Source organism: Myotis davidii, unplaced genomic scaffold, assembly GCF_000327345.1.
Source record: "Myotis davidii unplaced genomic scaffold, ASM32734v1 scaffold139, whole genome shotgun sequence".
Lineage (NCBI taxonomy): Eukaryota > Metazoa > Chordata > Mammalia > Chiroptera > Vespertilionidae > Myotis > Myotis davidii.
In genome coordinates, this window is record NW_006290686.1 from 579,520 (window position 1) to 645,717 (window position 66,198).

The 66,198-nt window shown below is 54.5% G+C and overlaps 1 protein-coding gene across 1 annotated transcript; it reads right to left on the reverse strand.

Moving 5' to 3' along the window:
* Nucleotides 1-14,124: 14,124 nt before the first annotated feature.
* LOC102760543 (olfactory guanylyl cyclase GC-D) lies at nucleotides 14,125-47,832 on the reverse strand. Its single transcript, XM_006763842.2, has 19 exons — nucleotides 47,826-47,832; nucleotides 43,897-44,646; nucleotides 40,897-41,192; nucleotides 38,817-39,141; nucleotides 37,765-37,849; nucleotides 37,012-37,108; nucleotides 36,803-36,928; nucleotides 35,530-35,610; nucleotides 33,380-33,556; nucleotides 33,035-33,191; nucleotides 32,577-32,726; nucleotides 28,875-29,023; nucleotides 27,161-27,324; nucleotides 26,529-26,721; nucleotides 21,764-21,938; nucleotides 20,852-20,950; nucleotides 19,932-20,026; nucleotides 18,128-18,213; nucleotides 14,125-14,270 (listed from the first exon to the last, which is right to left on the reverse strand). Exons 1-19 carry the CDS (start codon nucleotides 47,830-47,832, stop codon nucleotides 14,174-14,176), a joined length of 3,309 nt encoding a protein of 1,102 aa, XP_006763905.1. The 3' UTR covers nucleotides 14,125-14,173.
* Nucleotides 47,833-66,198: the final 18,366 nt, after the last annotated feature.

The window sequence follows — 66,198 nt, forward strand, 5'->3', positions numbered from 1 at the left end:
GAGGGGGAAGGGGGGGGGAGGCAAACAGGAGAAGTGACCGCGGGTTCGAACGCGGAAGGAAATGACCCTTCACTGCCCCTGGGGCGGCCGCGAAGGGGATTCCCCACCCCGCGCTGCCTCCTCTGGACAGTCCAGGCAAGTCACCCCCCCTGGATGTAGCGAGTATCCAGACCTGTCACCGACCCTGAAGCAGCCCTGTGACCGGTCCCATCAAAGCTCCCAGCTTTCAGCTTGTGAAACTGAGGCTAGGGACGGGGACAACGAATATAAACAAAAACCGGTCTGCGTTTGCTAAGAGCCCATTTATATTTGGGAAACCGAGTCTCGGGAAGGTTCGATGGCATATCCAAAGTCTCTAGGAGACAGGGATGCGAGCCCCCTGCAGCCACAAAGCTAAATCCGGGCCCAGCGGAGTGCCCCTCTGCAGGCTCCATTGTGCTCAGGTTCAAGTGCTGTGTTCAGGTGCTGTGCAGAGTAGCATGGTGGCACTACGACCTTTACATCAGAGACTGTGGCAAGTCCTCCCCGAGCCACCCCTCTTCTAGATGCCTGACCCTAAATCTCGGGGATGGTGGAACCCTGCTGGGGGTGGACTCCGGGGTGGGGGTGTTGCGGGAGGAAGGTCTTTCCTTAGGTTTCCAGGGTAGAAGGGAATTCCTCTTCCCGCTGTTTCTCTTTCCTGATAGAGTGGCACGAGTGCCCCATTTTACAGATGGGAAAGTGGCCCCCAAAGTTTGTGGTAAATTGGGGTAGCACTGGGCTTAGAGCTGGGTCCCCTGCTTGCTTGGTGGCTGCTGCCTTCCCTTTCTCCCATCTGGCTCACTGTGGGGGTGGGCCTGGGCAGAAGGGGGCAGCCCAGAGGAGACAAGCTATGACAGCTGGTGGCCCAGGGCCTACCCTAGCCTAAGAGGAGGAGATGGGGAGAGCTGTCCTACGGCGGGAACTGAGCTGCAATGAAGACATGGGCAGGGAAGTTGCAGGCGGTGGGTGGGCAGGGTGTCCAGACCCCCACCCTGCCTCCCAGCCACCTGAGGCCTCAGATTTTTGCTCATGGAGGTCCCAGCTGGTGATCCCAACCCTTTCCCTGGGCTCTAGTGCTCACCTGGTCAAGTGGAAGCTCAGTTTCCCTGTCTGTAAAGTGGGGGAGATAGTAGCTACTTCTCTGGGTTGGGGCCAGAACTAAGTGTCCTGGAGCCAGCCTGGGGCCTGCACCCAGTGGGTGTTAGGTGACTCCTCACTGTCTTGGTGGTGATTGGTGATATCTCTGCTGTACCCTGCAGGCTTCCTTTTCCGGATCCTTATCCAAGAGGCCAGCCAGTGCCCAGGAAGTGAGTGCTAGCAGTTCTCTGATACGGGCAGAACATGGCTGAGTGGGATTCAGGCAGTTCCTGGGTCTTCCACCTGACCCGAACCCCACCCCGCACCCCAGGTCAGCTGAGCACTGCCTCGCCCTCTCCTGAGCTGCTGCCAAGCAGCAGATGCTGGGCTGGCAGGAACTCTGATGGGGCTGGAGTAGGGCAGGGCTAGAGCCATGGCCGGCTGGGGAGAGCAGCCTGCCTCCCCACACAACCCCAAAGGCTGTGGTTGTGGTTAATTCACTGGGTTCTACCTCACTCAGCGTCCAGATGGGGCTCCCCAAGAGTTAGACACAGATGGGCAACCAAGGGTGCCCACCTGCTGCAGCTGCCTCTTGGGACCAAGGGGAACTAAACGCTGGGAACCCCACGTGCTCTGCACCCCTTCCTTCACCTCTCCACTTTTTCAGCAGTCGTGTTGCTGTGTGATTTTTGGCAGGTTGCCTGATCTTTCTGACCTCTGTTTGCTGCTCTACAAAGTGACACTAATATTAGCACCCGACGTCCTGGCTTGCCGTGACGATCAAATGCAACAATGTGTGTAGAGCAGTTCACTGAGGGCCTGGCCCATGGTCCCTCCTCGGGCTTGTCCCAGGGCACTGGTGGACTTACCCCGTGGAGCTCCCCGTCCAGATGGGAGGCAGAGGAGGACAAAGGATGACTGAGGCCTCGAAGGCCAAGTGTGGGAGTCGGAGCTTGATCTGAAGGAAGAGAAGTTGGGACTGAGCAGGTGGGATCTGCCTGGCAGCTGGTTGCTTTCTTTAAATGCCACCAAGGCCAGCCTTCCATCCAGTGTCGCCTACTTAGCTCCTGCTCACACACCTCCAGGACAGGGAGTCCTGCTGGACAGCCCATCAATGGGCCGCTCAGTCATCACCGTGTTGGTATTTTTGTAGATACGCTACCAGTCCCGTACGCATCTATCAGTGCAAACAGGAGACACATCTTTTCCTGTGTCCTCAGGGGTACCATCCCGAGGTGAGAAAACCCTTTCAGGCACCAAGTCAGGCTCAAGGCCTCCCAGGAGGGTTTCACCTCAGGTCAGAATGAAACAGAAGGATCCCAGGGAGGAGCGGGTGGCCCAGGCAGGCAATGATGCCCATGTCCTGTGTGACCTCGGACAGGTTGCTAACTGTGGGACTGGAGTGAGAAGGATGGTGGCACCCCAGACCCCAAGTTAGTTTCCACTGCTCGTTGCTGAATACCCATCGTGGGCCAGTGCTTCACCTCATGTGGGAAATCAGGGTAAAGGCAGCCATGGACAGCATTCCAGTTGGGTGTCTTTATTCTCAGAGAAGTTCGGTAACTGGTCCAAGACACCCAGCTTTGGAACCAGGAATTGAACCCCGGTCTCCCGACTCCCAGTCCAGATCTCAGTGCAAGGATGTGGCTGTCCTCACTCCGTGCCCCTGCCAGCACCCCTGTGGGCACCCAGGAGTCAGGAAGTTCCCTCATCAGCCCCTATTGCGGCCCTGCCTTTTGGGGCAGAACCCTGGGTTCCCCAGTTCTTCTGCCCAACCGCCCGTGCTCCCTAGGGAAACTGTGCTCAGATCATGCCAACAGTGGGCCACTTCCTGGAGGAACCATAGGAGAGGAGAGCAAATGCTGCTGGGCGTCAGCTGTAGGACGTTTGTGGGCCAAAAGCCAATATTGGGTGCTTGGGAAACACTTATAAGGGGGCAGGTGGCGCGTCCCTTGCTCTGAAGAATAGCTGAAGTGTTAAATGGGATTAATGAGGGCTTTCCAGGACTGGGCCTGGTGCCAGGGACTTTACTTGAATTCTCTCCTTCTTGCGGCCATCCACGAAGAGGGGACGCTCATGGCCTGTCTTTGATGGAAGAGGGCCTGAGGCTTGGAGGGACTGTGACTTCTGCAGAGTCACACGGCTAACAGATGGGGAAGGACAGGACACAGCAGCCATGTCCACCCAAGTCCTCAGGCACCAAGGCCCTCATGCATGGCCAGCAACTGGCTTGGCTGGTGTTCTGTTCTCACTGTGGCACTCAGAGTGACCAGTGCAAGGGAAGCAGGTGTTGGTGAGGCCCCATGTGCCCCAGCTGCCACATGAGAGGCTTTCGGCTCTGAGTCTGGTCAGTGAGAACTGAGGCAGAGGGCCTGGAGGCTCCCAGCAGCCCCAAGGGAGAGAGGGGATATTAGGTGAGAAAACTCGAGACTGGGTGAAGCAGGCAGGGCAGGATCAGAAGCGTCTCCTCACTTGAAGTATGCCGTGTCATGCACCGTGAAACCACAGCTCTCTGAAGCGCCCAGGCTGCTGGGAACCCGAGGGCTTGTCCCTGTGAGTCCCCCGTTTTAACCATGTGAAGGTTAAACCCGACGTCCCCTTTTCTTGATGATTCAGAGTTAGTGGTATGGGCTTTGGTTAGGCCCATGATGTCATAACGTGTCATCTTCACGTTCACAACGGCTACAGAGACAAGCCCAGGGCGAGAGAGCAGCAGACTAATTAGAGGAAGGCCTGCCACAGGGAGCTGGGTGGCCTTGGGCAAGTCATTTTCCTCAGGCCGGCAGGCTCAGCTTCTCATCTGTAAAACTGGGCAGTCATTTTGCCACTTCAGGGGAGTTTTGAGATGATGACACTGGGAACCTGAATGGATAGGTGTTGGGGTCGGTATGATTACTGATATTGTCGTCCTCATGTGGAAGTTGGTTTGACTAAAGGGACAGATGGAGCACCCAGTGATGGGAGCAATCACTGAGAGGGGGCTGAGTTGGAGGGACTCTGTCACTGCAGGTTCAGTGGTCCCAGAGCAGAGGTGGGTCCCGGGCTCCCTGGGGAAAACGGTTATGGCCCAGAGAGGCCACCCCATGGTGGGGGTACCGTGCCTCCAGAGGTTCCCTGGAGGTCCATTCCCAACTCCCTAACCTTTCCAAACTTCGGGTTCTTTGCTACGCGGAGCTCCCAGCCAGCCATGGGCTCCTGTCTTCATCTGGGTGGTCAAAGCCCTGAGGGCTGGTAGAGCTTCCAGAAACAGCCGCATGTGCACCCAGGTGATCCCCGCAGATAATGGTCACCCCTTAAAGTGTCAGAGAATCCCCTCCCCCTACCTTCTCTCACTTGCCTCACCCAGCAAGCTTCTCTGGGTTCCAGCTCAGGTCTTCTCAAACTTTGGAACCCCCAAGGGTGTTGAAACAGACTGCCTGCTGGGAGTTGTCTTTTCGTCCTTTTTGAGTGGCTGAGGAGGGGCATGAGGAGGGCAGAGCTAATGGAGACAAGCAGCCCAGGTTTCAGAGAGGGACCTACCTGGGTTCCCATCCTCTCTGTACTGCCCACTGCTGTGTGGCTTTGAGTTGGTGGCCTGGCCTCTCTGAACCCATTCTGCCTCTGTCGAGTGGAGCAATGAGGGACGATTAGGGCTGCTTGAAGAGTGAGCTTCTTGTGTCAAGTGCCCACCCGCCCGCCCATGGCACTCGCCCTGTCGCCCAGTCGGGTGGCAGGGCTTGTGATTCCTGGTGGGGTTATTGTTTGCATTTTTGGCAGCAGCTCTATCTTCTTCACGCTGATTTAGTTCAGGGAGGGAAGGAGAGTGGTTTGTGAAGCTCCCCCTGGCTGTGCTCAGGGGATGTGGGGAGGGGACCTGCTGTGACTGCCTTTCAAGGGCAGTGAGAGGGGCAGCATTCCCATTTTGCAGGGGGACAGGTGGGGCCCCCAGAGGGTAGATGAGGGGGCAGAGGCCCGGACACACCCAGCTTAACCGGAACCACCCACTTTAACACTGGCCACTGTGACCCAATGTCCCACTCATGTTGCCTTCCTCCTCCTGGCCTGGGGCTTTCCTAGAAAATGTCAAATACTGGCCTTTGGGGGAATTAAGTGGGACAGGAGCTAGCTCAGGTCACACAGACAGGAGATGTCAAAGTGGGAGCTGCAACTCTGCCCCTCTCTGCTGTGTTAGGCTGTCATGCCTCCCCCATCATGTCCCTACACACAGGCGCTTCCCCCAAGGACACAGTACACCTGCAACAGTGTACTCCCCCGAACACACACACACATGCACATACCCTTCATATATATTCTCAGACAGCACAAGCCACACAGGGGCACAGTTCATGAAAACAAGCATGCATCAACCTCACACAAAAATTTCACACAGACATACTTGCTATCCACAAACATTTCAAAACTCTCACAGAGACACCCTCAAAGTGGCCACACGCAGATGCATATGCCCTCACAAATTCAACTGTCACATATGCAGCACAGAACACAGCATGCACATTGAACATACATGTGCACACAATATATGTATGTGGTGTCCCAAAAAATGTATACACACTTTGAATAATTATTAATTCCAATTCCAATTGAGCTATCAGCTGTTAAAGTGTGTATACATTTTTTGGGACACCATAATGTGTGTGTGTGTGTGTGTGTGTGTGTGTGTATTAGAGGCACAGTGCACGAAATTCATGTACTTGTGGGGGGGAGGTAGTCCCTTAACCCCGGCCTGCACTCTCTCACAGTCCGGGAGCCCTCGGGGGATATCTGACTGCTGTGGAGGCAGGAGAGGCTCCTGCCACTGCAGCTGCACTCACCAACCATGAGCCCAACTTCGGCTTCTAGCTGAGTGGTGCTCCCCCTATGGGAGTGCACTGACCACCAGGGAGCAGCTCCTGTGTTGAGTGTCTTCCCCCTGGTGGTCAGTGTGTGTCATAGTGACCAGTCATTCCGCCGTTTGGTTGATTTGCATATTAGCCTTTTATTATATAAGATATATATCCCACTAAATGCCACAGTCACAAACACTCCACACACATGACAAACACATCCTATCCCATATATACAGCAAAGACTTAAAAGTCTCAGGCTCCCAAACCCAGCACACACACACACCAGACATAGCACACAGAGAGGCTGTGTGTGTGGATGTGTACATGTACAGACACACATGCACATGTGTGCTTGCCCATGGGAGCTAGGCTGTGATCTTGCATTGCTCGTGACTCTGACTTTCTCAGACGCAGACCACACACATGAGTTGGGAGACTTTCACTAGGGCTGATTTCCTGGGGTGTGAAAGGGGAGAAGGGGAAAGGGTTGGACAGACCACTGTGCCTCCCAGGGATGCCATGATTAATCCTGAAGGGATGCTGTGAGCTCAGAACCCAGGAGTCTGGAGGCTGGGCAGGAGCCCCAGGGTGCAGAGGGCTAGATCGTGTCTTCTGAGGATTGGGTGCCCAGCTGTGTCCCCATAGCCAGCCCCTGTCTCTACATCTGGAAGCTCGGGAATGGGCCTTCAGCCTTCCAGACTGCTGCTCTCTGGCCTCTTCCGGGCTGTGTGGCTTCTGCCTGCTTGCCTTCCCTCCCCTCCGTGTGTTGGGGCAGGAGACCTGGGTTTGAGGCCTGAACCAGACCCCTAACCCCAACTTCACCTCTGCCTGCATTAGAGCCACCAGGCCTGGCAGTGGGCTTGCTTCCTGCTGGAGAGGCTGCCTCTTGGGAAAGCTTCTGAGCAGCCCCTCCCCCCACAGGCTCTCCCATCAGCATGGACACTCCCATTTTACACGCTCGTTCCAGGCCCCCCAAGTCCCCAGCCAGCTACTGCCCTGCCCTCTTGTCTTCTCCTAGCAGACCCGTCAACGTTGTCACCTACTCTTCTGTCTCTATTCCCCTCCACTCTCCTCACTTCTTCCACTTGTCTCCAGCCCCACCATTCAACCAGCTCATCCCTGGACTGCACATCTGGAACGGAACGACAATGGATAGACACTCTCCCGACCCCAGCTGCCTTGGTCACTTGGCTGCAGTCTTCACAGCTGCTCACTCCCTCCCTCCTGAATTGTCTTCTTCTCTTGGTACCTGTAATACCCTCTCCAGGTTCACTTCTCATCTCTCCAGCATTTCCTCCTGGATCCCATCCATCCAGTCATTCATCCTCCACATGGCAGCCAGATGGACTCTCTCCAAACAGATTCGACTAGGTCACTCCCCTGCTTAGAACGCTTTGATGGCCCTGGGGGTCCAAGCATATGTCACATTTCCCATTTTCCTGTCTATTTCACTACTCGGGGGAGGCCAGAAGCCATATCATGCACCCACATACATCCTCCGTCATCCCTCTCTCCTTCCTGCTCTTTCCCAACTGTCCTCAGTTATCTCTGTCAAACTCCCTCTCCTCTCTCATCTCTTTGCCTCTGTCTCTCTCTTATTTTAGAGTCGCTAGAGGTGAGGGCTGTAGGAAATAATTGGTGAGATGCCCAGAGGAGCAAACCACCCTCCCCGGGCTCCCTGCAGCGGTACCCTGAAAGGCATCCTGTCCAGTGCCTGAAAGACCTGCATCGAGCTCTTCGAAAGGCCCTGGATGGCCAGAGGTAATTGGCTCCCCTGCTCTTCCACTCTCCCACTGCCCTACTTTCACTGCGAGTTATGACCTTGACCTCTGTTCACAACACACTCTGAGGTCTGCTCCATTCAGCTCCTCCATCCGCCAGCTGGACACCTGGCTGCTGGCCTTGGCTTTCCCCCGGCGCCGCCTCATCTGCCTGTTCCTCCGGACCTCACCCTAGAACTCACCCCATTTCCTTTGGCTGGTCCCACCCTGTGTCTGGTGCCTGAGTCTGTTGCTGCATCTGCGTCACCTCTTTCCATGTAGTACGTGGCTGTGGCCCACAAGCAGCCGGGGTGGTACGTGGCGGGGGCTTGGGAGTGAAGGTCCAGCCCTCCCACTGGCTTGCTGAGTCTCAGTAGCTTCATCGAAAATATGAGAGAATGATGTCTACCTCATGTGCTTGTGGTGAGGATTAAAGTTCAGCTATTTCATCCATCCATCCATCCATCCATCCATCCATCCATTCCCTCTTTTCAATGTAATAAAAGCCCTTCCATGGGTTGCCTGCAGGGGGAGCTCTGGAGACAATAGCCTGGGAAAGCCTGAATGGGCCTTTAGAAGACCCCTAGCCTTAACTTGATCTTGTAGTTGCTCTTTGGGTAACTGTCAATGAAGCAGGAAGCAGAGACTGGGTCTGATAGATTTGGGACAACAGGGGGTTGGGAGGTAAGCGAGTGGCGAGGAAGAGAAGGGGGGCTGCCAGGGAGGGGACTGGGAGGGAGAACTGGGGGGTTTGGGGGAGTCCATGAAGCTTGGCTGCACTCTCTTCTCTGGTTCCCAGGAGAGCTCCAGCAAACTCTCCATTTCTCATAGATACACCGGGAGGTTGGGTCTGGTTTGTGGACTCAAGGTGGACACACGGGGAACAAAGACTGCCCCCACTGCCAGCTTCCCCCAGGCCATGGACATAATGACAAGCCCTGAAATGAGCCAAGTGGATATTAATAGTTTTCTCCAGCTGAAAAGATTGTGCACCTGCTCACCATGGTGACAGGGAAGGTTACACAGTCTCCAGGTCACTGCTTCCAGGTCTTGGGGGAGGAGGGGGGGGTATTATAACTGCTAATAGGAATATTTTCATACCGGGGGTCTGAGCAATTTGAGAGGACAAGATGGGGCTAGGCATGGGGGTGGGAAAGGGCTGGATGTCAGGGGTATCGGGGATGGGAGGACAGTTGGCAGGAGCATCATGACGAAGGGCCCGGCCACCAGCACTTGAGAGCGTCCTGAGTAGAGAAGGGACGTGGTGAGGTCTGTGCCGCAGGTAGACAGGATGGCATGAGCCAGCTGGGGGATGGCGGCAGGAGAGCAGCACGGAGGCCAGGCCCGTACTGTCGCTGAGCACCCGGCGGTGGGGCCTGGACAAAGGCAGAGACTATGGTGGCGGGTGGGATGGACATGGGGGTGATGGGGGTGGGGGAGAGGGTCGGGGAAGGACAGGGAAGTGAGGGTGATCACTCCTGGTTCTGGCCAGGACAGGGCAGAGTTCAGTCAGGTACGCAGTGGCTCACCGGGGAGGCGCTGGGCAGGCAGCTGGACGCCGAGCCTGGAGCCCAGAGGAAGGTCTAGGTGAGCAATGGAGAACTGCCAGCAAGAGCCCCATTTTCCTGGCTGTGCCCGGGACCGTCACACCTGCCTCCTAGGAGAGGGTGTGCTAGGCCATGTGCGCTAAGGCCCAGGAGAGCGCCGAATAAGACAGTGTCACCTCCTGCTATTTATTCAGAAATGCAAATGCCTGGAGACTGGATAAACCTCTGACACATGCCGGCCTGGGCCAGGCCTTTCGGACGGGGACAGGACTGAGATCTGCTGTCCTTAGTCCTGCAGTCGTTGGGGATATTCCCAAGCAAGACTTCTCTGTGGGCTGGGGAGCCATCCTCCCTCTCTAGTGGGACCCCAGGAGCCCCAGGGCAGGGGAGGGGCCAGGAATCTCAAGGTTGCCCAGGGCTTCGGGTCTCCCTGGAACAGCTTGCCTGCCCCCTAGTGGACTTCTGAAGAGTCTCGGAGACTCGTGGAAACGCAGAGTGTTGCGCAGGCAGATCCAGGGGAAGAGCAGAGGTAAGAGGCAGCATGGCAAGCACCAGGGAAAGACCTGGGCTTTGGTGTCCTACTGCCCCAGAGGAACTCAGTAGCAACGGGGTGATGCACCACTTCCTAGGGCTGTGAGGCCGGCTCCCTGAGACAATGAACACGCAGCTGCTCAGTGCGCATGTGGCCCTCCCCTCTGCTCTATGTCGCTTCCCCTTCCCCGTGAGAGTGGAGACGTAGCTCTAACGGTCTTGGAGCAAATCTGAGTTTTCATCCATTCATGTCGGTGGATTTCCTTAACGTGAGTTTCACCTGCCACCACAGTGGCCTCCTCACCTCTCCTGATGGTTTTGTTTCTTTTCCCACCAGGATCACCCAGCCCTGCCCTCAGGTAAGCCCAAGTCCGCTACACAGGGTGTCCAGGAGGCGCAGGAGCCAGACAGGGAGGTGGCCCTCCCACAAGACTTGGGAGAGGAAGTGAGGGTTTAGGGAAGGCTTCCTGGAGGAGGCAGCAAAAGGAGCAGAGGTCTGTAGGGTGAGGAGAAGTTAGCCAGAAGGGGTGGGAAGCACAGGGGGTAGGGAAGAGCGCCCAGGCTGGTATAGGGGTTGGGGATGGAGGTAGAGTGTCCATAGCACAGGAAGGGTGCCAGGAAGGAGAGAAAGCGCAGCCCGCAGCCAGGAAAGCCACAGGTTAACACCTGGCAAACAGGATCCCAACTAAGCATTAGATTAAGCAAGCCCAGATGCAGAGAACAGCAGAGAGAAGCTAGGCAGGAGACCTCAGGGGCAGAGATGGCTCATTAAAAGCCTTTGGGCTAACTGGTTCATTAGCTTGTCCATTCATCCGTTTACCCTCCCAATGCTCACTTCTTCGTGAGCATGGGGGATGAAGAAATGAACTAGGTAAGGCTGCTGCCATCAAGGGAGAGCCAAGTGTGGCAACACAGTACATACAAGGGGCAGTTGGAAAAGGGTTTTGGAAGGAGGTGCCTTTTGGGTGGGCTTTGAAGGCCGTGTAGGAGTTCACCAACTGTTGAAAAAGGGATACGGTCATCTAGGTAGGAAAACAGCAAGAGCAAGGTGTGGCACCGTGAGGGGCCTGGGGAAGAGTACACAGTCTGTCTTGGCCAGAGAGCTGGCTGTGCAGGGGGCAGGTGAGGCGAGGGCAGCATGTGTAGGGCTTGGAATGCCAAGTGAAAATATTTGGACTTTTCTAAGTAGTCCCTCTCCAATGGTGCCTGCCTGAAGCACCATGAATCAAGCCAGTCCAGATCACCTGGCTTGGGGAGGACCTTCTGGAGCCCGTGGCCCCCTCTGTCATTGCAAGAACCCCATCCCCTCGAGATGCCAGGAGTGTTCCGTTGCTGGGAACCATCCCAAAGGGACAGGAGGGCGATCTCAGGCTGGCAGGGGAAGACAGGGGGACTTCATAGGGACCAGCTGGCACTGACTCATCATGAAAATCATGACATGAGGGCCCCAGCTCTGGGGTTCCACCTGGGCATGTGCCCGGAAGCCCCATGCAAATGCTGGGCTGGCTCCTCATGACAGGAACCCGCTCTGAGAGCCCCTCAGCCTCACCTGTCCTCACCCCGGTTCGCAGAAGAGAAAGCTGTGTGCCCCTGAGGCCATACCCTCTGGGAGCCTCCAGAGACCGCTGCCATTTCTCTGGGCTGCTGTAGCACTGGGCAACCCCCTCAGAGCAGGAGGCAGAGAGAGGCCGGCATGGACAAGTCCCGTCACCCTCTGAGCCTCCGTTTCCTCATCTAGAAAGTGGGCAATAACTCCCGTCTCAGAGGGTGCTGTGGTTGAGATGATATAGTGGGAGCTCCAGGCAGGGGTCTGTCCCACAGCAGGCAGCGGGGTAACGTGGAATAGATGAGCCCAAAGCCTCCCGGGACAGAGGAAACTAGCCCCGCTCCTGGCAAGGGTACAACACAGGGGCCAGGCGGGCCTTTCTCTCCGGAGAATGTGTTTGCAGCTGATAGCAGGCTGGGGAGAGGTGAGGGCCCTGGTGTGTGGCGGTCGATTCACACTCAGTGTCTCAGCTTTGGTGCCAGAGCTCCCTCCTGGAGCCCAAGTTCTGCCCTGGGGGTCTGAGCAGGGACATCAGAGCAGAGCTGCCTCAGTCCTTCTCAGAGGGCACAAGAGTACAGAGACCCTTGGCCGGATGCAGACACACGACATACAACCCACACATGGACAAAGCATGCACTTGGATACACACCACACATGCAGACACACACTGTGTGCACAGACACCAATGTAAGGAGATCCACCATTGCTCCCGGGCCGGTGCCCAGACATACTGGACACATACACAGCTGGAGCAGCACACGTGCAGACACACCAAGGCCCACAGATGCACAAGTGCATATACACGACTCACACGGACACATAAATGCGCATATACACAGACGTTCACAGACATGCACAGGTACACTGCCACTTGTCGCTCAGGGCACTTTGAGCTCTGACAGCCACATGGCCTTCACAAATATATATACCACACAGGTCGTCACACATATATGCACCGTCAGTCACGGCTGCAGCACACGCCTCAGTTGGGAGCGTGCATTCACAGCTGTTGCTGCCTTCAATGTAACAGCAGCACGGGAGGCCGCCAGGGCAGGTCTGGTCCTTGCTGTGCAGTGAGGAGCTGAGGTCTTAGGGAGGCCCCCTGACCAGCTCCTGGCAGGATAGCTGGGTCCTGGTTTGAATTCTGGTCTCCTGTGTCTGCCCACCAGGCTGGGCCTCCACTTACCCAAAGTGTGCTATGCACCCTCATGCCCAGAGGAGCCTCACCGTCCCCCAGAGCAGCTGTTCCTTTTACTGATGGAGAGACCCAGGCCCCGAGAGAAAATCGACAAGCCTGAAGCGCGCCACACAGAGGGCGGTGGAGGAACCGGGGCCATGCTTCTGTTCCCCACCCCATGGCTACAGCCCACGCACAGACACGGCTGTGTGGTGTCCCGCAGACCACGGGTGCAGACCCTCCCTCTCAGCGCTCCCGCAGGCTCGCTCAGGACCAAACCCCGTGGTGTTTCCTCTGCGTTACTTCTCACGGTGGCATGGAAGGTGGGGGTGCACTTGAGAAAACTGAGGCATAAAAAGGTTAGCTCCCGCCCTAGCCAATTTGCTCAATGGTTAGAGCATTGGCCCATGGATTGTAGGGTCACAGGTTCGATTCCTGTCAAGGGCACGTGCCTGGGTTGCAGGTTCCATCCCTGCCCCCTTCACGCAGGCAGAGGCGCAGGCAGGAGACAACCCGTCAGTGTGTTTCTCTATGAAGGTTAACAACAGCAAAGTTGTGCAGGTAGGGACTGGCAGTGGCATCTCCCAAAACTAAATCCAGCACTTCCACACAGCAGCTCAGGGCTCCTAACACATCACCCATATCCCTTTCACATTGCCTTCCTCTTACACACACACACACACACACACACCACATTCACACACAAAAATCCACCCATCACCTTCAAACAGTCTCTGTGAGCACAGCCTGTGGGCAGAACATTTTCCCAACAACTCCCAAGGGGTCTTTTGAAGAAGGACCAGTTTGTTTAGGGCTGAACTTGTCCCCTGCCCCCATGCCCTCAACCCCCGCCAGGGAAATGAATTCCACATGTTCCTGGTCTGCCTGCGGGTTTTGGTGAGCACCCTTTGATGTCAGAAGCCAGTTTAATGAGTTAGCTGTGGGTTTGTTTGTTTTCTCTGTAAGACAGAAGTCTCATTTTCCTAAGAATTAAGGCATTATCACTCCCCATTCCTCCCCAGCATAGTGCTCACAGATGACCAAAGCCTGGACTCCTGGCACAGCACTCACAGATGACCTAAGGATTAGACTGGCTTGGGGAAGACAGGCAGGGAAGGAGGCGGCATTTTTTTGAGCATTTGCTGTGGGCCGCGACCTGCGTTAGGAACAAGGCTCGTGTGGGCCCTGTCCACTCCCATTTGAGAGATGACAAAACAAAGGCCCGGAGAAGAGATGCAATGTGAGGAGGTGGCCCTGCGGAACCTGGAGCCTCACCGGCCTGGCTCCAGTCCCTGGCACCTGTCCTGCTTCCGCTCATGCCACCGGGGAAATGACCTCCTCCCTGTGCGCCTGGGCACCGCGTGGGGCAGCGTTCCTGGTGTGAGGGATAATGAGCTCTATGATAACGAGCTCTCAGACTCAAAACCATTTGTCGGAACAAAGCACTGCCCGAAAGGAAGGGAATGTTTCTATTTTTATTGCTTTTGTGTCAAGAGTCAAGTTTGCCCGTGGGATTCACACTGGAACACATCAATTAATATCGCTCTAGGGCACTTACTAATGAGCACCCAGTTGGCTGCTAGGGGGCTCAGCAAGGGAATTCTTTGAGGGGAGTGGAGCAGAGAGAGGGGTTGGGGGTGTCTAGGCTGGTGCAGGCCCCTGTCCCACGCTGTCCCTCTCCTCAGGGCCTAGGCCTTCCCTGAGCTCGAAGGTCCAGCTGAGCACTGGCGGACTTTGGCAAAGGCCGCCCTGATTTCTTGGTTTATGAGGTCCTTCCAGGGATCCCTAACAGTGAGGGAGCAAGAGCCCTTTCCCTCCCTTGGGGTCTCCTGGTCCCTGCACTGGCCCAGCTGTGGCTTCCTAGTGCCCTCCCCATTGGACCTTTCGGGGACCAAGGCTCAGAGGGGCAGTGCTGCTGGCGCATCTGCACTTCAGTCCAGAGGCCTCCCAGGAGACGGGGAGCAAGTCCCAGCTCTGTCCCTTACTTAGGGACCTGACCTTGGGATGCCAGAGGGTGAGGGGCTCCGTGACTCTCTGGGTATTTTGCGACTCCAGATAGGGACACAGGACCCCCCCCCACACACACACACACATTCATTTTCTCATTCACTTCCCACAGGTGCCTATAGGAGGGTAGAGCGTGGTTATTGCCTTTGCACAGAGAAGCAAGCAAGGCTCTGAGTGACTCACAGCAACCTGACAGGGGATGCTTTTGAGCCTGGTTAGCAGGAGCAGAGGGGAGAGAAGGGGCCACTGTGTGGACCGTTTCTGTGACACATAACAGCAGGCATGGGCCCTGCTGCCTGGGGCGTGGCTACACCAAGACAGGGAGGGGCCTTTCGCCCCTTCCCCCAATCCCATCAATCTCCTAAACACCCCCAAATAGAAGAAGGAATAACGTATGCAGATATGACAAATACAGAACATGAAGATAAAAGCACCTTTAGGAAATTTGACTTTAAAAAAATCAAGCTGTAGCATGCAGTTCAAGAACAATTTGGTAACTGCCTTCTAAATGCAACTCTTAAGACAAGTTCCCATCCAACTGGCACACTTCCTGCAGATTCCGTGTCGGTGCGGCTGTCTGTGATCTCATCTCCAAGCAGGCTGATGGGCATGCGGGGGTGTTTCTATGTGTGTATGAGCCCGATGCCCACGATGAGCATCGTGTGTATGCACGTGTGTGCGCCCATGTGCTGGGTGTGAGCCCGTGGGCCTACGTTGGTGCGGCGTTCTCCCCTGCCTGCCGGGAGGCCTGGGGGAATGATCTCTACTCTCCTCCCTCCCCGAGCCAAGGAGATGGAAACATTTCTGGCACTTTCTAAAGTTTCTGTCTGGGATGGAAAAGTCATCAGCTGAGGGATGACAAGTGGCTGCCAGATCTGCAATCTCCCACTCCTGGTCAGGGTGGCTCGGGCAGGGCTGGGAGCTGGCCGGCCAGCCTGCGTGTCCAGGGGAAAGGCCGGAGCTCTAGAGCTGGGCGCCGGGCACTGGGGCCTGTGCCGGCACATGGGGGCAGGCTCTCCGGGCTGGGCCATGCAGGGGAAAGTTCCATGAACATGTCAACAGGAAATACCAGGGAGTGCCGAGTGCTACGGTACGCAATGCTGGGGGATGGGGAGAGGGCGACAGCAGGGCTCTGTTTGCCCTGTGTGACCAGAGCTGTCTCACGCGGGAGGCAGTGTCAGAGCCGAGACCTGCAGGATAGGAGGGGACCAGGCCAGGGCATTCGGGGACAGGGACAGTGAGAGCAAGGCCCTGGGCTGGGAAGAGCTCAGGGTTGTTTAAGGAACAGTGAGGAGACCCCAGGCAGGTGGCTTGGCAGCAGCAGGTGGCAGGTGAGATGAGGCCAAGGGAGGGGCACACAGGCCCCAGGGATGGAACTTCCTCGGTTTGAGCCTCAGAGGAGTAGGAGGCCCCTGAGGGCTAAACAGGGAACCTTTATATCGATTGTATTTGTTTCACTCTGGGGGAGACGGGTGGAGGGGCCAGTGGATGAGGGGAAGTGGCGAGGAGCCCTGGTGGCCAGAAGAGCGGCGTGGAGGTGGGGAGCTGGCAGGTTGGGGGTGATGGAGGCAGAGCTGGGGGATTGCTGAGGACTCCGGGCAGCGGGACGTCGCCCGGCTTTCTGAGGGAGGATGGCAAGGCCGAACAGGAGAAGAGAGTTCTGGAGGAGGCCCAGCTGCCAGGTGGACCCCCGAGATCTGAGATGCCATGAGGGCTCTGGAAGATATCAAGGAGGGACAGTGAGCTGCCTGGTCCTGGAGCCCAGAGGGGCGGTGGGGCCAAGGCCACGAGGGCGATCCCTGTCCTCGGATCTGGAGGGACAGACAGCCCCAGGGAAGAGGCCGTGCATCCCGGCATTGCAGGGCTGGGCAGAGGTGAGGAGCCGGGGGGATGAGTTGCAGAGGTGGGAGCACAGCGAGTGTGGAGGAGGCCGGAGCCCGTTTGTAGGAAGCGGGAGGGGAAGGGGAAATGTCAGTGAGAACTAAAACTGCCCACAGACCTAGTGACATGGGTGCAGGTGACCTTCACAGAGCGTTCCGGCGGGTGGGGGTGAAGTCAGACTGCGGGGGCTGGGCGGGGAGTGGGAGGTGAGGAAGTGAGGCATCAGCAGACAGGCCTTCTGAGAAGTGCAGCTCCGAGTGGAGGCGAGAAGTGGGGTGGGAACGGAGGCCTGTGAGGTCAGAGGACAGCTTGCCCTTCGAGGGGCAGAGAGGTGAGTGGGACTTGAGGACCTAGAGCAGTGGTTCTCAGCCTTCCTAATGCCACGACCCTTTAATACAGTTCCTCATGTTGTGGTGACCCCCAATGTTATTGTTACAAATGGAACATAATTAAAGCACAGTGATTCATCACAAAAACAATATGTAATTATATATGTGTTTTCCGATGGTCTTAGGCGACCTCTGTGAAAGGGTCGTACAACCGCGAGGGCAGGGACCTGCCCAGGCCACGCAAACAGTCCAGTCCCGGAGCCATCCTCACACCACACTGCCGCCCCAGCAAGCCGCCCCCACAGAGATGCCCTGCAGGCCTGAAGGCCCAGGGCGTGGAGGCCCCTCTGTGAGCGTAAGCCGGCGCTGCACCCAGGAGGCTGGCGTGCCCTTATAAAGTGGGCACATCTGTGCTCCGAACACCTGGCAGCTTCTGCATATGTCAGCGTGTGCCCATCCACTCCCTGCCCCCTCCCTGCCTCGCTGGACCCCACTGGGGAGGGCACTGGGAGCTGGATGGGGTCAGTTCCTGTCCTCTGGTTCCTGGGGGTCCCGAGGCCTGGGGGCGCCCTGACGGCAGGGTGGAAAGGAAGTGGCTGCTGCAGCCGGCTCCCTGCCAGCCACCCCGCCCACATCCATCCGCCTGCTCGAAGGACACACAGCCTGGGCTGCTGAGTGCCGCCTCTCCCGGGAAGCCCAGGTGTGTCCCACACATTCCTCCCCTTTGAGCGATGGAGGGGCCGCCTGGAAGGGCGGAGGAGCCAGCGGGAAGTGCTGACAACGGAAAAACTGGTCAGGGAGCTGTGATGTGGTCATGCTGGGGGACCCTGGCAGGCTCTGCCCATCCCCAGGCTCAGCCTCCCCACTGGTGGGATGACTGCGCCCCCAGGGGACCATCTTGTTTATAGGAAACTGTAATTCTCAGCAATTGGCAGCCCCTGTGGCCTTGCCCTCCAGTCTCCGCAGAAATCACCTGAATGGCGACAAGTGCCCAGCGCATTGCCTGTGCCCAGCTCAGGACGGGGAGATTCTCCATGCCCAGCGAACAGAGAAAGGTTGAGCTAATCGTGGCACTCCCACAGTCGGCCGTCTGGAGGCTGTCACCACAAGTTGTTTGTAAAGTGCTCTGACCCACACAGAGGACCTGGGGCGTGAGCTGAGAGCACAGATCCCAGTGAGGAATCACCGAGGCAGCGTGATCTCTCCGCCATGAGCGCCTCAGATACAGGCAGCAGGACTGCGCCTACCTGCCAGCAGTGCTGTCTCTCAGGAGTGGGAAGATGGCGATGATGTAATCGTTAAAGAATTCTGTATTTTCCAAGTTTTACTCACGACACGGGTAAGACCTTGGTGATCAGAAAAGTAACAAATACCAAAGTTCGCACACAAAAAGGCCAAGCTTCTGGGGAAATTCCTCTTACTCACTCCGGTTTGATGTCCAGAGGTGTGGGGAGGGGTCTGGGGAAGCCTGCCTTCCCCGTCAGCCAATAGGTCTCCTCCACGCCCTTGCCCTGGAAGAGACCGGAAAGAGAGCTGAGCCACCTCCTCAAGCAGAGGGCAAGGCAGAGAGGGGCACCCCTCCCAGCAGCCTGGAGCCTGGAGGCAGACTGTCTGGGTTCAAGTCCTGGCTCTTTGATTTTTCTTTGTTAAATGGCATTTAAATATATAAAAATAAATATCAAAAATATAAGTCTTTGTTTTACTATGGTTGCAAAGATCAAAAAATTTCTATATGTGACACGGCACCAGAGTTAAGTTAGGGTTTTTCAAAATGCTGACACGCCGAGCTCAAAAAGTTTGCCATCACTGCCCTAATACCTCATAAAGTTGCTGTGTGGATGAAATGAGTTAATATTTATCTGTCAGAAAAATAAATGATAAATCGTGAATTCTATGACCCAGCAGATCTGGCCGGCTTCTATGACCTGGGATTCTCCCCCAACTACTGAAGGACCTGGTGGCCTCCCCTGGGATGGGGTTGCCGCTGCCTGGAGGCTAGGAGCGGGGCATGAGGGGCACTGGGGCAGGGCTGGTCTAGAGGTGCCATACCCCACCCTGGCACAGAGAAGGATATTGCCCCCTGGAGCCCCCAGGCCAGCCTGAAGAACCCGAGGGTGGCGTGCTGCCCTCCGCATTCCCTCTCAGCATCCCCTTCTATCATCAGTGCCTCTATTCGTCAGGACACCCAGTGCCCATTCTGCCAAACAAGACACATCTGCCCTGACTTACTCCAGCTCACTCTCCCATCATCACCTCAGCCTCCAGGGCAAAGGATTCCACATTGTCAGCCCTCTCAGGCTGTGTGACCGTGGACAAGTTACTGCCCCTCTCTGAGCTGCACCCTCCTACTCTAATATTCCACAGCATAATGCAGCGAATCCCCTGGAGCACCCGATTTCTGATGCCTGGTCGCAGCCCTGGGGATTTAAATGCCTAGGCTGCTCTAGTCTCCCCACCAGGCCTGACTCTAGCCAAGGAATTGGGGAAAAGAGGAGGTGGGTAGGAAGAAAAATCATTCCTAGGAATGCTGTACCATTTCATGAACAGTACATTATAAAAGAATGCAGAGGTTACAGAGTTGTCTCTGCCTTTGAGGTGCTCATGGGCAAGTACAACACAATATCACACCCACAACAGCAGAGGGCTGGTCTTTAGACCGGTGGGTGCACAGCCAAAGCCTGATAGTTACTGCTGGGGAAAGGAAGAAGAGCGTTCCTGGATCAGGGCGGGCTTCACTGAGAGGTGATGTCTATGTTAGGGTTCTGACGTCTGAGTAGGAGCCCAACAGTGCTATGGAGAAAGCACTGGCTTTCAGCCACCAGACCTGGCATCCAAGCTATGAGACCTTGGACAAGTCCCTTTAGCTCTCTAATTTAATTTCCTCAACTACAAAATGGGGACAGTGACCCCCCCCCTTTCATTATTGCTGTGAGTAATAATATATAAATGTATGTTGTGCACCAGCATGCCCCCCAGGTAGATCATCTATGGAAGTAACTTCTTCGCTCTAGTCCTTTTCATGAGGAGACAAATGAGGGGGTGGCTCAAGGAAGAAATGTTTCCCTAGAATTTGGGGAGTGGAGAGAACATGTGAAGGTGATCAGCCCTGTCCCAACACCAGGCAGGCATTTCCTTCAGCCACATCAGTCAGATGAGACTCCCACCTGCTGCCCACAGAAACTGGACCTTTGGGAACTATTCTCACCAATACATGGAAACAGTTTCTTACCTTCAGCTCGGTCTGGCCTCTGATGTCAATTTTGTAGCCCTCGTCCAGGCTGAGCAGTGTCTGGACAGTGCTTCCGCTGACATGAATTCTGTATGCTGAGAAGAAAGGTAGGAATCCATGTCACCACCTGGTGGCAGCATACCTAGTGTTTGGTGAGATCATTGAGTGCTGTTCTAGCCTGTAATACCCACAAATCTGATTCCTGCGATATCCTTTGCCTGGCTCTTTTGTCCCTTTAGTGGGTGGTTGGTCCCTACAATAGAGGCCTCAAAGCAAAGCACATTACATAGATTGAATGTTAGGAGGAACCCAAGATGAAGTCAGAACCTCTAAAAACATAATTTCCACATGTAGGGGAGTCGATGAAGCTGAGGCAGAGCATATGAGCATTTTTTTTCTTTCAAAACCAGACCTCTGCAGTAGGGCCGCCACGTCTGGTTATACAGGATGGGCACTGAGTGACCGTGTGGAGCGCACAGGCTGTACGGCCGGAAGCAGAGGCCAGGGCTGCTCTAACCAAACCACAGAGTGGCCCCTGCTGCCAGGAGGAACCTAAAGTGGCATTTTAACAATTAGAGGGGGTCTCCTCACTGTAAAAGGCGGGAAACCCAGACCCAGAGGAAGAGCATTTTGCTCAAGGACCCTAAGCAAACCAGTTGCAGTCGGGGCTAGGGCCTAGGTTTCCTACCTCTTGAGTCATTGTTTTATCTGCTAATTTTCTCATGAGTTGTCACAAAAACCTCGTGGAAAATTAAAAGAACCAGTGACACACGTCATCTCCTTACAGCTGCTTTACAAACAACGGGGGTACGCTGCCACCACCTGGTGATTTGGTTACGAAGCATGTTTCAAACAGCCCGGCTGCAATGGTCATTGAGACAGAGCCCTTGCCTGGCAGGATGGAAATAGGGGACACTCACGCAGCCCCGTGGACTCCATCCGAGATGCAGTGTTAACGGTGTCCCCGAAGAGGCAGTACCGCGGCATGGTGAGACCCACAACCCCCGCCACACAGGGCCCTGGAACCCAAATGCACTCAGTGAGCTCCAGCAGGTCCTGGACCACAGAGAAGTCCCTACGACAGTCTTTCCCTTCCCTGCCTTGTCTGTGGTCCCCACCCCGCATTCTGGGCTCCAGCTGGGGGAGGGCGGGTAAGGATGACGCTATCTGGAGAGGAGATGACATCTGTGTCAAGCTCTGGGATGGGGCTCGGGGACACAGATCAATCGAAGCCAGACTCTGCTCTCGGGGAGCTCCCAGCTCAGTGTGGGGCGAGGTAGGAACTGTGATCAATGCTGTGAAAAGGAAGCACCAGGGCTGTGCCAACCCAGAGGGGGAACTCTGACCCAGGCCAGAGGACTTCCTAGAGGAGGTGGTGCATGAGCTGTCTTGACAGATGAGGGATGAGAGAATGAGTTAGCAGAGAACAGCAGGTGCCAAGGAGGAAGGAATGGGGGCATGAGAAGATGTCAGAGGTTCTGAGGTCTCTCCCAGACCCATCCCAGCAAACATTTAGTTGTTTGCATGACCACAGAAGGTCTCTGTCCTGCCTCTTCCATCAGACTATCAGCTCCTCAACATGGGACTTAGATGCTCCTGACAGATGCTGAGACAAAAAAAAAAAAAAATGTGTGAATCTAAACATGGATTCTGTGATGTATAACATTCTAGAACTTTAAAATAATAGAAGGGAAAAAAGAAATGTAAATTCTATTATAGAGTTTTAGAATCTCTGAATTCCAGAAGCACGTCATTGGGGTTCCCTCAGCCCGTACCCCAGGCAGGGCTGGGAGACTGTCTGGCCCATCACCCCCACGGCCCCCAGCGCATACCTGAGTGCAGGCCAGCCCTGATGCAAATGGGCACGTCAGGCGCATGCCTCATCCGGAAGTTGCCCACGGAGCTGAGGATGTCCAGGGCCATGTTGGCAATCTCAGCCGCGTGCCGGCTCCCGTTGCGCCAGGGTAGCCCCGATGCTACCATGTAGGCGTCCCCGATGGTTTCTACCTAGAAGTCACAGCCTTCATACTGCAGCCCGAGAATCCGCTCTCCCCGGTCTGCCCACATCCCACACCAGGCCGCCTCTCGGGAGCCCATGACGACCCCTCTGGTCTGTGGCCCTCAGGGCCATCTCTGCCTGCCTCTCCCTCCAGACACGCTAGCACCGCTTGGGTCTGCACGTTTCAGATCGCCTTTGTCTGAATGGCAGGACACCAGGCTGTCCCGTCTCCTCTGACTCCAGGCCATGAGCTCCTTGGTGGCAGACTGGGTGCCCCTCTGCCCGATGCCACAGCGGCAGATCAGGGCTTGGTCTGGAGAAGAGCATGTGTACATTGAATATTACCCTATTTTCCAAACCCCATTGGCCTTCCAACATGTACTGAAAAGGATGTCAATTTTGGAATCAGATAAATGTAGGTTCAAACCCCAGTTCTGCTATTCACCTTGGGCAGACCCCTTCACCTCTATGAGCCTGTTTCCTCTCATGTGGAATTCATAATAAAGAGAAAGTATTTAAAGAGTCAGGTTCATCAAAGATGCTCAATAAATGGAGACTTCAGTTTCCATCATCATCATCATTTCCTTGGCTAATGAGTTTGGAGAAGATAGAGTAACAGAATCTCAGAATTGGAAGAGAGTTTAAAGTCTACCTATTCTTTTGAGGAGTGAGGATCTACCTGCTGTGTGGCATTTCCCTTTTGTCCTGCCCTGCACCTGGTTAGCTCATGTGTCTGGGCCGAGTCTTGCCTCCCAGAGGCAGCCCGGGAGACCTGCTGCTTGACGGGCCCCCCCACCAGCCCTCTAGGTGTGCAGCTGCGACTCAGGGACAGTGCACCTGCTCTGGGGACCAGCGTGGCCTCAGATGGGTGACGCAGGCCCTGACTGGGGAAGAGGAACAGTAGAAAGCCCTGTGTTGGCCACACACCCAGACCACATTCTCCAAACCACTAAAGCTGGCCTCTAGCCCTCCACCTTCCTGCGGCTGACCGGAAGAGAGAGTGTGGTGAAATCAGCAATCACCCTACAGCCCCAGAGGCAGAAAGATGACCAGGCACAGGCTCGCTCTCTAGGAACTCAGATGCATAAAGACGATCCCGCAAAGACTTAGTTGGAGCTCAGGTCCTGGCTGCAAGGGAGGGCCATGAGCACATAGCTGTGGTCCTTTTAAAGATGGCAGAACACAGCTGGGGGAGAGATGAGAGCAATGGTTTCCATACGAACAAACAGATGCAAATTCTAACTCCACCCCTGGCTTGCTGAGTGCCTCTCTGAGCCTGTGTTCTCATCTGTACAGGAGGGAGAATGACCCGTCCCTCTGAGGAGCACTAAGGATCAAACGAGAGGCCCTGTGACAATCCCTAGGCAGGGCCCGCCCTCTGTAGATGCTTAACCAGTGCCGGTGCCCCTGTTCCCAGGCTGTGCTTTCAGGGAGAGGCCTCAGGGGCTGCACCTCCCGCACTACAGGCTTCATTGTGCTGGTGAATGAATGACATGACTTAGTCCGCAGAACAACTGTAAGCCGTAGACACTTTCATGTCTGATTATAAATGGGAGCTTGAGGCTCAGAGGGGTGAAGTGATTTGTCCAGGGTCACTCGGCAGGCAGTATGGCTGGGGCCAGACTCACCCCCTGGGGCAGCCCACGTGGGCTCTGCTCTGGAGTTCTGTCCATAAAAGTGCTCACTCAGCGCGTGCGGGGAGAATCACAGACCCCCACGGAACCAGGAAACGATCGCCTGGCTGCCTCCCAACTCAGACCGGATTAAAGAGCCGTAACCAGATCCTGCTGGGGGGCGAGGGGAAACCAAGGCAGATGGCGTGAGTGATGAGAGACGGGCTCGTACACCATGAGGAATAGGCCTCCTGGTCCCCCACATCTGGAGGGGTGTGCGAGCCTTGTTTTATGTCATTTCACTCTGCCAGAAAGATGCAGACCTCTTGGCCAGAGTTCAGAGTAGATCAGAAGGCATGATTCAGAGCTGGGAGGGACACATGTGTGAGAAGAGATTAGCAGGGGAGGAAGAGACAGGCCAGGGGTGACTCAGGGCAGATCAAAGCTTGCAGGGCTCAGCAAGGCCAGACAGATGAGATGAGGGATCTTTCCCTGGGGCCGTGGGGCCAGGGCGGCTCTGGAGGCAAGAGGGGAATTCAGCCAACACAGGAGATGACACCTCAGAATCACCACTGGGGCCAGAGCGTGGGGTCCTAAACAGGGAACAGGAGGGAAGCTGCATCCTCGGAATATCTGTGGCTCGGGTCTCTGCATCCAGGTTGGCAGTGAGGTGCAGTGGACAGAGCCAGGTGGTGGTGGTGGACATTGCAGATTCCTGTCCTGGCTCTGCCACCTACCAGCTGTGTGACCTCGGGCAAGCCACTTCTCCTCCGGGTCTCCATGAGCAGCTCATCCAGCTCACACATATTTCCTGAGGGCCTGGCATGTGCTGGGCATTTCCAGGCACTGGGGACAGAGGGGTTTAGGTAGGAACCATGAAGTGTGGCTGTTGTACAAGGGTAGTTATGAGAGCATCACACAGGAGCTCCTAACCATGTCTGAATGACCGGGAAGCTAACCCGAGACCAGGATGACCAGAGGGAGCCAGGCAAAGAGGACGGAGAGCAGCGTTCTGGGGCGAGGGAACAGCATGTGCAAAGGCCTAGTGCCGTGATCGGCAAACTGCGGCTCTCGGGCCACATGCAGCTCTTTGGCCCCTTGAGTGTGGCTCTTCCTAAGCCGTAGGAGTACCCTAATTAAGTTAATAACAATGTACCTACCTATATAGCTTAAGTTTAAAAAATTTGGCTCTCAAAAGAAATTTCAATCGTTGTACTGTTGATATTTGGCTCTGTTGACTCATGAGTTTGCCGACCACTGGCCTAGTGGCTAGAGACAGCAAAAGCATACGTGAGGAGTATAGAGGGCTGTGGAGGTGGAGGGACCAGAGATGCAGCCGGGGAGGTGCGCAGATCAGCTCCTGCAGGGCCTTGTGGGCCACCAGGAACCTGTGGCCTGAGGACATCCATATCACGGGGATGGGAGCCCCACTAAAAGGGGGTTTGGGGACTAGAATACCCAGGTGCAAATTTCAGCATCATATGCCACTGGGACTATGTAACTCGACAAACCATTTAATCATCTCATTTTCCTCATTTATAAAATAGGGGTACCAGTACCTACCTCACAGATTATGATGATGGTTAAATGGATTAATACCTGTAAAGGACTTAGAATAGTGTCCCGTATACAGTGAGCACTCAGTAAGTGCTGGTCATTGTTGTCTGGGATACTGTACATAATGCTGTCAGCAGACTGCCTGGCACCCCAAGCACTTAGTTCTCTCCCCTGAAGCTTCCTGTCCAAGCAGCCTTTCCACTCTGGCTTCAGCCCCAAGGCCTTCCTGTCCTGTCACTGTGTCCTTGAAGGGCTACGGCTGGAAGGGGGCTGGGGAGTCACAAACCAAGGCTAAGGCAGTGGAGCTTGAGTATGGCCCTTTCCTGGAACCTCCCTCCCACCTCCCCCGTGTCTGAAGCTGACCCATGACCCCCAGCAACTGGACCAGAATAAAGGGCAGAATTGGGGCAGGAAAGTCCCCACAGCAGGCCCAGAGGGGCAGGAAGCTCTCCCCAGTTTACAGAGCCCTTCTACAGGGCGGTAGGATCCAACCATTACCTGTAAATCCCTGCCCTCCTTCACCCCCCTTTCTGGGACTGGAGTCATTGTTTTACAGATAAAGAGCAGGGGCCCAGAGAGGGGAAGCCATTTGCCCAAAGCCACATGAAGCTGGGGGCCAGGCTGGGATTTGAAGCCAGGATCAAGGGGTGCACAGATCATGAAGGGTCTCGACAGGTCTGCTAAGGCCCCCGCTGCCCTCCCCAGGGCCCCCACCCATCCACTTATTCCCACCACAGACCCCCTTCATGTCCAGCCATCACAACCCAGTCAGCATCCTTCACGCTCGCCAGGCCCACTCTCTCAAGCCTCAAGCTGTAGTACACATTCCCCACTTGCTGACGGGGAGCCACCACACCCAGAGTAAGCAAAGGTAGGAAGGCAGCCCTTCCTCCAGGAAGCCTGTCTTGCTCTTTGTTCTGCATGTCTCTCCCTGGCTGGCTGGAAGCCTTCTCAGCCTCCACTGCCTCCCTGATCATCACTTTCGCTGTGGGTTGCCCTCATCGTTTACCTACAGCACCAAGTGCTCCCTGAGGGCAGGCATGGGAACTGAGTCCTTGTCTTCCTTTGCCCAGCTAGCCTGCTGGAGGCTGAGAGACTATGTGGACCAGAACTGAGCTGTCCCAGCCAAGGCTCCAGAGATGTGAGAGAGCCCAACCAAGATCAACAGAGCTTCCTGTCACGTCCACAGCTGACCACAGATGTATGACTGAGTCTAGCTGAGTCCAGAGAACTTTCCAGCTCACCTATAGGCCTGTGAGCAACAATAAATACTTATCGTTTCACATGCCTAGATTTGGGGGTTATTTGTTACACAGCATTAGCAACCTGATAAAAACACATGAAGAAATGACTGGAAGTAAATGTGTGACATCAACATAGTGGCAAAGGAAGGACAGATGGAATGCCAGCCTCCTGGTACTCTCTCACCTTGTACACATCATGGCTGCCCAGAACAGCATCAAACAGCGTGTAGAGGTCATTGAGCAGGCCCACCACCTCCATGGGCTCACTCAGGGCTGAGATGGTGGTGAAACCCACGATGTCACTGAAGTATATGGTAACGTGGTCAAAGTACTCCGGCTCCACAGTCGCCCCAGTTTTCAGAGCTTCGGCCACAGACCTGGAGGGATGGGACGAATCAGAGTCATAGGGTAGAAGGATCCCCTTCCCATAGTCTGGAGGTAAGGGGGGGATATTTTGGAGGAAATCCCGCATTGAGGGTTAGGAGATCTGGGACAGGTCTGCTGACGTTCTGGCTGCCCTCCGGCAAGTGCCTGTCCCTCTCTGGACATTACTTTTTTTTGAAGTGAGACAGGGGACATTGTACCCTCTCCTTGGCTCCCAAGAGAGCGAGCGAGGTGGCAGAAATTCCAAACCCGTGTGCCCAGCACAGTGCCTAGCACATGTAAGGGCTCTGAGAACATCTGTTGGATAAATAAACGATGAATGGATTGAATGAATTCATGGAACCCAGGTTTACTGAGCACCTACTATGTTCCAGTCCCGGGCTCAGAGCCACCGAGGCTAGAAGCACAACCGGGTCCTAAGGGGCCACTCACGGCGGGAGCATCTGAGCAAGCAGCCGTTCCGTCTTCTGCCTCTCCAGCTCCAGCTCCTCAGTCCGCGCCCGGATCAGGCCCTCCAGGTCCTGGGAATACTTCTCCAACCTCCGCAGCATGGAGTCGGCAACGCTGGTCTTCTTGCCTCGGTTGATGCTTTTGAACTGGAGATGGAATAAAATTCCCAACTCATCCACGGAGGGCAACACACTCAGCCCGCAGCTTGTTCACAGTCTGGTTCACAGGAATGAGCCAGACACAGTCCCGGCCTGGAGGAAACGAACTGGTGGGGACCAGATACGGAATAGACAGGGGGTGGCAGCTCCTCTGAGGGAAAACACAGACGGCTGGGAGGCAACTGGGTTAGTTCTGTGTGAGGTGGGCAGAAAGGGCTTTGCAAAGGGGCCCAGGCTCAGCACGGCATTACCGTTAACAAACGCTGGCCCTACTGCATTGGCTCTTACAACAACCCTGCGGAAAAGGCGCCCTTTGTTCTTCTCAAAGATGGATGACGGACGGATGGGTGGATGGATGGATGGATGGATGGGTGGATGGATGGATATGATGTATGAATGGATAAGTGGATAAATACATGGGCAGATAGGTAGGTAGAAAGAATATATGTAGCTTCTTTATATACTAATATGTTTCTACCTCTCGATTTCTCTCTATGCTCCAAAAAATGTTAAGTACTAAGAAAAATAAAGCAATGCCACAAAATAAAATCATAAATATATAAGGACACTGGGAACAAAGAAGAATAAAATCCTTTTTAAGCTAACTTAGCATTGACATTTGTGTGCAAAATGCGCACTAGAATTTGGTCCCAAGTTCAGATAGGAGCTTCCTAGCAACAAGGCAAAGAGGAAAACATAGATTGTATGATCCGTGGAGCCCACGAGACAATGGGGCATTAAACGAGTTTCTCAAGAGAAACATGCCTACTGCTGGCCCTGAGCAGAGAGAAGGTCTCCTGTGAGGACATCCATGTGTGGGTACAAACCGTGTGGTCAACAACCTCACAGCCTCTCCTTGACAGTGCTCTGCTGTGGCTGGAGAGGGGGTGGGTGGGAAGGGGAGGCACAAAGGTGTCACCTCAGGCTTGATGGGTTGGCCCCGTGGGAGCCATTAGCCGGTTCAGGCAGGCCCACACACTCTGCTGCCCCACAGGCTCGTGCAGACTTGCCTCACCCCTCCTTCTGCAGTCCCCAGGGCAGGCCTGGGGGCCCCAGTGCCCCTCACATCCCCCACTCACTCCGCAGGGAGCCAGTGCTGCCACCACAGCCACCAACAGCCTCTCAGCCCCGGTGCCAGGAGGCCCAGTATAGGGCTGGGGTTCCCACTGCCAGGTCTGCAGACAGACGAACCTGGGCCTGGACTCTAGGCCAGCTGTCACTGCCTCAGTTACCTTGGGAACGTCCCCTCACCTCTCTGTGCCTCAGTTTCTCTCTGTAAAGCCCAGATAATGACAGTGCTTCTTTGGAGAACGATGAAGAATGATAACGAGGATTAAGTGAAGTAAGCAGAGCACAGTGTGGGGCGTGGCTCTCAGGAAGGCACTCAGAGGCTGTACCTCAGGCCCCTCAGGGTTACTGTGCTGTCCTGCTGCCCCCTTTCTAGGCCCCAGGCATAGTGTGGGGTTCTCACTGGGCAAAGTGGGGTGCATTGATCAGCCATTTCTTGTGAGCACTCGGCTCCTCCCGGGAACACTGACCTGGCTGTAGATCTGGTCCAGGCTGGGTCTGTCTTCTGGAGCCTCCTCCCAGCACTGTTCCATCAGCTGGATGCACTCGGGCGGCCCGTGGTCAGGGGGCACCAGTGGCCGGCACAGGGGAGGGGGCGATGCCACCTTTCTGATGATTTCTGCAATGAGCACCATGTGGTGGTGGCCCCGAGGTCCCCAGGAGGGCTGTTGGAGGGGCCTGGGGGCCTGAGAGGGAGAGCAGGGTAGGCCTGGGCCGGGGGGATAGGGGGGGCGGGAATCGGGCCTTGAAGGTGCTCCTTGGCCCTTCTCTGGGCCCCGAGGCATGGTAGTCGGTGGACCCAGGACTCTTTCCTGGGTCCGCCCTGGGTGTGGCTAGGGACAGGGTCTCAGAGAAAGGGTCTACTTCAGGGTGGGCTTTAAATTCTTGGTCTGTGAGATGGTGGACAAGGCGGTGACGTCTCTGAGCCTCCGTCTCCCCGTCTGGGAAATGAGCTTAATAAACTGCCTTCTTGAGAGGGGTGCTGAGGGAGGTGATGGTAGAGGTTAGGTGCCTGGCACCCAGCAGGCTCTCCCCACCCCCAGATGCTGAATCAAGTGTTGCTGCTCTGTTGCCAGTGATGGCCACCCTGCTCTTTTCACCAGCCCTGCCTCCTGGAGACCCTCTGGTGCCAACTCCTCACAAGTGCAAAGCAAAACTGTCTGATCAGTATCTTCATCATCATCAGCACCGTCACCATCATTGTTTTCCCAAGATGGCCCTGCCGTGGACCCTCCCCCTCCATGTGCTAAGGCCGCCAGGCTAAGTTGAGGTCAGATGGATCGGTGTTCTAGCTCCGGCTCTGCCTGTTGGCATCACTCGGTGCCTTGGTTTGTCCACCTGACGATGGGTGGAAACAACCTCAGGAAGCTGCTGGGGAGCCCGGGGAACTGAGAAATTCAAGGACGCTGGAGCAAGCGGGGCTGGGCACACGCTCAGGCTTCCAGCGGAGCAGGAGGGAACGTCGACATTATCCTTTTACATTCTCTACAAGTTACATCACCTCTCTGAGCCTCGGTTTCCTCACCGGTTACAGGGGCGCAATAACAGCACAGACCTGCTAGGGCTGTTTCCAGGCAGCGCTGATTAATCTCCTCGGAGGAGGGCATCCTGGGAGCCAGTGAGGAGGAGCGTCTTTCTGGATTTCACTCCCCCTGCCCATCTCTTTGTTGGCCTCCTTGTTGGGGGTAGTGCCTGCATCATTGTCCCATTTTACAGGCAGGGAAACTGAGGTTCCTAAGTTGCCCACAGCCACAGGACCGCTTAAAAGTAGACTCCAGAACTGGGCCGGATCCCCTCGTGACCTGCGCGATCTCCTCTTTCCGCCCAGAGGTTCCCAGCCTGCGGCCTCAGACCCGAGGGCCTCTGAGCGAAGGGTCTGGAAGCGGGATGTGCTCACAAAGGGGTGTGAGCAGATGGAACCAATAATGCATCGCGCGCGCACACGTACAACACGTTTTCAAAAGTGTTCAGCTGGTGCTGTGATGGCTCAAGTACAAACAGGTACAAATCCATTTCAAAGTGTTGCTGAGTTCAGAGCAGACCTTGTCGTTGGGCATTCTCTCAGCCAGCGGATATTAAAAGTCAAATAGTAGCATGTGAGGCTCCAGCCTTTTCTGACATCGGAGTGGAGTCCTAAGGCGAACCTGCTGGGAACCCCTGGCCCCGGCCGGGCGGGGTCTCGTGTTCCCGCACTGGGCAGGCCCGCTGTCCTCACCCCATGCGTCACCACGATTGGCGGGCCCTGCTGCACATCCAGCTCCGTGGGGAGATGCTCCGTGGATGACACCGAGAGGTTTTAGGGCAAAAGCACTGAGCGTGGGTCAGGGAACTTTTGCCCAAATCCCAGACCCACTGCTTCCCACTGAGAAGTCTCCTCTCTGAGCCTCACTTAACTATCTCTGAAAAGAGTGCACTTACCCACCTCCCAAGTGCCTTACACATACAGGATCTTAAAAAGATGCTATTTCTAACAGGGTCTGCGTCCAAGTGGGAGAATCAGGAGAGAACCTGAGAGCCTCATTAGCACAACCCTGAAACTACCCAGGCAGATTTTTACTGGGAGCCGGGCACTTTGTCTAAAGTATTTCACCGAATCCTCACAGCTACTCTGGGAGGCAGGCATGACGCTCCCATTTTACAGAGGAAGAAACTGAGGCTCAGAGTCTGAAAGGGATTTACTCCAAGTCATGAGGTGGCTTGGCGTGGAGCTGGGCTTAGGTGGGTGACCCTTAACATTGTATGCCTGTGCGCTTAACATTTTACTCCCTATGATCAGGAAAAGCACCCCAGGAAGTAGCAGACCCCGGTCTCACAGCCCAACCCAAGGGTGGCCATGGGGTTCCAAGCCTGGTCCCTGTGCCTAAGGCAGATGGAGCCCGGGCCTGAGGGGTCCTGCACTGGCAGCATGGCTTGGGGGTCCCATCTGGCTGGTCTTCCCTCTATCAGTGCAGATGGAGCAGGGGGTGGGGGGACAGCTGAGGAATGTTGAACAAATGGCCTGATGAACCCCCCTCCTTCCCATTCCTCCACCTCATAAATTTGGGGCCTGGAATGCTCATTATTCACTGAGCAGCGCTTTGGTGGAGAAAGGAAGCGGCCAGCCTCCTTGTGAGTCACAGATTATCGACGGGAGGGGGGTGGGGGAGGACACGGGATGGTGGGCTCGGCTCCACCACTGCCCTCTGCACTTCGGGCTGAGATGCCAGGGTCCCTGTGGGGACAGGCAGCTGCGGGACAACTGGAAGAGCAGCCTGGAGTCCAGGCGGCCCTGACAGAGAACACAGGAGGAGAGGAAACATTTCTGAAGTTGGGCCCTGGCACTGGGGTCAGAGGACAGAAAATGTCTAAGACCAGGAGACAGTGGGGAAGGTGTGGTGATTCTCCTGTACTCCCCAAAGTGTGGGCACAGAGATGCTCTGGAACAGTGATGGCGAACCTTTTGAGCTCGGTGTGTCAGCATTTTGAAAAAACCCTAACTTAACTCTGGTGCCGTGTCACATAGAGACATTTTTTGAGAGTTGCAACCAAATATCAAAAAATTTAGCAAAACAAAAACTTATATTTTTGATATTTATTTTATATATTTAAATGCCATTTAACAAAGAAAAATCAACCAAAAAAAATGAGTTCGCGTGTCACCTCTGACACGCGTGTCATAGGTTTGCCATCACTGCTCTAGAAGGAGCCCCGCCCCCCAGCAGAGAACCAAGCCCCCAAGACCGAGCAGCCTGGACACATCAGACATGGGCCGGCTGTGTCTGGCACATCTTAAGTTTGATTCCCGTTTTAAAGGGGAGAAAGCTGAGCTCAGAGAGGGTGAGTGATTTGTGAAAGGCCACACAATAAGGAAAGGCTACGGCTGGGGAAGAACCGAGGTCAGTGATGACACAAAGTCTGTGCTGAGCAGTGGGGGGCTCTGCCTGAGCATTGCACACGCGGCAAGGACCTGGGAGAGGCTGGAAGGGGTGGGGCTTTCACCCAGAAACCAGTGTCTTTAGCCCTGGAACCGGTCAGCTGCCATGTTGGCAGAGTTGCTGAAGGCTGCCTGGCTTAAACCAAAGAAACCCAACGCTTGTGGCCAAACAGGCAAGTGTGTCTGTGTGGTTGTTTTCAGGCCCGAATTTCGTGATGTCACGGAGCTCCCTGGCCACAGGGGGAGGAGGATGCTGTACCTTCGGCTGAGAGCCCCGAGGAGCCGTAGGGTGGGCCTCGAGTCAGAACCTCCTGCAGGATGATGCCGACGCTGAAGACATCTCCTCGGAGGGTGCCCCGCCCGGGCCCCCGGGGCCCCCGCAGCAGCTCCGGAGCCGTCCACAGCAGGTCTGCAATCACAGTGCGGGGCCCCACCATGTCCCCTCGAACCACTCAAGCTGAGCTGAGCTGGGCAGCATGTCCCACATGGGGTGTCACCGCCTTCCCCCTTCAGCCGCGGGAGGAGCTGGGTTCCTCCCCATTCCCAGCGAGGGGCCCCAGGCTCAGGGAGGACAGCCGCCAGGTCACCTGACAGGGAGGACAGCTGCCAGGTCACCGACACGGAGGCTGGAGCACTGGATAGCTCGCCCTCTCCCCGCCTCACAAGCACCCGATTTAAACAGAGGCCTCAGAACCAACTGCCCACCCGTGAGCTGACCTTCCGGGGCGGGCCGCGGGCGGGGAGCCGGCCGAGCGTCCAGGAGCCCTGCGTAGCCGTGGTCAGTGACCTTCAGCACAAAGCGCTCATCCACCACACAGTTTCGGGACTTGAGGCGGCCGTGCGGGAAATGCTGATGGTGCAGATACCGCACGCCCTGGGGTGGACAGAATGGGGGTCCATTAGGCCTGTGGCGAGCGAAGGGGACCCTGGTCCTCTCAGAATTCCCAGGGACCCCAGAAACCCTTCCTGCCTCCCTCGCCCTTGCCACACTATTCAGACTCGTCTCAGACAAAGTGAAGAGAGCCGGGGTCTGGGAAGTCTGAGTCCAGGGGAGGTTCTCACACGAATCAAATCCAGCAGCAGGGAGGCCTGGAAGGTCCAGTCCAGCCGCAGAGCCTCATTCTGCAGCAGGTCCTCCAGGCTGCCCCGGGCACAGTGCTCCAGCACCAGGGCACTCACCCCAGGGGCCACGAAGAACCCCAGGCAGGTGGCAACATTCTCATGCCGCAGCTCTCGCATCTGCCAGGGAAATGAGCGTTGTGGAGCCCCCAGGGGTTGGACCGGGCGAAATCCACACCCGGACTCTCGGTATATCAGCACAGGGCTGAGCATAGAGAGGCATCAGACATGTTGGATGGGCAGATGGATGATGGATGCTTGATAAGCGGAGGATAAATGGATGAGTGGGTGGATGGATGAGTGAGTGAGTGAAAACACAATAGATGAATAAGTGAATGAGCTGTAACCAATTCCATGGTACAGGGATCTAAGCCTGTTTCCCAACCTAAGTGGCACCATGAACCTGAAAACCCCACGACTCAGTGACCGATAAGGAGAAGAAAAGGTGCAGAGGGGATCAGGGCCGAGCAGAAAGCAACCTCCCTGGTGGCTGCCCAACAGGCCAGAGAGCTTGAACCCAACCTGCGAGGCTAGCATTTGCTCAAGCAAAAAAGGTGGAACCCTTGCCTAGGAAGGCCCTCCTCACAAACACAGTTCAGGGTTAACTAAGAGAGGGGGAGCTGAACACTCTCCCCCTTAGAGAGTCACATGCATATTAACACGCTAGAAGCCTGATGCACAAAATTCGTGTGAGGGGCTCGGCCCTTGCAACCCTGGCTTTGTCCAGAAGGTCGTCTGGAAGGACGTCCAGAAGGTCGTTCGGTTGTCGGTCTAATTAGCATATTATGCTTTCATTATTATAGATGTGGGGAGGTAAGAATGGCCTCAGATCCTTTGACATCCCTGCCATCAAGAGGTGGGGCCTCTGTGCCGCCCCTTGAGTCTGAGCAGGCTCTGTGACACTGGGACCAATAGGACATGGTAGAAGTGGTCCGGGGAGCTTCATGTCTGGGTCTCAGAAGACTAACAGCTTCTATTTCCTGTCTGTTGGAGCCCTGAATGGCCACAAGAAGTCCCTCTACCCAGAGTCACCATGCTAGAGAGACCACATGGAGAGGCCCTAGAAAAATTGTTTAGCCGAGCCCTGCCCCAATTTCCTACCCACAAAATTGTAAGATATTATAAAATAACGTGGGGGAGTATTTTAGTTGCTGCTTTAAGCCAGTCTATTTGGGGGTAAATTGTTACACAGGCATAGACAGCAAGAACAGCATGTTAGAAATCCCGAGGCCTATCGCTCACCCAAGCAATTTCCAAACTCACTTGACCACCATCGAGCCTTTTCTTCTAGGAGACATCTGTGCACCTTGGCTACACGATGCCCACTGAAATGCCCACCCTCCAGTCACTTAGTCTCTACAAACCTCATTTCAGATGTTGGGAATAATAATAATAAAATTCACAATTTATCAAAGCTGCACCACTTGGCAGGACATGGCTAGGTTTTTTCATATATTCTCTCCCATCCTCGGAGCTCCCCTGGGGGCGGGGGTGGTGGTGGTGTTATTAGCTCCATTCTACAAGAGAGCTAAGTGGCCCGTGAGGGCAGGATTCCACCTGGGCTCTTCCTGACTCAGATCCTGGGCTCATCTTCCATCCCCCAGCCTCTCAGGGTGGTGACAATCTCAGGGGTGAAGGGACATTATATGATTAATGATGATAAGTGACTGGAAGGGATCCTGTCTCTTCTCCATGGCTGTCTCCTCCAAACCCAGAACACAGCTTGGCAGAGTTGGTGCCAATAAATAGTGAATAAACGGGTGGGTGGGTGGAGGGACGGCAGGTACAGGATGAGGCCCTTTGATGGTGCTGAATGCACACAGGTGGTGATACTGATGGGAACGTGGCCCTGGTGGTCATGGCGATGATCACATGAGGGTGGTGACGTGACTTTGGGATGCTGGTGAGTGATGGTGACGGTGAGGGTGTACAACTGCGATGGCCGTGTTGGCAATGTGGTGGCGATCGTGCTAATAGGAGGACTTCCTTTCTGAGGTGAGAAGCTTCCACATTGAGTAGGGACCAATCCAAACCAACAGGGTCTCCTGATGGCACCCCGTCCCCAGATCCCTCCAGGCCCTCTGCAGCCCTACCTTTCTCAGGAGGCGGAGGCAGCTGGGCCGCAGCTCCGGGGCCGTGCCAGCTTCAAACGTCTTCAGCCGCACCCACTCCCCCTGCTCAAGGAGGAACACGAGTTCAGCTGCTGCTAGGTCCTGTGACCTCGGGCGGACCCTCAGCCTCTCTCAGCCTGAGCTTTCCCCCATAAATGTGTTCTTTCTGTGTGCTCCGAGGCCAGGGGACACAAAATTTGGACTTCGGCTGTGGCCCTGGGGAAGAGCCGGGGGCCGGCTTGGCTCACAGACTCAAGTTCCCGTCCTAACTCCACCACTTTCAAGCCCTGTGACCTTGGGCAGGTAACTGCAGATCTCTGAGCTTCACGTTTTAATTCTCATGCCCACCCCAGGCAAGGCTGATGAGATGGTGGATATCAAGGTGTTAGAGCCTGGCCCCAAGGTCAGTTTTACTCTGCAGGGCCTCAGACACCCCAAACCCTGGAAGTGAGGGGCTCTGTGACCCAGGGACTCCAGGGCAGGGGCGGAGGCAGAGGCCTCCGCCCAGACCTGTCCCCTTAGCCCTCTCTCCCTCTCAGCGAGGCCTTCCTGCCTCCTCAACCTCAGTGGCAGCCTGAGGGCTAACTTGGAGAAGCAAACAAAACCTGCTTGGTGCCTCTTTAAAGCCTCCTTTCAGCAGAAAAGAAAAAGGGATGGAATTCCCCAAGGAGAAGGTTGAAAAGGAGCAAGAGCCACATGTCCCTTCCTGCAGAAACCATTATCTGCTCGTGGAGCGTGAGCCAGGGCAAGGGAAGCGGAGCCTCAATGAACTGATGCCTCTGAGGACACAGCACCTGAGAAATCCAAGTGTCCTCAGCGACCTCAGGATCTCCCAGTCTAACCTCTGACCTCCCAGCCTCCCTGCCAGCTGGGGGGAGTGACTGTTCTGGGCTGGTGCTGCCCCCACAAGTCAGGGTCTCAGGGACCAGGATTTCACTGGCCGTCACTGGAGGAGGCAGGCGTGCGGCCTGGGCTGGCCCCGGTGCTGAGAGAGCCCTGGGGTGGACCCACCGCTGACAGTGCCCAGGAACTAGCTGTTGCCCACGTGGCTGGTCGGATCCCCAGCCATGCCGGACGGGAGCTGGGAGTCCTGTTTCCCAGTCCTAGCCCTGACGCCCACTTGCTAGGGGACCCAGGAAAGTCACTGCCCTTCTTCAGGCCTCAGTTTCCCATTCAGTGATTAGGGTGGGGCATAGGGACCCGAGAGGCTTCTCCCATCTCCAGGTCTGGGCATGGGGGTGGCAGAGGCTCCCACCTGGTACAGGGCCACGTTGGTAGGCTGCTGGGGGCTCCTGGCTGACCCCTGGGCCACCGACCTCAGGCTCCCACCATCTGCCGCACTTCTTGATTCACTCGCACTATCCCTGTCCGTATGCAGCCTCTGGAGGGGGCAGACACGGTCAAAAGCTTAGCCGGGGCCTCAGTCCCCTGCGTGCGCACCCAGCCCAGCGCCTGGCCACCCACCTGACTGCTCAGTGGTGGATGGATGAAGGCCAGCTCCTGGGCTGTCAGCAGGATCCCGTGAGGCCCCCGCACCAGCTGCAGCTGCCAGACGCCCAGTCTGGAGGGGAGAGAGAGTGCAGGGCAGAGGGGCCGGCAGGAGCGTCACTCCTGCCTCCTTCCGGCCCCTCTGCCCTGCCTCCAACCCAGAGCCCTCACCTATCCTCTCTCTGTTTCCTTTCCTGCCTCCCCAGCAGTCCCAGCTGGGCTGAGAGGACCCACCAGGCAGTGCCCGCCTCAGAGGCCCTCAGCCCGGCTCAGAGCTGGACTCCCAGCCTGATGTGCCTGCTGGTCTTGGCCTCAGGAGCAGCCAGAGCCTGGGTGCGGCCTGGGAGCAGAGGGCTGCCCCTTCCTGGGTGTGGCTGAGCCTCAGGGAACAGGCGTCTTGAGACCCAGAAAGAACTGCTTCCAAAGCTGAAGGTCGTCCTGGCCAAGCCCACTGCACAGGTGCTTGGCTGAAACTCGGGGAGGACGGGGTCTTGTGTGAGGCCCAGGCTTCTTCCCCAAGTCTCCCGCGGGCCTCCTCAGGAGCACCCCGGCCTCTGCAGAGTCTGGCAGGGGCTCTAGGATGGACAGGAGTGCAGGACCGTCCTGAGGTCCCGGGAACAGATGGTGGGAAAGCCCCCTGCAGATTGCCAGGGCTCTGCCCACAGGAGAGAGGCCCGGAGGGGCTAGGGGCACAGGGGGGCAGTGCCAGGCTCAGGCACACAGTCTCACCTGATGAGGCAAGTGAGGGCCCCACCCGCTAGCACCACGACACAGGCCAGGGCCAGAGCGAGGAAGCTGCCCGGGGGCTGCGTACCTGGAGGGGAGGGGAGGGCAGACGTGAGTCCTAACAGTAACAACCGCACAAGGAGTACAGCCCCTCACGCAGCTCCTGCACCTGCTTCTTGGTCCCCTCTGGGGAATGGGGACACAAACCTCTGCCAACGGCCTCCTAGGGGTGAAGTTCAGAATGGCCCCCAATTAGGAAATTTCTATCTGTGGCCAGATCATCACACACAGAGACTGATTCCAGTATTGCTGTCTGGGTTCTCACCTCAGGCTCCCTGCCTTGGCCAGGGGCACCCTGCTCAGACCCCATCATAGTCCTGATCACACTATGGCCTCTTGTCTGCCGGATATCAGGTCTCTTTTCACTGGACTGAGAGGAGAGCAACTGGACAGCAGGGCCTGTGTCTTAGTCATCTCAGGGTCCCTGGCTGCTAACACAGGGCCTGGACACGGCAGGTGCTGGGTTAAAACTGTGTATCCCTGTCTGTTGTTATCCTACTTCTTCTTACATGACCTTCACAATGGGCCGCTCACTACTTGTTCTGGCAGTCAGAACATTGTCATTCACGTTGACTGTCAGAAGAGTTCTCACACTGAATCCGAATCTCCAGCCTTGATGTCAGGAGTTGGATGAAAAGCAGCTGCCTGGGACCATGTGCTCTGTGAGTGTTTTAGCCCTTCTCAGCGGAGGGGGGCCTTGCTAACCTTCCCTGCACTTCATAACTGTTGGTTTGATCTTCTCTATAGAGCGCCAAGTCTCTTCTTCGTACCTGTTCCTGCACCTCATGGGACTGACCTGACTGTCCACATGGAGAGCCTTAATGAGTGACAGATGGATGGGTGGATGGATGAATGGATGGATGGATGGATGGATGGATGGATGGATGGATGGATGGATAGGTGGATGGGTGGGTGGGTGGATGAATGGATGGATAGGTGGATGGGGGTGGATGGATGGGTGGGTGGGTGGATGGATGGGTGGGTAGATGAATTACCTCTGGTGCAGAGTGCACTGGGGTCAAACCAGCAGCTGGAGTCACGTGCTGGAGCGGCCCCTCCTGGGAAGTGGATGGCCCTGCCCAGGGGCTGCACCTGCCACGTGTCTGTGTCCAGGATGTGGGTGGGGACCAACTGGCTTTCCTGACCATCTGTGTCCAAAATGACATACTGAGCCAGCCTCCTGCCCTTCTCGTCCGTCCGGATCCTCTGGCTAAAGCCAGCCACATCCAGAGCCCCTGTGTGGGCCCCCAGGTGGGCCCCAGAGAGCCCTGTCCCATGGCTCCCAGAGCTGTGAAAGATGGTCCCAAAGAGCGGGGACACCTGTGGAAGAGAAGGTCCCTCAACCCCATTGCCCCCGCACAGGCTCCCAGAAATGTCTGAATCCTGGCCCTCCTGCCAGCAGCAATCGCCAGGATGATCATCCCTAACCATCACCCTCACCATATTCCTCTCTTTGATCCCACCATCACCTCAGTCCCCACTCAGCAGCCTCACAATCCCCATGACTGCCACCATCATGGCCACCAACACCATCAACCCTGACGTCTCACAGGCACCTCAGATCTACCTAATATGCCCCAAACAGAACTCCTGGTCCTGCAAGGGCCTGCCTGGTTCTACCACACCAAGCGCGTCTTCCCTCCCTGGTTTCAGGAAATGGAACTGCCACCTGCCTAGTGTCTCAAACCTCAGCTTGATTCCCGACTCCTCTCTTTCTTACTTCCAGTTCATCAGCACATCTTTTTGGCTTTATTTCAGTATTTATTCCAAACTCAACTGCCTGCTCACCAACTACTCCTGCCACCTGGGTCTGTGTTACCCTCGCCGCTCACCTGGACCACACAGGAGCTTCCCAAGGGCCTCCTTGTTTCATTAGCTCTCTTCCAGCCATTTCCCATAAAGCAACCAAAGTGGTTTTTAAAAAGACAAACCAAATAATTTCTTACTTAAGCCCACTGATGGTTTCTCTTAAGTTAAGTTCAGGCTCCTAACCCCCGCCCAGAATGTCCCTCATGATGAAGCCCAAGCTCATCTCGGATCCTTCTCCCCATCACTCAGGGCAGTCCAGCCACTCCTTCTACCTGCTCCTCTGGCTTTGAAGCGCATGCTGCCCCAGGGCCTTTGCACTTGCTGTTTTCCCCTACCTGGCTGCTCCTCATCCAGAGCTTCACCTGGCTGCCTCCTTATCACTCAGCACTCATCTCAAGTGCCACCTCCTCAGCGGGCTTCCCTGCCCATCCTATCTCTTGTTGCCCACTCTCCACCCCAACCACTCTCTGTCACTTTACCCTGTTTTATCTTATTGGCAACATTATCACTGTAAAATTTTGTTATCAGGTTGCTTGGTTATTGTCTATCTCACACCAACAGAATGGAAGCTCCTTGAAAGCCAGCTCTGTCTTGTCCATCATTGTGTCCCCGCCACCTGGCACAGTGGCACATGAGAAGGACACACCTCACATTTGTCAGGCGAATCACTGGCTTAGTGACCCTTCATCAGCATCTGAATCTCTGTCACCACCTCTAGGTACCATTGTCTTGTTATATCAAGAAGCACAGCCACCTGAGTCCTATGAGCCCAAGCAGAGCCACAGCCAACCCCCACCCAATACTCCTCAGATTCACCGTGGCGACTCCAGAAGACCTTCCCACTCTCCCACACTGCCAGCACGCTCTCCTTCTAATCTGCACAACTTGCTAGAGGGATACAGAGCAAGGAGAGGAAGAATGTCTGCAAGAGAAAGAGGCTGGGCCAGAAATGACAAATAGAGGAACTGAGTCAGCGTTTTTAAAAAGAGAAGCAAAGGAAACTCAAGAGGAGAAGTGACCCAGCAGGCCCAAAGAGCGAATAATATGAGAAAGAACACACACACACACCCTATGAAAGAGAGTATTCCAGGGACCAGACAAAGACCCTTTGTCAAATAAGGGACGGGTCCTGTGCCCACGGGGAGGTGGGACTGACAGGCCAGGGGGCAGCTGGCCAAGGCCAGGAAGGCCTGCCTGGGGGCGGAGCGCATGCACACCTGCCCCCGCCCCGTGCTCTGAACCCTGTGAGGGTCTGCCCTGACCTACCTGCTCTGGCTCCAGGTGGGCGGCTCCCTCTCCACTGGCCCCGGCAGCTTTGATGATCTTGTCCACGGGGCCAGACTCCAGGGTGATGCTGAGCACGGCATCATAGACCTCCCGAAGGGGCCCACCACGGCCCAGGGCTGGGTAGGAGCGGTTCCGGTAGGGCAAGGTGAAGAGCATGGTGTCGTAGGGCAGGAAGACCAGCCTCCCATCTGCCAGGCCCTGGGCCCATGCTTGTCTCAGAAGGGCCATCTGCTCAGAGCCTCCCAGGAGCGCTGAGTGCATGCACAGCACCACGACTGGAGGCAGATGTGGCAGGCTCACTTTTGCAGCCTTCCCTGGACCCAGAAGTCAGTGACCCAGAGCTCTTAGGTCCTCCCCCACCCTCTGCTGCCACTGCCAAGCGCCCTCCCTCCCCATCAGTCTGGGGAAAGGAGAAATATGCCCTCTATCTGCTCCCTCTGTAGCCATAACATCCAGGACCACCCAAACTCACCTGAGACTAGCTCCGTTCCAGCCGGCACACCCAATCATCATGACCCACGTCCCACCCTACCTGTGCCCTGCTGTCTCTGACAATTGCTAGTGTATACTGACAGCTTGCTTTTGTTAGCCTGAAGTACTTTTGCAAACATTTAGTCATTTGATATTACAACAGTACTAAGAAGTATGTTTATCATTATCTCTACTTTCAGATGAGGAAACCAAGGCCCAGAGAGGTTAAGGAGTGGCCCCAGGTTCCTGTTGCAAGCCTTTTCTCAAAAAAATCCAGGAATATGGGACCACCAAGGAAGGCCCATGGTCTTGCTGGGGCCCGAGGAACCCCGTCATGCGGAAGTCAGAGCCTGGAGCCCAGCCTCTGCTGAGCCTGGGTGGCCATGCTATGTGGATGTGGGCGGGAGCCACCCCGTCTTGGCCTCAGAATAGTAAGAAAGGTCCTCGGAGAGAGACCCACCAGGATTGAAGGGACACAGAACCAGGGCTTCCTCTGTCCCTTTTCCTCTGTCTGGCTTCTGTTCCACTTCTCACCAAACCTCCCCTCTCTCTTGCTCGGAGTTGGAGCTGTTCTATCGTTGGCCACACGAGGGTGCTAATGCACAAAACTGGGGAGGCTAATGGGTAAAAGCCTACACTGATTGTAAGCAGTGCTCTCTGTGTGCAGGGCAGGGCTCTAAGCCCTTTATCTCCTCCTCACAGCCCATGAAGTAAGGACTTTTATGAGGTTCATATCATTGATATGAGGAAATTATAGCACAGAGAGGTTTAGTGACTTGTCTGAGGTCACACAGCTGGTAGGAAGTGTGTCGAGTGTGGGATCCTGGCTGAGTCCAGAGCATGTGCCCCTAACCACTCTGCATCCTGGCTCCTGCAAGTCAGCACAGTGGCTGGAACGCAATCTCCTGCAAGTGTTGGAGAGGGAGTCTGATGAGTTCCCCCCACCGACTGCCACCATGTTCCAGCCACACAGAGGTGAACGGCTCGTTTCCCCCAGTCCCGTTAAAACACTACCTCCATTGCTTTGCGCTAGCTGACTCCTCTGGTTGGAATGCCTTCCCCCCTCACCCTCTCCTGCAATCAACTTCTCATTTTCAGGCTCTGCCCTAATGTCACCTCCTCTGTGAAGCCCTGCCCACCCCCAAGTAGATCAGCTCCCCCAGCCTCTGGGCTCCTCTGTTGTCTAAATACACACCTGTCTCCTGCCGGACTCCAGCCTCCCTGCTGGGACCCAGCCAGTTCCTCCCCCATCGGCAGATCCTTGCGCAGTGACTCTTGGTTGAATGTTTACACAGCACTCGGGTACATACATCTGCTCCTTGGGAGGTGGGTTTCCTCCTTCCCCTTTCACTTGCTGGAAAACCAGGCTCAGAGAAGCGAGGCCCCACCCCGAGGCGCAGCGGGAACACCTGGGCCAGGTCCCTTGCTCCACTCTGCTCTAAGTCACCACCCAGCCAAGCGAGCTCGGGGGCTGCCAGCCCGCCCCTGCTCCCTGGAACTGGCCTCAGTGCCCCCGGATCTGGAATTTGGTGGTTGGGCTCAGTGGCTTTCAAACTGTGCCCAATGGTAAGAAATACATTTTGCCTTTGTGTGCTCTCAAATGAGGATATGAAACTTGACTGCACTCACAAAACTGAAAGGAGGTTTCCAAGAGCGAGACTTCATCCTGCTATCTGCAATGCACTCTCCCATTCGCTACTTGTATTTCCATTCTGCCTCATTCTTCTCTATCACTTTCGGTTTCATTTTCTTTCTTATTGTTATAATGCTGGTCTGATTCACTAAGTTAGTTTATGGCCCCAAATGGCCCACAGTGTGAAAACCCCCAACCTAGATGAACTCTAGGATCCCTTCTGTCTTTCAGTCGACACCTCTTCCTATACCCGCTTTGCCATGCATCTCCCTGGGTAACCACTTCCTTAAAGACAGGTCAAGTGTCACCTCCTCCAGGAAGCCTCCTCTGGTCCTCCAGGGCCCAGCCCCGTGCCGCCTCTGATGCTCCCCGCCTCTGCTTCTTGGGATGACCTTGACTGCTCTGTCATAAGCACCTGTCTGTTCAGCACCCATGCAACCCAGCACCCAGCACAGCAGGGGCTTGATAAATTCAGGAAGCGATCAAGCAATCCATCAATGAATCCATGAAAGTTCTGAGTCTAATTCCAAGAAACAAGGACTGGCTCTAATTCCCTCTCTGGGGCTCCCTTCCTACGCTCTCATCCCCTTCTCTGTACCAGGCAAGGACTAAGATAGCCCTTGGCTCTCACTCCACAGCTGATGTTTGAATCAGAACTCAAACTCCGCTGAACTTGCCAGCTGTGTGACTTGGGCATGTTACTTCCCTTCTCTGAGCTGCAAAGTGCAGGCCTCAGCAGGACTAGCTCACAGGGCTTCTGGGAGGTTAACGCGGGGTCAAGTGCTCAGCCCAGCGTCTGATGTGGAGGGAACTCCCCGTCAGCGGCCACATGGAGTCCAGGCCACCCACAGGAGGGAGGCAGCACGTGCACTTACCCTTCAGGCCATCCACGCTGCGCAGCTGCTCCAGTACCTCTGTGGCCCCCTGCTCCCCAGGTCCCAGAGAAGCCACCAGCACCACAGGCAACCCGTGTGTCCTGAGAGTCACAGCCACCTGCCGGGCTGTAGCCACCCAGATGTCCTGGTGGGAGGACACGATGGCCACACGAGCCCAGCCAAAGTGTTTCATGATGGACAACAGCACGTGGGCGGCCGAAGGCAATGTGGGCGCCAGCTCACCTCCTCCCAAAGGGGCCTCGCATGCCCAGGAGAAGAGGGTCTTGCCCCAGCCTTGGGCCAGCAGGGCCGCCGCTGGGCAGTAACCAGGATTGACAGGACCCACGAAAGCAGCTACGGTGTCCTTGTAGACCAGAAATGTGGCCAGGGCGCGAGGCGTGTCACAGCCCGTGGGCAGGACCACGGAAGCCAGCTGCGAGCCCAGCATCAGTGAGGAGTCCTGGTTGGCTCGGTCCACAGCCAGCTGGGCGGCCACTCCGGGGAGGGCCTGGGCAAAGATGGGGTCACAGTCCCAGGGACCCAGCACCCCCAGGGTAAACGTCCCCAGCCCCCAGGCCCGATTCGGGAGGGAGCCAGCCCACAGAAGGGCACCCCAAAGAACCACAGAGAAAAGCGGCAGGGAAGGGGCTCTCCTCAGACAGATGAAAGGGGACTCCCGCAGACCCAGGCAAGTCTTCCCTTGTGGCAGCTTCCAGTGCCAACCTTCAGGGTACAAGCCCCCCTGCGGTCCTGGGAAAGAGGAGAAGGACAAGGTTTCCAGCATCTTCTGCCAGCACTCTCGACATAATTTGGAGACAGCTCCCCACACGCCCCTCCCCCCGCCCAGAAACTCAGCCTCCTCATTACTAAAACAAGGGCTTTGGACCCGTGATGTTGGGAGGCCCCATGATGCCCACGCCTGGTCCTGGGCTGGCGCTTGGTGGCTCAGTGTGTGGGCTCTGGAGCTGGAGCTGGCCAGACTCGCTCACTGCTTCCCATCCTCGTGGCCCTACACCAGTCTCTGAAGTTTTCCAGCCGCATTTTCCTCTTCGGTAAAACGTGGATAATGAAAGCTACTTCATGGAGTTGTGAACATGATGTGAGGCACTTACTCTCTCAGTCCCTGGAACTTAGGTGTCCCATAAACCCTACCTCTGTCCATCTATTGCTATTGTTTCTCCCTGCACTCGCCCTCCAAGGTGGGCCAAGTTCTTCTGCTGCCTCGGAACCTCCCTGCCTCTTACCCTCAAGCCCAGCACCGTTCCACAGCACCTGACCCTGCTGGAACCCATGGGTCCCCCGGTGTAAGCAGGGCTAGGGTCAGGTAGCTCCCCTGTCCCATGTCTGTGGCTAGAGGGTTTACGATGCATGTGCACAGTTCCCTCTCTGGTCCCCACACAGCCCTGTGCCGTCAGAGGACTTTCTATCCTTATTGTGCAGAGGAGGAAACACAGGGAACTGAGGGGAGGGCCTCTGGACTGGGCTCCCCACTCCGTCCTACTGTGCCAGGACCTCGATGCTGTCCTGCAGCCGGGCAACCCTGCCTGGCCTCTGCCTGCATCCCTAGCATTGCCCTTCCCCACCCACGGGACTCAGCCAAGTCCCCCCACACCACTCGTGCAGCCAGCAGCCTTCCACTGTGGGCGCCCCAGGAAGGCATGAGACCCCTCCTCACCCTTCAGAAGCTGCCAGGCTGGTAGGGAGGCGGGTCCCAGCCAGGAACAGAGCTGCCCACAGTGCGGGCAGTAGGCAGGGCCAGTGGGGACGCTCTGAGGGCCTCCTGAGGAGGCTCGGGGAGGGCTTCCCGGGGGAGGGGGGGCAGCCGGAACTAGCTGACCCTGGGAAGTGTAGAGCAAGAGAGTAAGAGTAAACCCTCCCGATGCCAGCAGCGATGGCCTGTGTGGAGTAGCGCCTTAGAAACTACGTTCAGAGCAGAGGAATAAGAAGGGCCCTGCAATCACACAGACGAATCCATCTACTTTTGTCACTCACAGACCCTGACCTTGGGCAAGACGCTTAACTTCTCTGAGCCTCAGCCTCCTCATCGGGAAAATGGAGATGAGAATAGCCACCGTAGTGCTGGGTGAAGACTGCAGTGTGGAGCGCACTGAGGGGACACGCACTGTGTCAGTAGGTGAGGAAGCAGCACTTACTAAAGGGAGTAAGCAGGCGCTTTCTAGTCGGCACAGTTACCACCGCCATCACTCTGTGGATCTCTTGGGGAGGCGGGTGCACTGCCTGTAAAGAGACCTGGCCCGGAGGTGGGAGTCTGGGTTCTGCCCCAGTCCTGCCTCTGCCCCACTCAGAGCCTCGGCCCCTCGGCTGTAAAGAAGCCGGTTTGCAGAGCTGGCCAACTGTGCTTCCTCCGGGTCTGAGACCAGCGTTCTCCCAGCTCAGGGCTCGGAGACTTGTGGGGACGGCTGCTCTTCCGCCAGCCTCTGAGGAGCCCTCTGCACCCTCCCTCCTCTTCTGCCATGCTGCTCCACGTGGGCTCCTAGCCGCCCGCCCCTCAGGACGAGCCCCTGGGAGGAGCTGGGCTTGTTCTGGGCTCACAGAGAGCTAATTATTTCCGGGTGGGAATGTCAGCGTATGTGGCTGATACTAATGACAGCCACTCGCCCCTCAGTTTGTACTTTCCGAAGCACTTGTGACCCACTGCTCTGCCTGTGTTCCCCAAGGCCCTGAGTAGAGGCAAACTGACTGAGTGGGACAGCGACTGTCTGAGGTCTCACCGGAAGTTAGGGCTGAGCTGAAGTAGGGTTTGGCTTCCCATGGCCCAGGCAAAGGCAAACTCACCTCTTTTTATTGAATACCTCGAACGTCAAAACTGAAGTACCCTGGGAGATCTAAACACCTAAACCAACTCCTCTGTGTACAGTGGGGCCTTGACTTATGAGTGTCCTGACTAACAAGTTTTTCGAGATATGAGCTGTCTCTCGGCCAATTTTTTGCTTTGAGTTGCGAGCTAAAATTCGGGTTATGAGCCAGCTTCAGATACCCCACCACTAGTTGGCACAGCCAACATCACAGTGAACACCACAACATCAGCCCAGCATGTGTCTCACTCGTTCACTTTAATGATTTGACATACAAGTAATTTGAGTTACGAGCTCGGTCACGGAACGAATTAAACTCATAAATCAAGGCCCCACTGTACAGGTGGGGAAACCGAGACACCAAAAGGAGGAATAAGAAGGGCCTTCCCCAGGTCCCGCAAAGCAGCAGCAAGCTCCCCTGGCCCCACTGTCCTGCTGGCCACTCTCAGTGTCTGGGAATTCTGCATCTGATGGCCTGCAGGGACTCACAGAAGGCTGAGGCCTGTAGCAGGGTCAGCTGTGGGGCAGGGGGGCAAGGGGGGACGGGACGAGCAGGGCAGGAGCCAGCGTTAACTGCAGCTCTGCTCCTGATTTGTGGAATGGAGTTCACATTTCTTTCTACGCCTTGATTTTTCCATTTGTACAGGGAGGGCTTAATTTAGATGTTTAGGTCTCCAAAGGTCCTTCAGCTCTGATGTCCGGGTTGTTAATAAACATCAGGAAACAGGTGACTTTTGCCTCTGAGGCTGGCCATGTCGCCTCTCCCAGGAGTATGTGGGCTGCCAGTGCTCCCACCTCCGGCACGATGGGCTAATGCACACCTTCCTGGAGAGAGACCACTTGCATTTTTAACCACAGATTGCTTGGCTCATAGAGCCAAGTTCAAGGAGTTAGTTAACTCCACACGGTCATAACCCAAAAAGATAAAGAAGCCTTTAGCTACATTAACAGACTAAACCCCCCAAATAGGGAAGATGCCAGGAAGCCAGGGAATGGGGATGGGGGATTCCTGTCAGAGTCAAGGCCCTCCCACCTCTGTACCCAAGGGTCACCCTCCTGACCCCCACCCTGGCCTTCTTGCCTTCCTTCAGGACAAGATCCCCGAAGACCCACCTGCCATACTGCGCTGTTGGGGCTGACTCCTTGCCTCTTTGGGGCTCTTAGGCTCCCACACCAGGGTCCTCGATGTCAAGCTCTTCAAACAGACTCTGGCCTGGGGAGCTCCCATTGTCAAGGCAGCCTGTGTGTCACCATTCCTGATGCTGGCAGCTGCCAGTGACTCCTGCCTGAGGCTTCATATACGGCTCATTCCCTCACTGCCCCCCTCAGGAGCCTGAAGAAGCCACTTGGAAAATTGGATCTGTTCAGACTCCAGGGCTCTGGGGAACCAAGCCAGAAAGGAAGGAGGGAATGAAGGAGAGAGGACCTGAGGGAGGAAGGGAGGGAAAGAAGGAGGGAGGCAGGGAGGGAAGAAGAGAGAGAGGGAGGGAGGGAAGGAGGGAGGGGAGATGTCTTCAGCACTCCGGACAGCTCCAGACCGGGCTGGGGACTCCCAGGAGGAAGGATGAGCCAGCACTAAAGAACCCAGCAGTATTGAACACCCACTATGTGCCAACACTATTTATACAACCCACTGAGACAGGTATTATTATTACTGTATTCCCACCTTATAGATAAGGAAAGTACAACCCGAAGAGGTTAGGTAATTTGACCAAGGACACAGAGCTGGTAAGTGGAGGGGTGACTATAGATCCAGGTTTCTGCTCATCATAACACATTGATTCTTTGGGAATTATCATGAAGGCTTTCCTCTCCTCTCTTTTAGGGTGGACCTTATGGGTAGATAGACACCACTCTCCAGTGGACTGTCAGCCCTTCCTCCCCCACTTTCTCTCTTGTACTTAGGTCAAATCAGCTTTCACTAAGTACAAGAAGTATCTACCAAGTGGGAGGGATCATACATACCCCCTCTCCCTTAACCCTTACAACAACCTTGTGAAGTGAGTGTTGTATTTTGCCTTCTTCACATCACTTTATCTATTTAGCAATATTTACTGAGCACCAACTATGTTTCAGGCATGTTCACTTGAGCTACATCAACAACAAAACAAAAAAACCCCAAGTTTTTGCCCCTCACAGAGCTAACTTTATAGCAGAAGTAGAGCGATGTGTGTGAGTGAACAAGCAATACACATGACAAATAAGTACATTTATCTTTTCTGTTGGAAAGTGATAGGTGGCATAAAAAAAGAAAAAAGCAAAGACTGGCAATAATGTCATATTATAATCCATATAAGAGTTTTCCATAATTCTACACAAGCACATTGAGTGAATGTATTATAACTTAGAAAATATATTTTTATTGGATATTTTTATTTAGCCCTTATTTTATGCTGGAAAGATTTTAGGGCCTCTGTTGATGTGCCAGATATATGCCTGTTTGCTCTCAGATTATTTCCTGCCCTTCCCAAACCCTACTGGGCTCCCAACAGGGAGGTGAGGGAGGGACCTGTGTCCTGCAGGTGCTAATCCTGAAAACTTTACTTCTGGTATGCCCTGCTGCTGGCTTCTGGCCAGATTCAGCCATTCAGCCAATTAGAGACTCTCACAGGAGATTGGAGCACAAGAAAAAGGGAGAAGCCAGGAAGGGGAGATCTCTGTGTGTGTGTGTGTGTGTGTGTGTGTGTGTGTGTGTACCTTGGACAATGTGCCAACAAGGGCTGAGTCTCCTCTCTGGTTCTGGCCTCTCCAGATACCCCTTCCCATGTGGCCTAATGTCTAGAATCAGGTACCACCAGCTCCTTCCTCCCTTTGTCCGTCCCCAGCAGGAGTGGGAGAAACTTCCTGCTGTTACCGGTCTCTGAGTGGCTTCCAATCCCAACAGCTTTGCCCCATTCTAATTTCCTGCTACTGAACTACTGGTGAGGACTCAGTTTTCCAGATTGCACCCTGACTAATACCCTACGTATCTGATTTGTTTGCAATTCCTCCCCATTGTAAGCAACTTTTTAATAGATACCATGCTTTTGTAATCTTCTGAATTTTTTCCATAGGATAAATCCTCAGAAATAGTCATACTGGATCAAAGAAGAGAAATGTTATTAAGGCTTTTGTTGCATATAGTTTCATATGGCAAGTTCCAAAAAAATCTATTGGATCAAGATATACTTTAGGTAATTGGAGATATTTGAATATGAACTGAGCATTAGCTATACAGATTACTTTTAAATTTTGGGGTATGGCCAGCACCAGTTTGGCTCAGTGGATAGAGTGTCAGCCTGCAGACTGAAAGGTCCCAGGTTCAATTCCGGTCAAGGGCATGTACCCGGGTTGCAGGCACATCCCCAGTAGGAGATGTGCAGGAGGCAGCTGATCGATGTTTCTCTCTCATCGATGTTTCTGACTCTCTATCCCTCTCCCTTCCTCTCTGTAAAAAATCAATAAAATATATATTTTTTAAAAAAATAAATAAAAAATAAAAGAAAATAAATTTTGGGGTATGATAATGGCAAAGTGGTTATGTAAAAAATTAGACTTTTTTTTGAAGTAGGCATACTTGAATGTGTGTAAGGGAAAATGGCAAGATATCTGAGGTTTGTTTGAAATTATTACACAAAAAGAGGGAGGAATAAATGAAGTATGGAAGGAATCCAGGCCATGGTTGTAGTTGGGTTCACTGTACTGTTCTTCCTACTTCTGTGTATGTTTGAAAACTTTCATAATAAAATAAAATAGTATTAATATCCATTAAAATGTACAAGTTTCTCCAGCCAGCATGGTTCAGTGGTTGAACATTGACCTATGAACCAGGAGGTCACAGTTTGATTCCTGGTCAGGGCACATGCCTGGGTTGCAGGCTCAATCCCCAGTGTGGGGCATGCAGAAGGCAGCCAATCGATAATTCTCTCTCATCATTGATCTCTCTCTCTCTCTCTCTCTGTCTCTCTCTCTCTCTCTCTTTCTCTCCTCCTTCCTCTTTTTGAAATCAATCAAAATATATATTTTTTTAAATGTACAAATTTCACCATATCCTCCTTAGCATTTAGTATTCTGATTTTTTCTAATTTAACCAGCATTTTAAGATATCATGCATTGCATTAGTTTTCCATGTTGTATACCAACTTACCACAATACTTAACGACTTAAAACAACATACATCTTAGCTTCTGTAGCTCAGAAGTCTGCACACAGCTACATTGGAACCTCTGTTTAGCGTCTAACAGGCTATGATCGAGGCGCCAGTTGGGGCAAGTCCTCATCTGGAGGTTCAACTAGGGAAGGATCCACTGCCAAATTCCCTGGGTTGCTGGCAGCAGGACTCCTGGAAGCCCACCTCATCAACACCAGCAACAGAGCCAGTGCCTGGTACCCTCCTGGGTGGGCTGGGTGTTTCCCTTTTCCAAGAGAACAGTCACCTGGTAAATGACGACAGGGGCCCTTGGAGGAAGACGTATGACATATTCTTTCCTCAAAGGGACCCAGGATGCAGCTCAGTCCAGAGCTCTGAGCCTGCAAGCTGCTCAGCCTGGGACCTGGTCTGAGGCAATGCATCCGCACGGTGATGACTCCAGGTCCCCACCCAGCAGACCTAGGCGTTGTCTTCCTGTGTGTGTCTAGCAGCGCCTTGGAAGGCTTCCCTGCCCTCCCCTGGGGGACTTTGTGGTTAGTTAGCCACCCCCACAGATCCCTAACACACCCCAAGAACCGAGAAGCACTCCACATCTGTGGCTTATTTGGTCATTGTGTTCATCTTGTTTCTGATGATTCAGTGCTGCCATCTATCTGGGCTCCCTTTTCCACACGGAGCTCATGAACTTGGATTACACCCCCCTCCTCCCCCGGCCTCCCCTGGCTTACAGAGGACAAGCATCATAGAGTCCTTCGAGGAGGATGAGGTATCCCCACCGCCATGAATGTGTCCCTTAATGCGCTGGCGAAGGGCGTGTCCTCAGCGTCTCCCAGGGCTGTGAGCAGATTGCATGTAACAGATGCACTCCAGCGTGTCCACTTTCCTGAGCCTCAGACTCTTTCCTCCACGGCGTTCCAAGGACGTTCTGGCATTTCAATGTCATTTAGGGAGGCAAGAGACCCCGGTGGTATCGCTTATGCAGAGCAGCCTCCTGGGGCCCAGAAGGGGTGGGTGAAGGCAGGGAGGGGATCTGGTGGGCAAATGGAAGACATCGGCACTATTTTTCCCTGAGAGAGTCCATGGGAAGGCAGCTTCGTCCATTCAGGCCTTGACAAAGGGGAGGTTTTCCCAGGAGCAGCTCGGGAGGTCACCTAAGGAGAAAGGGGTGACACAAGCAAATGCACAGACCAGGGAGTATCAGGCACATCCGGACGTTGGCTGTGTGCCTGGAGGGAAAGGGCCAGGGTCAACCCATGCAGCTGACACGCAGGCCTGGGGGTCAAACCGGGGCCCAAGTCTCCTTTCACCTGGAAGACACCCTATTTCTGAAGTCTGTCCATCTTCCTGGCTTGGCACCTCCCACATTGGCACCTGGAGACCTCAGCAGACTCAACTCACAGGGGTCCATCCAGGGCTGACACCCCCAGCTGGAGCCCCACTCACTCCATCCTGCCGTCCACCCAGTAACCATGGCCTTTCAAGTCCAGCTCTTTCCAGGGCTCATCTGACCAAACCTAGCCTTTAGCCAACTAGTCCTGGGGGCCCAGCCCTGCAATCAGACACGCTTTCTCTGTCTCAGGGGGGCGTGGGCTGGCGTCCGCCTCCACAGAGAAAGTCCTGGTAGTAGCACAAGGTGTGCACGGAGCCAGAAGAAGTCTTTATCCAGCAGAGGGCACCAAGGCCCCAGTAACTGGCCTGCACTAGAGTTCCTTGGCAGTAGGAAGCTTCCCGCAGGAGGGCACAGCTCAGCCAGCACGGGGCCTGGCCTGTAGCGTGTTGGCAGCTCTGGCGGGTGAAAGAACCAAAGACACAGAAGACCAGGTGAGAGTCCGTGAGGAGCAGGGGGAGAGGGGAGAGGCACGGGCTTAGAGACAGACCCAGCTGCCCCGCCTCCAGGAACAGGGCGACCTCGGGGAGGGTACTTCACAGCCCAGATCCCAGTCCCCTTCTGTAAAATGGAGAAATAAGTGTCCCTCCTGGTCTTGCCGGGAGGATTCAACGAGATACATGCCACACAATGCTCAGTACGCCGGAGGCCCACAGGGGAGGCATGCATGGCTCAGACGGGTTTGTCTGACTTACAAGCACAAGGTGGGAAGTAAAGGGGTCTCTCGAGTCCCTAGTGGTGTTTCTAGGTGAACAGAGAAAGTTAGGATACCAGCAGTTCTGGGGAATGAAGACAGGTCTAGGCCCGTGTGGGAGCTCTGTGGGGGCAGCCGCTCAGGGGCTGGGAAGGTTCTTAGAGACAGATTCAGTGAGCTCATCCTGCCACCTGGGGTGGGTACCAAATACCCACTTCACAGCCCGCCCAGGAGCTTCCCCTGCACCTTCCTCATGTGGGAAATTAACTTTGTGACTGTGGAGCCTGCCGTTCACCTCCTCCAGCCTCTAGGTGTGAATTCGCCGTCCTACCCGAGTGTTTCAGGAGGCTGAGCTCCTCCTTCTGCATGTTTGTTTCATGTGCTGCTGTCCTTCCTGATCGCTGCCAGGGATTGATCACAGGGACCAGGTCTGATGGAGACGGCCTCGGGATGAGCGTGGGGCAGGCAGCCCCTGCAGAAAGCTAAGCCCAGTGCCACACACTTAAAAAAAATAAACAGCAAACCAACGTTTTCTGGAGCAGGCGGCCTGGCTGGGCTGAGGGAGTGTCCGGCCCAGAGCACAAAGGAGCGAGTGGGCCTCAGATGGGAAGCTGGCCCCTGGCCTGGGCCGTAGCCCTGAGCCTGAGGAGGAAGATTGTCCAGGCCACAGAGCTCCTATCTCAGGAGGTGGCATGCATGGGGCAGGCCTCAAGATGGGAGGTTTGCCCAATGAGGTTTGCCCTTTTTCTGCTCAGAAGGTGGGGTCTGGGACCTGCCACGGTGCTGCAGGCTAATGCAGGGTTGAGCAGGCCCAGGTCCACCCGTGGGCTGCTAGGGCCCCCAGGCTACCTTTGGGCTTCGGCAACCCCCAGTGCTGCGCACAGTGTGGAGTGCTACCTGCAGGGTCTGCTCGCCCACCAGCAGCACATGCCCACTCCCCCGTCCCAGCGTGAGCAGGATCTTGGCACTCATTCTTAATAAACTCACTCGGGGCACCTCCCATTCATTAGTCCAGCTTGTTGAGATTCGCCTCTTCATTCATCTGTGACGTCAACAGTTTCTGATCCCCTCCTCTATGTCAGCTCTGTTCCCAGCTCCCAGGAAGACAGGCGACGAGGCCAGGGCCCCCGCGGTAGCCGGCGGGGGAAGGAGAGGATTGCAACCCAGTGGAAGGTGGAGGCACAAAAGGCGGTGGGAACAACTCGCTTTGGAATGGATTCTGCGGTCTGGTGAACCTCAGCCCCTCCCTTCCTCAAGCGTGTGCGGCTGATGAGCTGGCCTGCCGTTTCACCCCACTCTCAGCAAAATGGCTGAGCAGAGAGAAGCAACACCGGGCAGCTGGCGAGACCCACCAGCTGACAGCCAGCCAGCGGCAAACAGCAGGAGTACCTGGGAGCATCTAGAAAACCTTGAGCAGCGGCATGATGAGGAAATGAGCCACACTTGTCAGGCGGGGCCTGGTCAGCACCCTGGAGGGCATGGGCCTGAGAGTTTGCAGTCCGAAGCACTGTCAACGTATTGTCCATGGCCCCAGGACCCCAGACAGGGCAGGCCCTGCAGTGTCTGTAGAACTAACCCCAGGCTGGAAGCAGGACCACGTGCACAGAGCCAACACTAGGCCCTGGAGGCCTGAGGCTCCCACTCTGACTCAATGTTGAGTAGTCTGGGCCGTGAGTCAAGCAGAAGGCTGCTCCTTCCTCTACCATCAGACGACCAGCTGGGCATCTCCAAACAGGCACTGCCACTCCTCACTCTGACATCTGAGGCTTTCTGGCTTCCTGTAAGGGTGTGATTCCCGTGATGGGGCCTCACCTCCAACCCTGAGTGCCACACTCCCTCACCCCGATATGCAGATCCGAGCCTTTTGTCAGAAATATGATGGTAGCCTGGCCCCCACTGGATATCAGACCCAAACGCACCCAGTTCTGCTGTTCCTTCTCCAGGACTTGAGCCGGTGCCAGTGGTCGGCTTCCACAGGATCTCTCAGTGTCTCTTCCCACTGTCAAATGGCCACTGTTGGGTTGTCACGGTGGGTAACGGACAATGTGGGCAGATCAGACGTGTGTGGGTTACAAACTCTGCCTCTGACTGGCCTGTGACTTGGGAGCCTAAGTCTTTTCGCTGTGGAATGGAGGACCGTTGTGCCTGCCTCCGGGGTTACTGTGAGGTATGTGTGGGGTGACAGGTGCTCCTGGCACCAGTAGAGAGTTGCCCAGTAAATGAATGTTAAATCTAGATTCTGCAAAGCGTAGGGCCAGACTACAAGGCGCAGAACCTGTGGGTTTGATGGAAACGAAGCCAGAACCCAACCCACGGATGGGTCAGAATTCTCTCTTCCTACTGAGTCTTGATCCATGTCCACGTGGCAAACATTCCAAAGCCTGGAAACTGGCAATTAAAGCCAGAGTAGCCTCTGAAGAGAGGAAGCACCTTTTAGATGACCCTGAGTGCCAGCAGCATTTCCCAGTGAGAGGTGATTGCCAGTGCTCATGGCCTGGCTGTGTGTGTGTGTGTGTGTGTGTGTGTGTGTGTGTGTGTGTGTACAGGCGTGGGTGCCTGCAAACATGGGATGAGGTTGTTGTGCAGCTGGTGCCCACTCCCTGGGTTTGGGCTTTGGCAGGAGGGGATACCGTATCTGAGTGAGAGCCGCGTTTGATTTTCTGAGCTTCTTTGAGACAGAAGCAGCCAACTGGACCCAACATGCCTCCTGGAGCCAGTCTCACAGCTGCTGTTTCCATTACAGGGAGGAGCCTGGCTCTGGTAGGGGCTCCCAGCTCCCAGCCCTAGGCCAGGGCATGAATGAGAAAGGGAACTCTGGGCGGGAATAGGAAAGGGTGGGGACCCAGAAACATTGACTCAGGAATAGGCTGAGAAAGCAATGTTGGGCAGGGAGTCCAGGAGCGGTGGTCAAGTACTAATGGGATAAGGAGAAACAGAATTCAGAACAAATTTCTCGTAGATGGGGAAGAGGTCGAAAGCCAGAGAGAAGGACAGAGAGAGGCAGAGACTGTAGAGTCGGAAGCAATGGAAACAGAGAAAGGGAGAAAGAGAGAAATAGATTCAAGAAAGAAAAGTTAAGATAGCAAGTAGATGTTCTGAAAGGGAAATAAAGTCATAGAAAGAGGAAGGAGAGACACTAAAGAGAATCAGAGGCAGAGGCGAAGAGTATATGATAAGTCAAACAAGGAGCACAGAGAGGGGCAAACAAAAGGCCAGAGTCAGGAGCCGGGAGAGCGCAGAGCCAGTAGGGGCTTTAGACTCTACCGTGGCCAGCCCTCTCCCATTTTACAGATGAGAAAATGGAGGCCCAGCAAATCAGTAGCAGAATCAGGCTTAGATTACAGGCAAAGACAGTGAAAGGAGAAAGAAACTTGGCGGAAAGTTGAGAGCCTGAAAGAAAGCCCCACGGGGGAGAGGAGCCGGAAGGGAGGAGGAAGAGGGCCAGCATCTGGCCCACAGGCTGGGTGCCGTGGCAGGGAGACCCAGGACACCCAGAGCAGGGAACACCTGGCCTCTCCCTAAGCTGGGGATCTGGCAGGGCCACAGGCCCGAGTCCTCTGCCTGACCCAGGTCCCAGCCGCAGGCAGAGCAACTAAAGTGTGGTGTGGGCTGAAGAGAAATGAACACAGTGATTTTCACTTTCACATGCTCTCATCAATCCTAGTGATTTGGCTCCTCAGGTTAAACAGCAAATGCAGAGGACGCACACTGGAGGTGGGCACGCTGGCAGGCCTAAGAAACGTGAGCTGACAGCGAGGAAGGAAATGGCGTAATTTGGACAACAGATACCAGAGGTCACCGTGATTCTTAGTCAGGGAAGTAAGGAAGTGCTCAATCAGTGATGGGGCTATAGGAAAAGGACACAGAAGTCTCTGGTCAAATCTGGAACGATTTGTGCATCCAAGTTAATAGTGACAGTAACAGATTATAACTCAGTGAATAAAATAAGAGACCACGAATCCAAACCGTCAGGGAAGGAGGGAGGGAGGAGGAGCGAGGGAGGGTTTGATGAGGAATGGAATGTTTATATAGTTTCAAAATACTTCCCCACATAATACTTACTCATTACAAATGCAAAATGAATAATTTTCTGCAGTATTTTTCCTGTGAAGAAGCTTGGAAAATTGAGGACTTGCTGGAGCACAGTTGCCAAATCATCCCTGAATTGCATTCTCCAGACTTGTATGGGAGAAAGACAAACTCCTCTTATGTTTAAGCCACTGTTATTTGGGGGTTTCTGCCATTCGCAGCCAAATATTGTCTTAACTGATATCCAACAATAGCAGGTTAAAGGAGAAAAGCCATCTCAGATGAAAAAGAAAATGAGTCAATAAAATTCAATGTTCATTTGTGATTTTTAAAAAACTTGAGATATAAGAGCTGCACTGCAGGTGAAGAACGGACAATTCACTGAAAATGGTGCTGACACCTCTGGTTATCCTGAAGGAAAAAAAAGGAAATGAAATGTGATCTGCACCTTACACATACACAAAAGCCAGTTCCAGGTGAAGCAAGGACTTCAACGTGAAGGCCAACATTCTTGTGAATTTCAGGAGAAAGTATAGGAACATTCCTTTATGAACTTAAGATAGGGAAGGACTTCTAGAAAGATACATTAAAAAATGCAAACATTAGACCAACCAAAGGACTTGTATGCATGCATATAAGCATAACCAATGGACATAAGACACTGGGGGATAGGGGAGGCTAGGGGACTGTCTAGGGCGGGGGGAAAAATGGACACATATGTAATACCCTTTGTAATAAAAAATTAAAAAAAAAATAAAATAAAATAAACCATAAAAAAATGCAAGCATAAAGGGAAAGACACGTGCAGTTGACGACTAGGGAGTTAAGAACGTCTCTTCCTCCAAAGGCGCCATGAAGAAAGTGAAAGCACAGGTATGTACAGCGAATCGCATTTTCCGAAGACGAGGCAACAGCACCTCCACCCCAAGGGCTCTTTTAGAACCTTGCCGCTCCCCTTCAAGAAGCAGGGTTTGTACCCTCTTCCCTGGGACCTGGCAGGCCCTGTGACTGCCTTGACCAATAGGGTACAGCCAAGTAATGCTATGGGACTTCCAAGGCTAGGTCATAAAATGCCATACAGGTCAACCTCCATCCCCTGCTCTGGGTAGCAACCTCCCCGACCCCATGCCCCACCCCCTAGCACTGGGCAGGTGACACAGCTGCTTCCTGGTTCTGACCCTGGCTTCACCACATCTAATATGATAGTCTTTACTTGGGCTTGACTTCTCCAGCTGTCTCGGCCCCTGCCCCCCACCCCAACTGCCCCCAGTAGGTCACCTGGCCTGGCAACCTACTGTGGTCTTACCTGGGAGCAGACACTTTCACAGTCTCCAACTTCACAGGCACAGAAAATAGAAATCAAAGACATATTCAACATCCACGTGTGCTGTAGAGTCAGGGATGGGAGGCCGGGGGCCGGCCCGCGTGGGTACACTCAGAGTGGGAGCCTGTCCCCGGCAGCTGCCTGGTGCTGTCCTCCAGAGCGATGCCCAGGAAGGGTTGGCGAGGCTGGGACTTGGAGAGTGTGAGCCCTGATGTGCCGTGTGACTGAGCACGCCACTGGTTCTCTGGGACTCGGGTCCCTCAGCACCCATGTTCTTGGTTTCTCATTTCACACAGCCACTCCCTCACAGGGGGCCTACCGTACGGAGCAGGTGCTCCCTAAATGGAGCGGAAGGAATGCCCTCCTGCCCTACTCCCCACATCAATCCTAGCCATCAAGCATCTAGTCACTCACCAAGACCCATCCTGTTTATCACCCTGCAGGAAGTCTACCTTGACTCATGGAGCGACTCAGGGTCTCCATGCTGCCCTCCACCACAGTACTGAACTCTGTCTCCCACCAGCCACCCTGAGGGTGCACCCTCTGAGAGCAGGAATCGTGTCTGAAGCAGCTGTGTGTCCCAGGACCCAGCCCAGGGCCTGGCACAAAGTAGGCACCAGGAAGTGGCTGCTGAGCTACTGATCTAATCTATCTATCTATATCTCTATAAAGAGGTAAATGCAAATTAGGCCGGAGCTCCCTAACGGGTCACGACCAAACAGGAGGAAGTTGAGCGCACAGGTGAGGCCTGGAGCGGAGACGGAGACAGACACAGGGGGGCCTGCCCCAGCCAGCGTGGTGGCTCCGGTGGCCTGGAGCAGACACCGGCATGGGGGCCAGGGAGGCCTGGGGCGGAAGTCAGGCAAGGGTCCCGGCCGCCTGTGGCGCGGGTCCAGCCTGACTCCCTCGGCGGCCAGCGGGGCGCCTCCTCACGCGATTTCAATCATGCGCTGGGCCTCTAGTGAGCATATAATGACATTTGTTCCTGAAAGAAGACACGGGAGTGTCTGCTCTGGCTGAAGGCCACACCGGTGTTGCCAACAGAGCCTCTGGGCTCCTCTAAGACTCCAAGAGAGTCACGGGGCTGCTGGGGGAAGTCACCAGCTGGTCTCATGATGCACATGAGCCTCTCCTTTACTCACTTGGTTCCCAGCATTGGCGATGTTCCAATACTGGCGTGCTTGTTGACCTGGTCAGATCGTCAGGCCTCTATGGGGATATTAATTGGCATCAATGCTGATGTACATACGTCTTCAGACCCTTCCTGCCTGAGTCAGAGCCACGGGGTAAGCGCTCACTCGTCTGCATGTGGCTTGTCCGTGGCCGCTGTGGACACCGGGTGGCCTCCCCCTCACCAGAGGCTAAGGACCCAACTTTCCCGTGCAGCCTGAACCCAATAAAGTCTGATGTCTGAGGCTCCCCTCGCACCCCCGGCCTGTTTCAATCCAGTCTTATTAAACCGCATAGCGTCTACATCAAATTGTATATTAGTCAATGGAAGGCTAAAGGCAATTGTAGAAATGATGATGTAGAAGAATATTTAATTTAATGACAGGGAAAGATGGTTGCAGGATTTTAAGTTTAAAAATAGAGCCTAAAAATCGGTATTTATAGGTGAGAGTGTGTGTGTGATCATGCATGTGTGTGGGTATAGGTCATGAATTCCAATTGGAGGCCACTCAGACTCAGCGGTGCAAAACAACGCGGTTGCTTCATTTTATTTTCTAGCGTAATTTCTGCTGTGAACCCCCGGTTTATGAGATGGAAACTTAATCTCAGTCATTTATGGATCCCCCACCCACGCAGCCCACCCCACCTCCTTTACGGGGTTCTTTAGGTAGATCCTGTTCTTACAGGTGTCATCTGCCCACAATGGTGTCCCCTGAGACCTCGCACCAGCTTTTCTGAGCCCCGCTGCTGGTCCTCAGAGGGTGCTGCCCGGCCAGGCCTTGCCCTTCAGCCCCAGGCAGCTTTCTTGGCCACTGCACAGCCCCTGTGGTAGGCAGGAAAAAAGTCGTCTCCCCCAAATACAGTCACTTCCTAATAATCCCCTGGAACCTGTGATATGACCTTATACAGCAGGAGACGGAATGGCAACACAGGTGCTGCCGATAAAGATCTTGAGAGGAGTTCATCCCGGATTATGCATCCTCATAAGAGAGAGGCGGAGGCAGCGTGGACAGGCACGGAGACAGAGAAAGATGCAGCCACAAGCTAAAGAGTGCCAACTGCCACCACCAGAAGCTGGGAGAAGCAAGGAGAATGCCTCTCCCTGAGCGCCTCAGAGGGAACATGGCCTGGCAGCTCCTCAATTTCGGTCGGTGAAGCTGATTTCGGACCCCAGGCCTCCCGAGCAGTGAAAGGATAAACGCCTGTTGTGTTAACCCAGCAAGTGTGTGGCAGTTCATGGCAGCCGCCATGGGAAACTGATACGGCTGCACAGCAGGGGCACTTTTGACCTGTGAGTGAGCCAAGGGGACCCCGGGGAGCTTTCCATAAAGCCCTACCACACACACACACACCCTTGGGGCCAGGCCCCACCTCTTTCACCTCCAAGCCTCTCCTGGGGGCACCTGCCAGGCTCCTCAGCCCCTCTGCTTGGATTTCCACACCCATCTCTACTCTGCTACCCAGAGCCTCAGCCGGGTGCAAGGAAGTCAAGTGTCTTGGCCTCCTCCCAGCTCGGGGAGTCCCGCCACACCCCTCTGCCTCCCTGGGGCTGGTCCACCGCACTGGCTTTCTGGGGGAAAAGCAAGGTGGGGTGGGGGTGTGGGGGGATGGTGCTGAGCCCCTTCTTAGGACCCCCAATTCTTTACCGTCCCTCCACCTCTCTCTTCTCCGTTAGAACATTCCTTGTCTGGTCTGGAATCGAACTCCTCATCAATTTTTTCAAATGTGTTGCTTACACTCAAACCTCAAAAGCCAACTGGTTTCTGCCTTTATTATCTGTGTTCCAGCATGGTACCCAGGTACACTTCCCTGGCAGCCTGGGCGAGGACGTGACGGAGTAAAAGTCATTGTCTTTGAACGTGTATGCATGTAGGTGTCACCCATGGACACAGACCATAGTGTGGTGAAGGCCTGGGGCGATGGGAGGGTGTGGGGTAACATGGGATCAAGGGGAGGGAAAAGGGAACATCTGGAATACCTTCAACAATAAAGATTGTTTTTAAAGTCATTATCTTTGAGTCCATAGATTTTCTTCATGGTACTTTACATGCCCATTTCCCAAAATACCTAACATTCGCACGTATTATTTCTGTAATCTGTTATATTAAGGAAATTGTTTAAAGCCTATAGCATGTAAAGTGCTTTCTTAAGTAGGCGTGGAAAGGGACAAGCACAAGAATAAAGCCGCAGCTGCCTCCAGATGGATGCATGGGCTCTGGGTGGACGCCCGCTTTGCTTTCAGCTTCCCAACAGCCAGCAAGCATGAGAAATGCCTCCACCGTGTCCGTGAGAGTGAAACGAACCAACTGCTCAGAACGACTGCTATTCTTAGGCCTCAAAGCAGACGGGAATTTCGGCCAAGGACCCGTTAGGCACATAGTCTTACTCTGCTTTTTTGCAGAGAGGGAACTGAAGCTGAGTGGTAAAATGTCTTGCCCAGCGATGCAGCTACAAAGAGATGGACCTGGATTTAAACCCACAGAACAGTCATGCAGGGCGAGCCTTTTAAAAGATATGTCATATCATGTCACTCCTCTGCTCAAGCTCCCCAGTGGCTTCTTAGTTTATTCAGGAGGCCCCGGTGCACTGACTTCTAAGGCCCCACTGCACGGACCCAGTAACACGCCAGACTCATGACCTAATGTTCCCTCTTCCCCTTCTCCACCCAACAGGTCAGGCCAGCCTCACCTAGGGCCTTTGTCCTGGCTGTTCCCCTGGCCAGGAACATGCCTCCCACAGGTATGTAAATATGAACTCCCTCACCCCTTTCAACCTTGGCTCAAAGGCCCACACTGACCTCCCTATTTAAATTGTAATCTACTCTCCTTTCCCCACACTCCCCCTTGTTACTGCACTATTTTCATTCACAACACTTGTCACCGCTAACACCTACTGTCTGCTGCGTGTCATCTGCTCCCTCTGCTAGAAGACAAGCTCCGTGAGCACAGAATTTGTGACTCTTGTTTACTGATGTCACCTAAGTGCCACTGACAGAACCTGACATATGGCAGATGCTCACTAAATCAGTTGTTGAGTGGTTGAATGATGCTTAGAGAATGCTGCCTGGCACATAGCAAGTCCTCAGAAAATGTGGCTTAATTTACCTTGTGATGGTCAGGGCCATGGCCACTTGCCTTTGTGCATGTTGTGTTGGGTTGGGTCCTGTATTAAGCAGTGGGCATGGGAATAACTCTGTCCTCAAAGACTTCCCATTCTGAAGGGGCACACATGCCAGCTAACATAAGGGGAATAACAAGACAGATGTTTTATTGGAGAAAGAAAGGGTCATGATAAGGGAGAACTTGTGTGCCAAAATCATGTTGGACACTCTCCTGTGTGTTTTCTCACTAAATGCTCATAAGACCTACAGGTAGGTATAAACAACCCTATTTTACAAACGAGTAAACTGAGGCTCAGTGGGTCAGGTAACTTGCCCAAGGTCAGGCTAGTGAGTGAGTCATTCTGACCTAGCGAAATCTTAGGAGGTTGCAGTACAGCTGGCAGCTGAAGGGTGAGCAGGACAGTAACAGAAAGAGAAGGCTGGACTGCACATCTCAGGGGACAGGGACAGTGGCAGCCAAGGCACCGATGGGTTGATGTGGGGGAAGAAAAAATATTTTCCCTACCCTTCAAGGTTCTTTCTGAAAATTAAATCTACATGAGCAAGATTAACAAGAGAAAATAACCAAATTTAATTACATATGCATGTATAGAAACCCCACATACATGAGAAAGTCAGAGATAGCCCCACCACCACCACCACTACATATATGACAGGTTCATAGACAGAAAGTATATGTGGAATTCTGAGCTAAGTATATATGGAATAGTTACCTTGGGACTTCAGAGGCAAGGAAGTTCATTGCAGGATGAGCAGATGGTCAGTAATTAGATGTTTCCTTGCTCTATAGGTAGGTCATAAGAGGTTATTTCTGGTGATAACTCTTATTATGGGCAAGGACCCTAATTTAGACTCTTTAAGGGAGAGGCAAAAGTTTCTTGAGAGCCCACAGGGTCTCAATTGCCTTCAGCTCAAAACAATTCACATGCCAGCGTGGGACATCTTGGGGAAGCCAGTTCTGTACCCCTTCGGTAGCACGTGGGACGTGTTCAAGGGCAGCCCGAATCAGGCAAGGGCAGATCTGGCTGCCTTGCCACTGTGGCCTGTGCTCAGGTGGGACAGGGGCCTGGTGCCCAGCCTGGAGATAGGATGTATCCAGTATCACTATTAAATGGGATGAAGCCTGTAGTCATGGAGACAGCCTCCCCCTGGGCCTCTGCCCTCACTGGCAGGACTGGCCCCCAGACCCTTGCCTCCTTGGGTCTGCCCCCAGGCTGTAGTGTCCCTGGATTTGGAGCTCTGGTTCCTCAGCAGCCACTTGGTCAAGGGCCTGCCAAAACAATTCCCAGCATCTTCACTCAGTCTGCTCTGAGCACAAGGGCCACCAAAAAGTAAGCCAGGCCCTTTGCCCACGCTCTTAGCACTGTGAGCTTAAAGGGGGCAACTGGCCTGTTTTGTATCAGGATTGGCCTTGCACACTGAATTTTTCACTTTAATTCTTGTGCTATGAGCATTATAATGTCGATAAAGGCTAAGATTTGTTGGACACTAATTATGCACTTTTACATTCCTTGTCTAATTTCATTCTTATAACACCCTTGCAAGGTAAAAATTCTCTCTCCATTTTATTGAGCACCCATGCCTTTTTTAGGGCCACAGTTGATCAGTGACTGAGATTCAGTCACTCATCCCCTCATCCCTTCATCTACTCTTCAACCCTTTTTGAGCATCTCTCCTCCCAGCCCCTGCACCGGCCTCAGAAGGTATCAATGGGATTTTAACACAGAGCCCCTGATGCAAGCTCATTTCTTTGTCAGACATTTATATTCCATGTCCAGTAGCATGTATGGTTATCATGAGCCTTCAGTGTTGGATGCTTTAACTATGTCTTCACAGGTAATTCTCAGAACAGCACTCCTGGAGGGCATGGGTTGTCCCATCCTACAGGAAAGAACCCAGAGGCTCAGAAAGCGGAAGTGATTTTCCTAAGACTGCCCCACCGTTAAGGGGCAGAGCCCAGGATCCAACCGGGTGGAATCTTCCATGCTTAATTCCCCCAGCACTTTTCACATTCCAGCCTCACCATCTCTGTCTCATGTTTGTTCTTGGGCTCTTACATCCCCTCTGTCTGGGCCTTGGGGTCTAATTCCTCTCAACTGAAGCAGTCCTGCTATCAAATGGCCCAGCTCCCAGCAGGCTCTGTGGGAAGAAGCCAGCAGAGGAAAGCAGCCCCCTCAGGGAGCCATGAGTGCAGCCCTTGCTTGGGGAGACTACTGGTGCAGTCAGGGACAGAAAGGGAGTCAGGATGCTTCACACGGGGTGGGGGCAGGGTTTCTCCAGGCCAGAATGGCCAGACAACCCTGGCCATCGGTCACGACACCTCCTTCCTCTTCTTTAAAAAGGCAATGCTAGGATGTGTGAGCCCAGTATACCCCCTAGACTGTGCTGGGGCCAGTGGCTGTCCCGGGGCACCCTCCCAGCAGAGGATTGTGGATGGGGATTCAGGCCGGCCAGGGCTGGGGCAGAGGAGTCAGGAGCCAGGAAGGGGCTCTGGGAGAAACTGAGAGCAGCCCTCAGCCAGTTGGGGAGGCTAAGGCCTGTGGAGGGACAAAAGGCCGCTAGGGTGGGACAGGAGTCTGGAGAAGAAATAGGAGAAAAGAACACAGGCAACCACAGACACAGAGAGAGGGACAGAAAAGGTGTGAATGAAAAAGGGATTCTACAGAAAGTAACCCCACAGGGTAATCTGATCATAAATTCCTAACTGAGCAGGTAGTCACATCCCAGACCTATAACTTCTTTGATAAAAGGCTTATCTTTGTCTTTAGCAAGCCCTGTCCATTGCTTGTTTCTGTACATCTAGGCCAGTGATGGCGAACCTATGACACGCGTGTCAGAGGTTCGCCATCACTGATCTAGGTTAGCACACCTTTGACGTGCCTCTTTTCAGACCCCTCAGGAGAAGTCACGCTCAATTACCAGAGGGAAAGGGGGTGGGGGAGGTAGAAAAGCAGATAGGAGGGATAAATGGTGATGGGAGGAGACTTGACGTGTGGTGGTGAACGCATAATACAGTATACAGATGGCGTCTTATAGAACTGTACACCTGAAACCTATGTAATTTTATTCACCAATGCCACCCCAATAAATTCAATTTAAAAAAATTTTTAACAAAGAGAAACCACTCTCAAGAAAGCACATGATCTTGTTAACTATCCTGTACTCTAATCCCCACCTTGCTCTCTCCCAGCTTCATGGAACCTTCCCTACGGTTCCCCCTTAATTCCCAATGCACAAAAGAAGCTGCAAACTGCCATCCTGAGAAGCACATGTTGCCATCTGTTGAGATCTTGCTTCCAGGCATCTCCTCTGTTTGGCTCAAATAAACTTTAATTAAAAATTCCCTGCAGGTTTGGATGTTCTTACGTCAACAAAGCAAAGAAAGGTACAAAGAGCAAGTAGAGATAAAGGCAGGGAGAGAAAAAACAAAGCCAGAGGCACAACTGCCAACAAACACACAGAGGGAGAGAGGAGAGGGGAGACGGGGGAGGGGGCACAGACAGGAGGGAGAAGGGCACAGACAGGAGGGAGAAGGGCACAGAGGAAGAGGAAGAGTCTAAGAGGAGAGGGACCCCCCTGCCAGGGCAGAGAGAGAGGCTCTGGGCAGCTCCTCAGGGGGGGCTGGGCTGCTG

Coding starts and splice junctions, on each gene's coding strand:
- LOC102760543 (XM_006763842.2), bottom strand. Junction 35,611..36,802: donor CCAACGTGGCCCTGTACCAG/GTGGGAGCCTCT, acceptor CTCCTTGAGCAG/GGGGAGTGGGTGCGGCTGAA. Junction 27,325..28,874: donor TGGACCAGATCTACAGCCAG/GTCAGTGTTCCC, acceptor TTCCATCTCCAG/TTCAAAAGCATCAACCGAGG.